General features: G+C 37.3%; 1 protein-coding gene across 1 annotated transcript; it reads right to left on the reverse strand.

Moving 5' to 3' along the window:
- Positions 1–32,959: 32,959 nt before the first annotated feature.
- Positions 32,960–48,123, reverse strand: LOC141556475 (serine palmitoyltransferase small subunit A-like). Its single transcript, XM_074290623.1, has 2 exons — positions 47,053–48,123; positions 32,960–33,680 (listed from the first exon to the last, which is right to left on the reverse strand). The coding sequence occupies exons 1-2, from the start codon at positions 47,162–47,164 to the stop codon at positions 33,577–33,579; spliced, it is 216 nt and encodes a 71-aa protein (XP_074146724.1). The 5' UTR covers positions 47,165–48,123; the 3' UTR covers positions 32,960–33,576.
- Positions 48,124–72,089: the final 23,966 nt, after the last annotated feature.

Below are 72,089 nucleotides of genomic sequence, written 5' to 3' on the forward strand. Positions count from 1 at the left end.
CAAACCCCCGTCCTGTTCATTAGGACTGACATAACTTAGGGCTAGTTACTTGTACATGTGCCAACTGCAGATAAGGGGGAGTTTGATGAAACCTATGGGCAACTGATCCTCCTATGAACCTCAAGATCCTCCTGGTCTGGCTCATGGCCAGGGCTGGCAGCACCCTTCAGAAGGACTTGTGATTCTTCCAAAAGCCTTGTGCTATTCTTTGTTTTAAAACTGCACTAACTCACTTGGGGGCCCCACTCCCTTATATGATCCACTTTGCCGTTTCTTTTTCTTTCCTGGAATGGAATCCCTCACTGAGACTGCTGCCCACCAATGCCCAATTTGTGCTAAGGTGAACCCTGCCCATCCCCCCCACTGTGCCTGCTCTATGCCCCCGAGAACTCACATCCGGGGAACACTGGGAAGTAAATTTCACGGACTTGGAAACCCGGCTTCAAGGACATCATTTTCATTTGCTTTTTGTTGACACCTTCTCAGGTTGTCCTGAAGCCTTTTCTGTAAAATCTGAATCTGCTTTGGTCTTAGCCAAGAGACGTGTGACTGAAATTATCCCCTGGTTCAGACTCTCTTTCTTCCTCAGGTCTGACCATGGGTCATGACCATGTTTCTACTGTTGTTCAGTCCCTGGCACAGGCCCTCGGGTTCAAGTGGTGCCTGCATTGTGCCTATGGGCTAGAGTTGGGTCAGGTAGAAGGCATGACAGGACACTTAAGGAACACATTTCTAAGCTCTGGTTGGGAGCTGGTGAAACCTGGGTAGGAGCCTATTCGGTATTCCACCCCCATTCTTCCCCTCATAGGGCAGGATGGCTCTTATGATGTTACTATGATGATTCCCTTTTCAAGTACCTACAGGCTCTCCAGGACACCCAGGCAGAAGTCAGAGCTCTCTATCCCACCTCTGCCTAGCCTCCCCTGCCCCCTCCTGCTATATCGGACCTCCAATCTGGTAACTAGAGCCTGACCAGAAAATTTCCTTGTGGCTCTGCATTGGAACCCTGCTGGACCAGCCCACACCAGGTCATCCTCTCCAATCCCTCAGCAGTGAAGGTGGCTCACTGTAAGGCATGGATCCATCTTTCACATGTGAAGCCTTGCCCTGTTGCCCACGCACCTACAGGATCCGACTCAGGAAGATGGTGTTTTCATATCTTATCCCCTTTTATGGCTTGATCTCTCTCTTACTTCCCCCACCCTATTGGGGAAGCCCAGCTGCTATTCTCCCCATAGATATATGGGGAACCTAATGAGAACTACTGGGGGGAGGTCAAGGCCTGAAATGAGACTTATGGGCAGCCATGGTTCTATCTGGACTTATGCCAGCTCTTGAGAAGGACCTGGGGTTTCAGGTTTTATTTGGCAGGAAAAGATTTGGGAGCCCTGCTCACAATCCAAAGAAGGACGCTCCAGAGAGAAAACATCCCCATAGGCCCTAATGCAGATATTAATCCCCCTCATTTACCTCTGAGACCAGTCATGACCACATCTCATCTGGAGGGGGAAACCATGACAACACCCCCTCAGCGTCCACTTCTTGCTGTCTCCCTATAAATCCTTTGTATCAACTCTTGATGGAATATACTAGCTGATAAACCTGACCAGCCCCATTTGAGCCACAAGCCATCTGTCTGGACCCGCCCCCCTCCCCCCTACTTTGTGAGCATAGGCGCCCTCTGGGGGACAGTGCCCCACTCCATCCTCAGTCTTTCACCCTCAGCCAAGAACCTGCCCCCAGATAATATGATGGCAGGAAATACAGAATTAGTAATTTTAACTGTAAATGTGAATGGGATGAACTCTCCCATTAAATGGAGGCGGATAGCAGACTGGATCAAAAGTCAGAACCCTACAATATGTTGTTTACAGGAAACACACTTAAAGCAGGGAGATACATACAGAGTAAAAAGGTAAAAGGTTGAAGCAGAATCTATTATGCTTCAGGTGAAGCCAAAAAAGCAAGGGTGGCCATCCTTATCTCAGATCAAGCAAAAGCAGAAATTGATCTAATTAAAAGAGATATGCACCAAGTGGTATAACATCTAACTTCCTAAAGGAAAAGTTAAGAGAGTTGCAAGAAGAAATAGACAGCAAAACTATAATAGTGGGAGAACTCAACCTTGTAGTCTCAGAATTAGATAAATCAAACCACAAAACAAATAAGAAAGAAATTAAAGAGGTAAATAGAATATTAGAAAAACTAGGTATGATAGATCTTTGGAGAAAACTGAATGGTGATAAAAAGGAGCATACTTTCTTCTCAGCAGTTCATGGAACCTATACAAAAATTGACCATATATTAGGACATAAAGATCTCAAAATTAAATGCAGGAAGGCAGAAATAATAAAAACCTTCTCAGATCACAATGCAATAAAAACTACATTCAATAAGAAGTTAGGGGTAAATAGACCAAAAAGTAATTGGAAACTGAATAATTTCATCTTAAAGAATGACTGGGTGAAACAGCAAATTATAGAAACAATAATTTCACCCAAGATAATGACAACGATGAGACATCATACCAAAATCTTTGGGATGCAGCTAAAGTGGTAATAAGGGGAAATTTTATATCTTTAGAGGCTTATTTGAACAAAATAGAGAAAGAGAAGATTAATGAATTAGGTCTGCAACTTAAAATGCTAGAAAAAGACCAAATTAAAAACCCCCAACCAAAAACTAAACTTGAAATACTAAAATCAAAAGGAGAAATCAATAATATTGAAAGTAAAAAAACTATTGAATTAATAAATAAAACCAAGAGTTGGTTTTATGAAAAAGCCAATAAAGTAGATAAATCTTTGGTAAATCTGATCAGAAAAAGAAAAGAAGAAAATCAAATTGTTAGTCTTAAAAATGAAAAGGGGGATCTTTCCACCAATGAAGAGGAAATTAGAGAAATAATAAGGAGTTACTTTCCCCAACTTTATGCCAATAAATTTGATAATTTAAGTGAAATGAATGACTACCTCCAAAAATATAGGCTTCCTAGATTAACAGAGGAGGAGATAAATTGCTTAAATAGTTCCATTTCATAAAAAGAAATAGAACAAGCTATTAATCAACTCCCCAGGAAAAAATCCCCAGGATCAGATGGATTCACAGGGGAATTCTACCAAACATTTAAAGAACAATTAGCCCCAATGTTATATAAACTATTTGAAAAAATAGGGGATGGAAGGAGTCCTACCAAACTCCTTTTATGACCCAGACATGGTACTGATACTTAAACCAGGTAGATCGAAAACTGAGAAAGAAAACTATAGACCAATTTCCTTGATGAATATTGATAGTAAAATCTTAAATAAGATATTAGCAAAAAGACTTCAGGAAATCATCCCCAGGATAATACACTATGATCAAGTAGGATTTATCCCAGGAATGCAGGGCTGGTTTAATATTAGGAAAACTATTAGTATAATTGACCATATTAATAATCAAATGAATAAAAACCATATGATCATCTCAATAGATGCAGAAAAAGCATTTAACAAAATCCAATTCTTACTAAAAACTCTTGAGAGTATACGAATAAATGGACTATTCCTTAGAATAATCAGGAGCGTATATTTAAGACCGTCAGTAAGCATAATATGTAATGGAGATAAACTGGAACCTTTCCCAGTAAGATCAGGAGTGAAACAAGGTTGCTCACTATCACTATTACTATTCAATATTGTATTAGAAATGCTAGCCTCAGCAATAAGAATCAAGAAAGAAATTAAAGGAATAAGATTAGGTAATGAGGAAATCAAACTGTCACTCTTTGCAGATGATATGATGGTATACTTAGAAAACCCCAGAGATTCTAATAAAAAGTTACTAGAAATAATTCACAACTTTAGCAAAGTTGCTGGATACAAAATAAATCCTCATAAATCCTCAGCATTTTTATACATCACCAAACAAAATGCAACAGCAAGAGATACAAAGAGAAATTCCATTCCAAACAAATGTTGAGAGTATAAAATATTTGGGAATCCATCTACCAAAGAATAGTCAGGAATTATATGAGCAAAATTACAAAACACTTGCCACAAAAATAAAGTCAGATTTAAATAATTGGAAAGACATCCAGTGCTCTTGGATAGGCTGAGCGAATATAATAAAGATGACAATACTCCCCAAACTAATCTATTTATTTAGTGCTATACCAAGAACCTGCCCCCAGAGTGCACTGCCCACGTTCCCAGGTTAACTTTGCTAGGGATGCAGGGTGAGGCACGGTGAATCAAGTCAGAAGGTTATAATCTGGAGTGCACCCTGTACAAAAAGCAGTGTAGTGGTTACCCGGGTTCCCCCATTCAAAAATACCATAAACTCCCTAATATGGACCCCGACAGGATCCTATTTTTGCATGTACTATGGGATTAACTCCTTGTATCAGTGAATTCGCTGTAGCCTTGGAAGAATCCCCAGAGCTTTGCCTGCTTGTGTATGTGCTCCCTCAGGTCTCTCTGTATTCTGAAGAAGGGGCTGAAGGACATTTTGGTCTGTTAGATAGGGCAAAGAGGGCTGCTCCTACTCTTGTCCCTCTTCTAGTGAAAGTAAGAATAGCAGGCTCCATAGATGTGGGGAACGCTGCTCTGATCCATGGTGATAGCCAGCTGTTAGCCCTGGGTTCCCAGGTGGACCAAGACTTAAAGGACCTGGAAAATCACATATCCTTCTTGGAGAATTCCCTAAACTCCTTGGCAGAATTGGTCCCACAGAATCGTCGGGGCCTAGATTTATTCTATCTTAAGCAAGGAGGGGTATGTATGGCCCTTGGGGAAGCTTGCTGTTTCTATGCTAACAACTCTGGGGTAATAAGAGAGAGTCCCTCTCTGCAGTTAGACAGCGGGTCAAGGATCAGGAGATGTCTCAATGCTAATCAATATCTTGGTACTAGTCACTTTTCAATTGCTCCCCCTGGGTAACTTCTCTTGTGACCTCCCTCATAGGCCCCTTTATCCTATTTCTGCTGGAGCTACTGATTGCCCCTTGTTTGATTGTTTAACCATGTATATCAGGAAAAGGATCCAAGCTATTAAGTTATTTGTCACCAGGGTCACTAATTCTCCCCTGGCCTCTGATAAGTCTAGTCTCTCAACAGTCTCAAGAAAAGGGGGGAATAAAGTGGAAAAGCACCCCAGATGGGACTGTGAGAAAAATAATCTTGAAACTCTTTAGTTAGAAGTTTGTTACTAGCTCTTCATGCACTAATGTAAATGGTATTTTACACCCCCAGATATGCTGCCCTAAAAAACCTAAGACCTTGACAACTTGATAAACAAAGAAATACTGTCTTATTGCCTGTCTGGGAATGGCACCCCTAGTGTAATAATCGTTGCCTTCTGTCTAGAATAGAAACTCCTTTTATTATGACAAATGTATCAAGAAACATTTTGATGTCTCTCTCTTCTTTCTATAAATATGTGGCTCTGAGACCACTCATTCACTGACTCCCCTGTTCTGGTGGAGTTCAGTCGCTAGCTAGCAATAAACACTTAAATTTTCATTATTTTGGCTGCCCTGTGTTTTCTCTCACCAGGACACTAAGTGGAGTTGAGGAGGCAATGGTTGAATCTAATTTAGCATTCATCTAATCCTACAACAAATAATGGTTTCCTAGTGATATAATGATTGGTTTATACTCAGTGTGGGGCATATATATACTAGAAGCTCTCAGGGCCAGAAAGGAGAAGTGCACTAGAAACTCTCCAAGCTGAGACAGATTCATTCCATCTTCCACCTCTGTTGTGGCTGGAGGCTGAAGCACAAACCCTTGGAATTTGAGGAGATTCAGAAACCAGAGAAGGAGGGAGGACCTCAAGCTCTTGGAACCAAGGAGAGAGATAGGCCTCTAAGAAAGCTAACCAGGCCCTAGGAAAGGAAACAATATTAAGGATTTGGATTTTAACCCCTGGCTACTCGTGTGGTGATTACTGAACTGAAATGAAGGCTGCTCCCAGAGACCCCAAGAAAACCTCAACAGAGAACATTACATTTTAGAGAGAATATTACAATAATCTATTTGCATTACCTGAGGAGTCATAGATAGGATTTTCTTTAGAAGGTTATATCCTGAATATAATTCTCTAAATTTGAATGGTTCTTCTGCTAGAATAAATCTCTTACTTCTATAGAAATGGCAGCTTTTTGCATGATTTTGATAACTGCTCTAATTGGGATAGTTAAATAGTCTTGCTTTTCTTATAGACTAGATTATAAAGCATGCGTATAATGTATTTTTATATTAGTAAAGCAAGTATTGATCTCTTGTTATTTAAAAACCCAAATGTTAAATTCAAATTTTAAAAAACACATTGCCACAGCTGGTTACTTCTAACTAAAATTATAAATAATCCTTAGGGATAGGTATAGGAAGTGAAAACCCTTTTTGTATTATCAGTTCCTTCAATCTATTAACTTGATGAATTGAAGATAATATAGTATATGAAACAGCAAGATATAAAAAATAAATATATACACTTCTGAATATACCTTGGACTTGTGAATTGGATTCCTTGAAAGTAGCTACTCCCTCAGATTTTAGGGATAAAACAGTGGGCTTATACTTATAGCTCATAAATTTCCATTAAAAATCAGTTTTACACAATTAATTTTCAGTGAAGTTCTTTAAGGTGATGGTATTATTAGAAATGGAAACTTCAGACCCAACTTCTTGGAGTGAATAGAGCAAGGCTTAATTATATTTCTTGCAAGAAGTGGACATCATAACCCTTTGAGGGAGCATAAATCAATTTATCGAAGCCAAAACCAGCAGTTATATTCCATTATATTGCCCTGCCTCCTCATACCCTCCTCAGAATTTTTCTTCTAAAATCTAATATTTGATGATATACAGTCCTTGATATATTTTCATATTTCCCCCTCCCCTTGTCACATATGTTATGCTAATGAGGCTCTAATTTTATGCAAGGTATGTCAATTTATATTCCTGAGGCTTATTTAAGTATGCTCAATTAAAAATTTTGTTTGCTCAGGGCATAAACCCAGGTCATTTGCACTCAACCAGCACCTGCATTTACTTCTGTTGACTTAAGACATTCTTTAATTCTCTTCAGCCATGATGTATAAGCTTACATCCCATCTTTTTTAACCATGGCAGGAAAGAGGGAGCCTGTGGGACTCTGGAACTTTTCTGTTTTGGCTGTCTTAAGAGCTGAAAGTATGGAAGTCCTTTGATCCCAGAGGCGAGATGAATGAGGTGGGAGACTCATAGAGTGTGAAAAAGAGCTCCAGTATATTAAGCCATACAGCCTTGCTGATACACATTTTTGCAAGTGCATGAACAGTAAACAATCCCCAATCACCATTCAAAGAAGCAGCTTGTGAGCTTTGCATATGTATGCATGGTATCTAACAATGGAAGGAGATTGATCCATCCAGTCCAGCAATTTAGAAACCTGCCCACAGGTGAGAGGCCCTGTTAAGGGATCCCTGCTTAGGAGCAACTAGCTGTGACCCTCAGGCTGAAACTTGTTCCTATGGTCACAAATCACTGCTCCTTGCTCAAACAAGGATGTTTTCTGCAACATGGCAGAAAACTTATTGTGAATCAAAGGTTGAGGTGGCCTCTGTACTCCCTCTTGGCAAGATCCCATATCCTAGCACTTTTCTTTTCTTTTTAAATTTTTAAAAATTAATTTTATAATTATAACATTTTTGACAGTACATATGCATAGGTAATTTTTTACAACATTATCCCTTGTACTCCCTTCTGTTCCGAATTTTTCCCTTCCTTCCCTCCACCCCCTCCCCTAGATGGCAGGCATTCCCATACATATTAAATATGTTATAGTATATCCTAGGTACAATATATATGTGCAGAACCGAATTTTGTTGTTGTTGTTGTTGTTGTTGATGTTGTTGTTGCAAAGGAAGAATTGGATTCGGAAGGTAAAAATAACCTGGGGAGAAAAACAAAAAATGCTAACAGTTTACACTTATTTCCCAGTGTTCCTTCTCTGGGTGTACCTGATTCTGTCCATCATTGATCAATTGGAATTGGATTAGATCTTCTCTATGTTGAAGATATCCACTTCCATCAGAATACATCCTCATATAATATTGTTGTTGAAGTGTATAACGATTTCCTGGTTCTGCTCATTTCACTCAATCAGTTCATGTAAGACTCTCCAAACCTCTCTGTAGTCATCCTGTCGGTCATTTCTTACAGAACAATAATATTCCATAACATTCATATACCATAATTTACCCAACCATTCTCCAATTGATGGACATCCATTCATTTTCCAGTTTCTAGCCACTACGAAAAGAGCTGCCACAAACATTTTGGCACATACAGGTCCCTTTCCCTTCTTTAGTATTTCCTTGGGATATAAGACCAGTAGTAGCACTGCTGGATCAAAGAGTATGCACAGTTTGATAACTTTTTGGGCATAGGTACAAATTGCTCTCCAGAATGGTTGGATTCTTTCACAACTCCACCAACAATGCATCAGTGTCCCAGTTTTCCCACATCCCCTCCAACATTCATCATTATTTGTTCCTGTCATCTCAGGCAATCTGACAGGTGTGTAGTAGTATCTCAGAGTTGTCTTAATTTGCATTTCTCTGATCAATAGTGATTTGGAACACTCTTTCATATGAGTGGAAATAGTTTCAATTTCATCATCTGAAAATTGTCTGTTCATATCCTTTGACCATTTATCAATTGCAGAATGGCTTGATTTCTTATAAATTAGAGTCAATTCTCTGTATATTTTGGAGATGAGGCCTTTATCAGAACCTTTAACTGTAAAAATGTTTTCCCAATTTGTTACTTCCCTTTTAATCTTGTTTGCATTAGTTTTGTTTGTACAAAAGCTTTTTAATTTGATGTAATCAAAATCTTCTATTTTGTGATCAATAATGATCTCTAGTTCTCCTTTGGTCACAAATTCCTTCCTCCTCCACAAGTCTGAGAGGTAAACTATCCTATGTTCCTCTAATTTATTTATGATCTCGTTCTTTATGCCTAAATTATGGACCCATTTTGATCTTATCTTAGTATGTGGGGTTAAGTGTGGGTCCATGCCTAGTTTCTGCCATACTAATTTCCAGTTTTCCCAGCATTTTTTGTCAAATAATGAATTCTTATTCCAAAAGTTGGGATCTTTCGGTTTGTCAAACACTAGATTGCTATTTTTATTCACTATCTTGTCCTATGAAACTAACCTATTCCACTGATCAACTAGTCTATTTCTTAGCCAATACCAAATGGTTTTGGTGACTGCTGCTTTATAATATAGTTCTAGATCAGATACAGCTAGGCCACCTTCATTTGAATTTTTTTCATTAATTCCCTTGAAATTCTCGACCTTTTGTTCTTCCATATGAATTTTGTTGTTATTTTTTCTAGGTCATTAAAATAGTTTCTTGGGAGTCTGATTGCTTGGGAGTCTGACAGCATTAAATAAATAGATTAGTTTAGGGAGTATTGTCATTTTGATTATATTTGCTTGGCCTGTCCAAGAGCACTTAATGTCTTTCCAATTATTTAAATCTGACTTTATTTTTGTGGCAAGTGTTTTGTAGTTTTGCTCATATAATTCCTGACTTTCCTTTGGTAGATATATTCCCAAGTATTTTATACTATCGACAGTTATTTTGAATGGAATTTCTCTTTGTATCTCTTGCTGTTGGATTATGTTGGTAATGCATAAAAATGTTGAGGATTTATGTGGATTTATTTTGTATCCTGAAACTTTGCTAAAGTTCTGAATTCTTTCTTTCTTTTTTTTTTTTTTTTTTTTTTTTTTTTTTTTTTTTTTTTTGAGGCTGGGGTTAAGTGATTTGCCCAGGGTCACACAGCTAGGAAGTGTTAAGTGTCTGAGACCAGATTTGAACTCGGGTCCTCCTGAATTCAGGGGTGGTGCTCTATCCACTGCACCAGCTAGCTGCCCCTGAATTATTTCTAATAGCTTTTTAGCAGAGTCTTTGGGATTCTCTAAGTGTACCATATCATCTGCAAAGAGTGAGCACTTTTCAAATGTGGAAACAAAACCTTACAATATTACTCCTCACAATTTCCCCCTCTTTTAATAGGTTTGGTTTCCACACTTTTCCCTTATGTTCCATCTCCTCAAATTGTTTTAATATCAATTCACATTCCTCATCAATGTTTTGATCTTTGTTAAAAGCAACTATTCTCATTTTAACAATTTCCTTTAAACTAGAAACCTGTAAGGTAGAATAAGACTAACAAAGGAAATTCAATAAACATGGTCCAAACAGAAGGATAATAATAATATTTTTTTTTTCTATGAGGGTTTCATTCATCTTCATCTTTCCTTAGCATCTTCCTATCTCTTCTTGATGACCTCCTGTTTGGCTGGGGATGAAGGTGGGTGTGGGGTAACTAATGTCTTTGAAACCCAATCCAAAATCCAGTACCATCTCATACCTCTGACCAGTTACTGAAAATCTAGGCTGGACTCAGGGATGCAGGGTACCATGGCCATAATTCAGTGGCCTTAGGATCTTTACTGATCCAGCAATCACTTAGGTTGAAGTCACCAGTCATTACCTCTGACAACTACACAAATGTATTAAGGAGAGAATATGGAAATGGGATGGACTATCCTAATTTTGGATTATAATATCCTTATTATGGGGCTAGCTAGGTGGCGAAGTGGATAGAGCACCACCCCTGAATTCAGGAGGACCAGAGTTCAAATCTGGTCTCAGACACTTAACACTTCCTAACTGTGTGACCCTTAACCCCAGCCTCAGGGGGAAACAAACAAACAAACAAAAATAATAATATCCTTATTATAATCAACATCAATAATTTCCTCATTCTAAAAAAAAAAAAAAAGTTTATTCAGCTTCCTCCAATCGAGGAGTCTCTGTAAACTTTTCTGTAAATTTAAATAACAGGTAAGACACAAATATAAATAAAGGGTACAATTCCTCCAAGCACGGTTAATTCTCCCTCCCACCAAAACATTCCTAATTGCCCTAGTACAATGTCAATTTTAGAAATTATGAATTGCCCTTAAGAGTTCATTGCTAAAGTTTCTGGCATAATAAGTTTACCTCTTTTTAGCCATATGGACGACAATCTCAGTCATCAATGACATGTGGTAAGATCTTTCCCACTCAGCTCCTTCAAGGACTTAATAAGCACCCAAACTTCTGGAACTACAAACTCCAAACCTTGTATCTAAACAAGCAGTCCTTGTTTCCTAAGGGCTGAAAGGGATGACGACACTGCTGGCATATAATTAAACCAAAAAACAGTATCTCATATGGGAAAAGCCCCAGATCTCTTTTGGGGGGCAATTCTAATCCTTAACAAAGCAACAGGTAAGGCAATTTAGTCTCTAACATCAATTTAGTAATCTATTTTTTAAGAATCTGATTCATTCTTTCCACTTTCTCTGATGAAGACAGATGTCAAGATGTGTGGAATTGCCACTCAATTTGCAATCCCTTCCCTCCCATTATTCCTTTTTTTTTATTTTTTTGCTGAGGCAATTGGGGTTAAGTGACTTATCCAGGATCACACAACCAGGAAGTGTTAAGTGTCTGAGGGCAGATTTGAACTCAGATCTTCCGAACTTCAAGGCTGGTGATCTGTCCACCTGGCTGCCCCCATTATTTCTTATAGAACCTTAAAAGTAAAGTATGTTTCATTATCATAATCAATAGTCTCTACTAAATCATTTCTAGGTATAATTTGTTTGAATATTATCCTATTAACCCCTTTCAAGATAACAGTTTGAGGGGAATGTTTACACTCATTCTGTCAAGTGGTCCAGTATAACCAATAAATACTTCATTTTCCCACTGGTGTTATTTCAGTAAAATCTGCTTAAATACTCTAGAGCCAGTCTTTCTCTCTCTCTCCAGAAGGACACCTCCTCAATATCTTATTTTAGACATATTGCACAACTTTCAGATATTTGTTTTGCAACTGTACACATCCCACAGCCAATTACATCACACTTTGTTTAAGTATCCCAATGACTTACTTCAAACCTTATTTAACATTCTCCTCCCATCAAGTAATTTGCTAATATCCTTCAGGAAGTTTTATTGCTCCAAGTTCTAAAGAATTGGCACCTATTGGAACCTATTGGAGTTGCCAGGATTTTAGACAGAGTGGGGATAAAGACAAATACTCGTTCCTCACTCCTTTCTCTCAAGCCACTTTCTTTAAACATTTTCTCCATCATTTAAAAACAGTTCCCCATTACCTTAGGGGTTATTCCCTTAGGATGCTCTCTAACATGTCATTTTCTTATTCACTGCCCCAAGATCTTGTACTAATATGTAAGTTCTCTCTGATTTCTTTAAGGGGCAAAATAAGAGTATTAAAAAGAGAGATACAAAATTCTATTAGTTTATCCCTCAAGAGTTTCTCTATTCTAATACACACAACATCCTCTGGATTTTTCAAATTGATTTTAAGTGAGGGAAAATTTTAAACCTCTCTTATTTCTACCATCCATGTTCTACTGGAAGACATACATTTTAATTACTACCTGATGATTCAACACCTTTACTTCCAATAGCATCCCAGTTGAATAATCAAATCTCTGCTTAACAACATGTTTTCCTTGTTACTCCCGATTAATCTCAATCTTCAAATTTACTAGGAGTTCCTGGCGGGCTCTAAAAAGAAGGAACCCCAGATACTCCTAGTCCTCATTTTCCTCAAAAGTTAAGAGGGTACCACTTTTTCTTCCGTTAATTCTGAACACTCCTTCCTGAAGTGTCCATTCTATCCATAATTATAACAGGTGGTCTGACCACTCCACCTTGAGCCACCTCTTCCTACCCCCATCTCTCCAATAAGGGGGAAATTTTAAATATCCTTTTTTTGCACTGAATTTCCTCAGTCTATTATGGGTGTGTCCCAATGCTGCTTCACCAATCCTCTTGTTCTACACACAGTAATTACCAACTTTAGGTTTTAACATAATGACAGTAACTTATAATAAATTAGTTAACAATCTTGAAAACTTCAAAAATAATAGCCAAATAATATTAGCTATAATTTCTTCTTAATTCACAAAGATGGAAATACTTAATTTCCTAAATTGCATTTATTGGAGTAGCAAGGCTAATAGATCTTAAACACATTTTCCACTTCTATTAGTTTTTAATAATGTTCAGTTTTCTGGATAGTAAACCAAATCTGGGTTCTACAATCTCAGAAAGAACCCTTTTGCTTGTCAGTATTCATGGAGTTTCATAATTCAGTAATGGACTTAAGTGGCAGAATTTTCTTGCCCCAAGCTATTCATTTAGGGAGTTTTAAGGAGGCTTCCCCACCTGTTACCTTAAATAAATTTCCCTAGCTCGAAGAGAAAATCCCCCAAATAAACAGGAGTCTCATACAATAAACAAGTTAGGTTTCCAATTTTAACACACACTTTAGAAAGTTATTTTAAAATTAACCAGTACTTTAGTTTGTAAGATTCTCTAAATTCTAATTAGATGTTTCAGTCAAACTCACTTACCTCTTGGTTATTTTCTCAATTCACACAAACCTCTTCTCTTTTTTTTGTAAGCCAGGAAAGGGCTAAGTGCTAGTTTACCTTGAGATTCTTCCTGAATCTCACAAGTCTGAATTCTGATAATGAAATGTGGGTTCTTTGTTGGCCAGAGTTTTAAAAGTGGTAGCATACTGTTTTTTCTTTTTCCCCAAATTTCCATAACTCTCAAATCCCTTTCAGCTTATGCTCTTTTCATTCCTACATGTTTAAATGTTCTCTATCCTTTAGTGGACTTTGATTAAAACCCCTTTAAAACTGTATGTCTCATTTCTTTCTCATTCTGATCTGACACTCCTCCTATTTGCCCATCCTTTCAATAAGGACTGAGAGTGGTGGGGCTGAAAGAGACTTTTGTTTTCTTTGAAATCTTCAATCTCATCAATTGCTTTTAAAACTCTTTTCAAAGTTTCCATAAGATATGATATTTTTTTCCTAGAACTAATAATTCTTAGAATACTTAAAAATAAAAACCAAATTTTTTTTCTCCTTAAATTCTACGACGGTAGCTTAATAATTATTAAGCCATCCAATTTAAATGATTAATCTCAACACATTAGAACCTACAAAAATGTTTTAATAGTTCTTCCTTTTTTTTCTTTAAGGTAGGAGTCAGTGTTGTTAATAAGTATTTCTCAGTACTTTTCCTATCCGTACCTCTTAGAAGTTTTTTTTGTTTTTTTTTCTTTATGTCTGCATTTAAACTTTCAAGATAACAGAATCTTGCTCACAGTACAAACATGACACAGACATTCTGCCGACACAGCATGAACAAAGAAAAGGATTAAAATACTTACAAAGTAACTCCAATTACAAGATGGTATTGGAGAAGTGCGAGAATTGAGAGTAAGAGATCCCTTCTGGTCAATGTTGCAGATTCCTTGTGAAAGAAATTGCAAACCCGAAGTTTTTGGCAAAAGAGGATTTATTTGCACTAAGAAGACAACTTTTTTAATGGGCAAAGAATCCAGTTGGAATGATTTTGCAAAGATCAGGTTGACAACTCCCCCGGACCTCCCCGGGTTTAATAGGGCCAGTGTTGGCCTGGAGCTGGGGAGCAGTTTGAGACACTCAAAAAGATGTTGACTATGCCCCAGGCTGAGATTTCCAGTTGAATGGGAGTTGTCTGGGAAAGGTGTGCCCCTCCCAGGAAGAGTCAGGAATTCCCCCCAAAGGGGACAGAGTTTACATCTATGCCCCAAAGGTTAAAGGGGGCACAATTTACATCATTTTCTCTCCCTCAAGCATTCCCCCCAAATTCATTTGGGATAACAGGACAAAGGTCTCATCTTCTGCTGTTGTTTTAAGCTGACAAGGGTCATAGAGCTATCCCTACTTTCACTGGAGGTTCAGGCCAGGAAGGGAAGTGAGAGATCTGAAAACAGCAGAAGCAAGGCTAAGGGATGTTGTGTCATTTATCCTATGATCTTCAGTTTGAAGGAGCAATTGAAAATTCGTAGCTTGAAGCCTGGAGGAAACTAATCTCACAAACAGTTTAAAAATGCAGGGGTCGCTAATTTATAAGAAATCAAACCATTCTCCAATTGATAACTGGTCAAAGGATATGAACAGACAATTCTCAGATGATGAAATTGAAACTATTTCCACTCATATGAAAGAGTGTTCTAAATCACTACTGATCAGAGAAATGCAAATTAAGACAACTCTGAGATACCACTACATACCTGTCAGATTGGCTAAGATGACAGGAACAAATAATGACGAATGTTGGAGGGGATGTGGGAAAACTGGGACACTGATACATTGTTGGTGGAGTTGTGAAAGAATCCGGCCATTCTGGAGAGCAATTTGGAACTATGTCCAAAAAGTTATCAAACTGTGCATACCCTTTGATCCAGCATTGCTGCTATTGGGCTTATATCCCAAAGAAATACTGAGGAGGGGAAAGGGACCTGTATGTGCCAAAATGTTTGTGGCAGCTCTTTTTGTTGTAGCTAGAAACTGGAAGATGAATGGATGTCCATCAATTGGAGAATGGTTGGGTAAATTATGGTATATGAAAGTTATGGAATATTATTGCTCTGTAAGAAATGACCAGCAGGATGATTTCAGAAAGGTTTGGAGAGACTTACATGAACTGATGCTGAGTGAAATGAGCAGAACCAGAAGATCACTATACACTTCAACAACAATACTGTATGATGATGTATTCTGATTGAAGTGGAAATCTTCAACATAAAGAAGATCCAACTCACTTCCAGTTGATCAATGATGGACAGAAATAACTATACCCAGAGAAGGAACACTGGGAAGTGAATGTAAACTGTTAGCACTACTGTCTATCTACCCAGGTTACTTATACCTTCGGAATCCAATACTTAACGTGCAACAAGAAAATTGGATTTTCACACATATATTGTATATAGGTTATACTGTAACATGTAAAATGTATGGGATTGCCTGTCATCTAGGGGAAGGAGTAGAAGGAGAGAGGGGAAAATTTGGAAAAATGAATACAAGGGATAATTTATAAAAAAATTACTCATGCATATATACTGTCAAAAAATTTATAATTATAAAATTAAATAAATAAATAGAAATTAAATTAAATTTTAAAAATGCAGGGGTCGAATATGAGTAAAAAATAATAATTAGAAATGGAGTTAGTATTGGGGTTAATAAGAGACCATAACCAGGAACCCTACCCAGAGGAAGACTGGGGGTGTGTGAGTTTTCCATGAATATCTTGTATCTAGCCAGTTTTCTCTAAGATTCTCTTAGTACAAAGTCCAACCTTCCTTGAGTTATTAATGTACAGCAAGAGGTATTGACTAGGGTACAGACACCTCCACTTGAGGGAAGGAGATAATCCAAGGCCATTTGGTTATCTAAAACCATGTTAGCAAGAGAGTCCAAAGATTCTTGGATCTCCTGGAGAGAGTATATAGTTTTGTTGGCCAGCTGGTCGATTGTAGCAGTCAAGTTGGAAAGGATGTTTTCATGTTCTAAGTATCCCACCCAGGACACTAGCATTGCTGTGACTTTCTTTTCCCAAAATCCTCATCTTTGTCTCCTTGAAGGGGTGGGGGCAGTGTTTTGAGGCAGTGGCATTATATACAAGGAAAGCAGCACTTAGGTGGTCCCTATAAGTGGCCTACAGTGCAAGATCCATAGTGTTTAAAGGGGTTTAGCGACGGAGAGAATTACCGGCTGGGTTGGGTTCTGGTCAGAGGCATTCCACTTAATAGGCCCCTTAGAAACACTGAAGTAAAATGAAGAACTTACTTTACAGAGAAAAAGTATATAGGCACACAGATGGTACCCAAGGTCAAGTTTTGTAGCAGTTTCCTGGTTGCTTGTCCCCAAGGATGATTGTAGTTACATGACATTCTATCAATTGGAATATTAGTTTTCAGGAAGCCATGACGAAATTTCAAAGAATATGGTGCAGAAGCATTATGAGTAAGTTTGCCAGGATAATCTTGGAATGGATACCCTACAGTTATTTTCAGGGTGGTCCATAGTCATAGATACATCTAGCCCATGACCCACTTGTGCAGCTGGTACAGATTGCTGAGGTGAAATTGTAGCAGATTTGACAGTAGTTAATCACCAACAGTACTGGAGGTACAAGTCAGTGTCCCCACATCAGGGATGTGAACATGGCCATTATGGCCACGGTGACAACTACTGTCTCTGTGTTATGGGTGTGGTGATGTGTAAATATGAGATCTTTCCCAGCAAGAAAATAGGGAAGTCAGATCATAGTAGTTCCCCTGGAGATAGCTAGTACTAATGGGATGGCATTCAGGATGGAGATGGCAACATTTGGGAATGAGACCTGTGCAAAAAATACATTAGGGCACATCTATGGGCCGCCTTGGGGGTGTTGATGGCACATCCAACAATCCTGAATGCCTCCATTACCTGCAGAGTTCCCTCGTCTGACTAGGAAGTTATCTCCCTGGCAAGGGCTCACAGAGTAACACCAAGAAAGCTGGAGAGAGAGTATTAGGAGTAAAGTTCTCGTGGTGAGATTATAGTGAGAGAAAGACAATTTCATTCTTCTTTCTCCAGAGTTTTTTCAGAGGTCTTGTGGAAGAGAAACTTCAGATACTCTATGGGCTCACAGGAACATTCTGAGATATCTGAAGGAGAGGTAACAGATATAGCATTTTTAATCCTAGAAATGAGTCCAGCTGGGGAACCCATGCAGTTTGACTGATGTTGGAGTAGTCAGAATGACCTTATATAGTCCTTTCCATTTTATACCTAGAGGGTCAGTACCTTGAGGTTTCCAAGATTTTAAGTATACCATGTCCCCTGGATTTAAGGGGAAGGCAATCTGAGTATGAGCATCTGTAGGTTTAGGAAGATGCTCATTTGTGCATTCAGAAAGGGCCTTCTGGACTGCACCAAGCTGCGTGGTAAACTGAGTGACCAGATACTGTTCTGGATCTACAAGAATGTCAGTGGTTAGGAAAGGCCTCCCATACAGAAATTCAAAGGGGCTCAATTTAATATTCTTCCCAGGTACAATGTGGACTTTAAGAAGCCCTAATGGGAGATTCTTCACCCAATCCTCTCAAGTCTCTAAGCACAGTTTAGTAAGGACTTGGTTGAAGGTATGATTCATTTTCTCCACTTTCCCAGAAGTCTGAGGATACCAGGCAGAGTGGAGGTGGTAGGTAAATTTAAGTGCTTTGGCTATATTTTGAGTTAACTGGAAAGTGAAGGCCGGGCCTTCACTTTTATGTAAGGAGTTAGTGCAAAGTGAGGTATGATCTCTTTTAGCAAGCACTTTGATACCTCCTGAGCTTTCTCAGGTGAAGGCTTCTACCCAGGTAGTACTCTCTACGGGGGACATATGTGTAAAATCTATTTGCCAGTCTTCCCCTGGGTAGGTGCCCCTTTGAACAGGCTTCAGGAAAGGAGGAGGTTTAACAGCTCCTTCAGGATTCACTTGGGCACAAATTGGGCAGGCCTGGCAGCCCTGTCTGATTGTGTCTCCCAGCTTGTGACCAGTAAAAATGTTTCACAAAGGATTGGAGAGAATTTCTTCCCAGGTGTATGTCCTGATGATCTAAGATAAGTTTCCACTAACTTGCTTTTGGGATTAAGAGTTGGTTTGACTGATGCTGAGTGAAATGAGCAGGACCAAGAGATCATTATATACTTCAACAACAATACTATATGGTGATCAATTCTGATAAACGTGGCCATCTTCAATGAGATGAACCAAATCAGCTTCAATAGAGCAGTAATGAATTGAACCAGTTATGCCCAGCGAAAGAACTCTGGGAGATGACTATGAACCACTACATAGAATTCTAGAATTCCCAATCCCCCTATTTTGGTCCACCTGAATTTTTGATTTCCTTCACAGGCTAATTGTACACTATTTAAAAGTCCAATTCTTTTTGTACAGCAAAATAACTGTTTGAACATGTATACATATATTGTATTTAATTTATACTTTAACATATTTAACATGTATTGGTCAACCTGCCATCTGGGGGAGAGGGTGGGGAGGAGGGGAAAAATTGGAACAAAAGTCTTGCCAATGTCAGTGTTATAAAATTACCCATGCATATATATGATAAATAAAAAGGTATATATGTATATGTATACATATCTATATATAAAGAGTTGGTTTGAGGGTGTTCGAAACCATTCAGAAGGAGAAAGGATCCATCCCCTTTCTTCTGCAAGGGTTTTTTTCCTGTGAGCCTGGCCTCATCTTTCACCCACATACAGAGTGAAAGGCTTTTCTAAATTAAGTAGGGTCAAGTCAGGGGCAGAGGTCAGTTTAACTTTTAGGGTTTTAAAAGCCTTGGCTTGATCAGGTCCTCATTCAAGGGGAAGCTTATCAGAGCCTTGAATAGAATCGTAGAGAGGTTTAGCAATAATCCCAAAATTAGGAATCCAAATTCTGCAGAAACCAACCATGCTCAGGAAAGTGCATAGCTGTTTCTCTGAGGCAGAGTCTGGAAGGCCTAAAAGGGTCTGTTTCCTCTCCTCAGTTAGAGATCGAGAAGTAGAGGTAAGATTGTGGTCCAAATATTTGACAGACTGGCAGACAATATAGACTTTGGGTAAGGAGACCCTATAGCCCCTTGAGGCTAGAAAATTTAGGGTTTTCATGGCTGCATTTTGGGAATCTCTGGGGACTTTGGGACTGCAGATTAAAATGTCATACCCATACTAGATGAGACTGCTGTTAAGCAGCTCCAATTCCCTTAAATTTTTAGCCAGTGTCTACCAGAACATGTATGGGCTAATTTTGGAAGCTTTAGGGCAGAATCGTCCAACAGAAAGAAATGGAGAGTTGCAGGGAGACTTGCAGGGAATTTCTCAATCAAAGGTTGCTATCCTTCCCTAGTCTCTGGCTTTATCGGGTATTGATGTTTATGGAGAAATACACCACAGTTTAACTAAGGCTGAGGTGGCATGTGTGGCACTCCTGGGAATCCCTTGATCTCAGACAGAAGAATCTATTTTCTCCTAGATTTCAGAGGGAATATGAGAGGGTTTGAAAGAAACACAAAAAGGTCACTTCAAGGTCTGAAAAGAGAAAATTGGGTCCCCAAATCTCACTCCAATAAGGGAGAAGGACAGGAGGGAATAATAAGAAAGGAGTGTTTAAACAACAGGTCACCAAATTGACAAGACAGAGGAAAAGTCTCAAAACAGTTCTTAAGTTTCCCTTCAATTTTCATTATCCTATGGGGGGACGGTTGAATGGGACCAGAAATGAAAGAGAAGCCCCCATATAAAAAAAAAAAAAATTCAGTGCCACATCCAAAGTAACCTTGGGTTCAGCGGTCATGATGGAGTAATGGGGGAGGGGCCGGCTGAACCCCAACCCGTCATTCCTGCTTCTGAGGAGGCCAGAGCAACGGCTCTACCCTTCTCTGGGCAGTCCCTCTTCCAGTGCCCCTCCTTGTTGCATTCAGGGCAAGGGCAGGGTGGTTTCTGAGGGCAGTTGCGTGTCCAGTGGCCCTGCCCATTACACCTAAAGCACAAACTCAGAAATAATAGCAGCCAAGATGTGGGCCTGCTCTATTTTTTGCAAAGGCCCTGCGGGTCTTACTCTTCTGCTGCAGCTTGGTCCCTGTTGTTAAAGACTCCAAAAGCTGTTTCTAACAGCAGAGCCTGGGGAGTTTGGGGGCACAAGGCTAACTTCTGCAGCTTCCTCCATATATCTGGGGCAGATTGGTTAATAAAATACAAGCTGAGGACAGTGGTCCCCTCTGAAGAAGTGAGGTCCAGATTAGTATATTTTCTTAGGGCCTCTACCAGGCGGCCCTGAAAGAGGGCAGGATTTTCCTCAGCTCCTTGGGTGATCTCCCTAAGTTTTTTATAATTAACCTGCTTCTTAATTCCCCTCTTCATGTCTTCAGTGAGGCAGGTTAAAAGGTGATCCCTTTTCTCTCTATCACTATTCCCCTCCTGATAGTTCCACTCGGGGTCTGAGACAGTCACAGTAACAGACCCTGGTGGGTGTCTACCAGAAGAGGAGGATGCAACTATGTCATCCCCAGACTTTTGGGCCAGATCCCAAATTCTCTTTTTCTCCTCTATAGTATAATAGGAGGAGATAATGATATTAACATCTCCCCAGGAAAGATCGAATTTGAAGGCAATCAATATACTTTATGAGATCTTCAGAGTATCGGCCCAGTCTTTCCTTAATTTGGGAAAGATCTGACATTGAGAAGGGTACTTGTACTCTCAGTGTCCCTCCCCAAGAGTCTGCTACTTCTCTCAGGGGTGGCTGGATCAGGGAGCTGAGTAGAAGATGTGGCTGAATCAGGCTCCTAAGGAGAAAGGGGGTCCCACTCATTGTATGAGGACTGAGGAGTGGGGCCTGGATGGCCTCAGAATCTAGTTCAGAAGCTGAGGTGGATCACGTTAAAGAAATATTGTGGGACCCAAAGTCCTGTCTTTGATAAGGGGAGGTAATGGTTTTGGAAGGGACTTGCAGGCCTGCATTGGGGAGTAAGGGAAGGATCTTGTGCCACTAAAGGAGTGAAAAGGGTTATCTAGAAGGTCATTATCTACCTTCAGTTCCCCCGTAGTAAATCTTGCCAGCAGCATCCTGCAGTATTGTCTTAATTTAGGATCTTTAGACAAGGTCATAAAGGCTTGGACATAGGAAACTTCAGTCCACTTGCCTTGCCTTTAACAAAACAAATCAAACTATTGGATAGTGCTGTAGTTAATTTAGCCATTAATGGGCCATTTTCCCTGGTTCTTCAAGATATATTGAGGCTAGACAGCATTGCAAAAGTAAATGAGTTTCTTAGTTTTGAGATCTTTCAAACTGAATTTGCCTCAGTTTTTTAAGAGAAATCCTAAAGGAGAATCCTTAGATTTCCCCAAGGGGATTTGTCAGAATGCAGAAATTCTGAGCATCCCCAGACAGACAATTCTGCTGAGCATGGAGCTCCCAACAACCCAAATTTTCCCAGGAATATGGGTCATCCTAGCTATAGAATAGATAACCAACAAAAAGGGGATTACCTTGGCCAGTCTATCAGGGATCCCCATACCAGACCACCAAATGATGAGGTACAAGAATTGAGAGTAACAGATCCCCTCTAGTTGATGTTGCAGATTCCTTGTGAGAGAATTCTCAAACCCGAAGTTTGTGGCAAAAGACTTTTTGCACTAAGAAGACATTTTTTTTAGTGGGCAAAGAATCCTGTTAGGATGATTTTTTTTTTTTTTTTCTTTTTTTTTTTTTTTTTTTTTTTTATTATATATATATATATATATATATATTATAATATTATCCCTTGTATTCATTTTTCCAATTTACCCCCCCTCCCTCTATTCCCTCCCCCCGACGACAGGCAATACCATACATTTTACATGTGTTACAATATAGTCTAGGTACAATACATGTGTGCGAATATCACTTTCTTGTTGCACAATAAACATTAGAATCCGAAGGTACATGCAACCTGGGCAGACAGATATTAGTGCTAACAATTTTCATTCCCCTCCCAGTGTTTCTTCTCTGGGTGCAGCTACCTCTGTCCATCATTGATCAACTGGAAGTGAGTTGGATCTTCTTTATGTTGAAGATTTCCACTTCCATCAGAATACATCCTCATACAGCATTGTTGTTGAAGTGTACAGTGATCTTCTGGTTCTGCTCATTTCACTCAGCATCAGTTGATTTAAGTCTCTCCAGGCCTCTCTATATTCCTCCTGCTGGTCATTTCTTACCGAGCAATAATATTCCATAACCTTCATATACCACAATTTACCCAACCATTCTCCAACTGATGGACATCCATTCATCCTCCAGTTTCTAGCTACAACAAAAAGAGCTGCCACAAACATTTTGGCACATATATGTCTCTTTCCGCTCTTTAGTATTTCTTTGGGATATAATCCCAGTAGTAGCGCTGCTGGGTCAAAGGGTATGCACAGTTTGATAACTTTTTGGGCATAATTCCAGATTGCTCTCCAGAATGGCTGGATTCTTTCACAACTCCACCAGCAATGTATTAGTGTCCCAGTTTCCCCACATCCCCTCCAACATTTGTCATTATTTGTTCCTGTCATCTTAGCCAATCTGACAGGTGTGTAGTGGTATCTCAGAGTGGTCTTAATTTGCATTTCTCTGATCAGTAGTGATTTGGAACACTCTTTCATGTGAGTGGATATAGTTTCAATTTCTTCCTCTGAGAATTGTCTGTTCATATCCCTTGACCATTTATCAATTGGAGAATGGTTCGGTTTCTTATAAATTTGGGTCAGTTCTCTATATATTTTGGAAATGAGACCTTTGTCAGAACCTTTGTTTTTAAAAATATTTTCCCAATTTGTTACTTCCCTTCTAATCTTGTTTGCATTAGTATTATTTGTACAGAAACTTTTTAGTTTGATGTAATCAAAATCTTCTATTTTGTGATCAATAATGATCTCTAGTTCTCCTCTGGTCATAAATTCCTTCCTCCTCCACAAGTCTGAGAGGTAGATTATCCTCTGTTCCTCTAATCTATTTATTATCTCCCTCTTTATGCCTAAATCATGGACCCATTTTGATCTTATCTTGGTATATGGTGTTAAGTGTGGATCCATATCTAATTTCTGCCATACTAATTTCCAGTTTTCCCAACAGTTTTTTCCGAATAATGAATTTTTATCCCTAATGTTGGAATCTTTGGGTTTGTCAAAGATTAGATTGCTATAGATGTACCCTTTTTTGTCCTTTGTATCTAATCTGTTCCACTGATCTACCGGTCTATTTCTTAGCCAATACCAAATGGTTTTGGTGACTGCTGCTATATAATATAGCTTTAGATCAGGTACACTTAGACCACCTTCCTCTGAGTTTTTTTTCATTAGTTCCCTTGCAATTCTTGACCTTTTATTCTTCCATATGAATTTTGTTGTTATTTTTTCTAGGTCATTAAAATAGTTTCTTGGGAGTCTGATTGGTATAGCACTAAATAAATAGATTAGTTTGGGGAGTATTGTCATCTTTATTATATTCGCTCGGCCTATCCAAGAGCACTGAATGTCTTTCCAATTATTTAAATCTGATTTTATTTTTGTGGCAAGTGTTTTGTAATTTTTCTCATATAATTCCTGACTTTTCTTTGGTAGATGGATTCCCAAATATTTTATACTCTCAACATTTGTTTGGAATGGAATTTCTCTTTGTATCTCTTGCTGTTGCATTTTGTTAGTGATATATAAAAATGCCGAGGATTTATGTGGATTTATTTTGTATCCTGCCACTTTGCTGAAATTTTGAATTATTTCTAGTAGCTTTTTAGCAGAGTCTTTGGGGTTCTCTAAGTATACCATCATGTCATCTGCAAAAAGTGATAGTTTGATTTCCTCATTTCCTACTCTAATTCCTTGAATCTCTTTCTCGGCTCTTATTGCCGAGGCTAGCGTTTCTAGTACTATGAATAGTAATGGTGATAGTGGGCAACCTTGTTTCACTCCTGATCTTACTGGGAAAGGTTGCAGTTTATTTCTATTGCATATTATGCTTACTGACGGTCTTAAATATATACTCCTGATTATTCTAAGGAATAATCTGTTAGGATGATTTTGCAAAGATAGGTTGACAACCTCCTGCCCCCCACCCTCCTTATATGGGGCCAGTGTTGGCCTGGAGCTGTTTGAGCCATTCAAAAGGATGCTGACTATGCCCCAGCTCGAGATTTCCAATTGAATGGGAGTTGTCTGGGAAAGGTGTGCCCCTCCCAGGGTTTGAGAGTCAAGAATCCGCCCCCCCCAAGAGGATACAATTTATATCTGTCCCCCTCAAAGGTTAAAGGGGGCACAATTTATATCACTATGATAAGGGTAGAGATTCTTCCTACTACCCTTATTTTAGGGTTTTCTGGCCATTCATAACAAAAATACTTTATCATTTTTCCTCTTATTTATTCCCTGGGATGAGTCACTGGCTGTATGGTTCAGAGTTCCATTCTAATCTTTCTTCTGCTGTTCATCAACTCACTCCCTTTTTTAGGTTCTCAGGTTCCCTTGCAACTGAGAGAAAACTCCTGGGTGTGAGCACCAAAGCTGCTTAAAAAAGAGCAGCAGTACTCTCCCCAGTCCCAGACCCATTAACTTCTAGAGATTTCTCAGCCAATGTACCATTGTTAGCAATGAAAACTCCAATCCCAAATTCTTGGCTTAAGTATGTTTCTTGCAAGAAACAGGCACCATAGCCTTTTGAGGGGGCATAAATAGTTTACAGAAGCCAAAACCAGTAGCTATATTCCATAATCTCATTCTGTCTCCTCCTTCCTCAAAATTTCCACTGGAAGAGATCCTTCCAAAAATCTAATATATCATGACACTCCCAGTACATATACGCCTTGATCTATTTCCATAATTCCCCCTCCCCTTGCCACACTATCATTTGTTCAGTTAATAAGGCTCTAATTTTATGCAAGTTGTGTCAGCTTATATGCATGAGGCTTATTAAGTATGCTCAATTAAAAATTGTTTGCCTGGAGCATAATCAGGTCATTTGAACTCAACCAGCACTGCATTTACTTCTGTTGACTTTAAGACATTCTTTAATTCTCTTTAGCTGGGATGCAGCGACCCTGAATGGGATAAACTGAGTAAAAACCTTTCACAAGAATGTGGCCTAAACCTATATCCTAATTATAACTTATTTGTGCTATAGCCAAAAGCCACGTGTTCACTTATAAACACATTTCCCTTCTGTTCCCCCTACTCTTTTTGCAACAATGAACATTAAGTTCCCAATATGACAAAAAATGTATCATTGTGATGAGGGGAATCCTGAAACTGTTCTCTGAATTTGGGAGGGACTCTCCTAGAGTTTCTCCTAGAGCCTCAGGGAATCAAGATAAAGTGAAACCACTTTGTTATCTTGGTAGGACTATTCTTACTTAGCTCAAACTCGTGGTCTCATTTATCTGAAGATCTGAACTTGATATTTCTACCCTCTATTGAGCTGAAAATTAGTCCAGGATCACTCCTAGTTAGCTTGAACTTAAGTGGTCTTATTTAGCTGGAAATCTAGGCCTGGGGACAGTGACAAGATTGAAGGAGTTTCATTCAGTTGAAACTTCAGTCTCAGATTTCCTATTAAAGGGCAATTTTGGGCTCCTTTCTTTGCAGAGGCCCAAAAGCAGGACCATACCTTGTTAAGGAACTTCTTTCCTTGGCATAGCTGCCTGTCAAGACCCCCGCCTGCTGAGAAGACATTCTCTGCTCTGTGTTAACACCTCTGGTTTATCTCTCTGCCAGGACTGACTTCTCAGCGCCAATAAAACTTCCCTTTTGCCATCCAAACTTTTCAGATTCATGAATCCTTTTGTGTTGGATCTGTGTAGACCAAAGAGGGGTTCTCACAACTCCCTGCACTGCCACTAACTGCATCATTTGGTTCCCTAACTATATCAATTGGCTGGTAGACTTCAGTGTATGGGTGGATTGGCAGGGTTATGAAAAAAGGTCAGAAGGAGGTGATGGCTTTTAATGAGAGTCTATATAATTCTGTATTTGCATCTTGTGCTTTATACTCCTCTACTGATGACCAACTCCTTGTCTATTGAGTCACTTTTTCTCATGAGATCGTAATAAATCCTTTTTGCTTTTTACCTAGAGAGTCTCTGATTTTAATTTGGGTAAGGATAGCTGTCCCATCCAACTTTAGGGTTCATCTGGAACATTTCCTGTTCATGAAAAGTCTCTCCTATAACCAATTCCTTCTGCAGGCACCCTCTAGAGAGTTCTCCAATGATCCTTGAACTTGGCTTGGGAACTCCCCCTCAATTCAGGTAAATTCTCAAAGGAATTGAGAAAACTAAAACAAAAGAGATGAGCTAGCAGAGATAGAGAATTAATTCAGTTCAGGGGATAAGCCAGCGGAGAAAGATTTGGAATCACTCACATTAAGATTTATGTACAACACTGGTAAGTAAAAAACTGGTGAAGGGGCAGGAGAAACTTTAAGAGATCTTAAGAGTGCTTCTATTTCCCTTTGGTAAGATGGGGGTGAATCCTCCATCAAAGGGAACAAAATATTATGAACCATGGAAAGGAACACTCTAGAACAGCTGGCTCTAAAAATGTATCTAGTGTACCAGAAGGCAGCCCTTTAGGAAATAGGCTTATGAACTGAGAAAACGTACCAAAATCTTCAGGAAAGGACAAAAATATGATTAAATACTGTTTTGTTTGGTCAGGCTACTACTTGGTGTAAATGTCTTTTGACCAAAGCATAGATCCCTGAGGGCTGAATGTGCCAACAATTGAATCTATATTTAAATTCAGAGGAGCCTTTAATTGCCCTCCTCCATATCCAATCTGTTGTGAAATCAACTTCTAGGTTTTTATTGGGGTAACAAAGGTAACACTTTTCTAACATCTTTCAAATACACCCTGTTCTCTTCTATGATACTGCCACTTCTCTGGTGCAGGCTTTCCTCACCTTGTACCTGAATAATAGCCTCCTAGTTCATCAGTTTGTCTCATCTCTCCCATTCTAATTCATCCTCTACTTGACATCTAAAAGGATTTTCTAAAATGCAGGCCTAACCATGTCACCTGGCTATTCAACCTCTTGCCCATTCTGGGCTCCTTATCACTTTCAGGATCAAATAGAACTTCTGTTCGGTTTTACACCATACTCTGCACTCTTCAAAGAAAACACTCCATCCTTCCAATGTGGACATTCCTTCTGGTGATCCTTCATGCCTGGAACGCTCTTCTTCCTCATTTCTATCTACTGGTTTCTTTTAAGTCCCAACTAAAAAATCTCATCTTTTGCAGAAAGCCTTTTTCCAATCCTTGTTCATTCTTTTTATTTCTTATTTATCTTGCATATAGCTTGTTTGTACATATTTTTTTCCTGGTTGATCCCTCAAATAAATTTGAACTCCTTGAGGATAGGGACTGTCCTTTTTTCTCCTTTTTGTATCCCTAGCACTTAGCACAGGAGGTGCTAATAAGGCACACAGCAGGTGCCTAATAAGTGATAAGTCAGGAATGAGCAACTGACACCTGCTTTCTCATGACCTAATTAGGAAACTTAGATATTTTGGATGTATATTGGATGAAATTGTTTTATTCCAATACTTTCCTAAGTAAGTATGCTTTAATTCCCTGCCTGCAGTGTTCTACAGGCTCATTAAGACATGCACATTTCCCTTCTTTTGGGAAAGAATGAGCAAAAAGGCATTGAATCCAGGGAGGATGTGTATATACAATACTACAAAATGAGACTGATTTTGTTAACTGGCTAATATAGTATTATTTGAAGACATTTCAAAATAGAAGTTCAAAAGTGTTCTGAGGAATGTCAAGATCTTTTCAAAACTTAAAAGTAGTCTATAAATGTGTTACTTTTTATATCAGGGACTATCTTTTTTTTTTTTTTTTTTTTTTAAATTCTTTATTCCCAGGGCTTAGTATAGTGCCCAGCACATATAATCTGGACAAATGTTTACTATCTTTCTAGTCCCAGTCTCTTTTCTGAGTTCTAGTCCTGACTCACTGACTGCCTTCTGGCTCTCCCAAAATGAACATTTCCTGACCAAGTCAGGAAACCCTATTCTCCTGTGCCTTTGAATTTCCCTAGTTTCCCTAGCTTTTTTGAAAACTCAGCTAAAATAAACCACCCTAAACAATACTGTCTTCTTATAGATTACTCTGTAAGTAGCTATAATAAAGCCAGATTTTATTTGTACAATGTTTAAACAGGTAAAATAATGGTATAGCTGTGCCTGGAACATATGCAAAATAGGACAAGCTTAGTAGTCATTGATACTTTTTTTTCTAGGAGTGTGGGGTTAGGTTTTATGGTAAGCCTATAATAAACATTTTATGAACTTTAAGAAACAGGTTTATATCATAATGTGTATATTAATAAGAGTCAATAAGACTATGTGCCAGGCCCTATACTAAGAGCTGGGGATACACAAAGAATGGCAAAAACTTTCCCTACATACAGGAAACTCATTCTAAAGGAAAGAAAACTTCTAATTTCTAGCGATGAAAGCAGGGTCACCAAATTGTAGTTTGTTATGAGGAGAAAGAGATAAAAAATTGGAAAAGCAGGCAGGGACCAAGGTATAAAGGACTTCAGAAGTGAAAGAGAGAAATTTATGTTTGATCCTAGAGGTAACAGGGAGCCATGGGAGCAGCTGAGTATACCAAATGATGGGCAAGGGGTGAGATGATATGGTCAGATTAGCGCTTTAGGAAGGTTACTTCTTCCTAAGAAGAGGCTTCACTATGGACAAATAAGGTCAATTTATGATTGGTTTTAGCCTTGTCACCAGCTCCATTAACTTAGTATTCTGAGTATGTTTTATGTTTTCTGTATGTAAAAGAAAACTCTTTTTATGCATCATTAACTCCAGAAGAATGACTTTCTATGAAAATTAACAAATCATATACAATCTATAAGGACAGGCACTGTTTTATTAGGTGTCAGTGGATAGCATGATGTATTTGAAGCTAAGAAGATTTGTTCTAAGTCTGCCTCAGGTACAAGTTACTGAATCACTTTCAACCTCAGTTTCCTCATCTGTAAAGTAAGTGTAATAAACAACAGTTATCTTATAGGATTGTTGGATCTACAGGAAAGATAGATTTCTGAAACATCTGCATGGTGAGAGTAACTCCATAGGAAATGATGAGATCATCAAGATAAATAGGATAGAAGGAAAAGACCCAGGACAAAACTCCGAGGGACATTTATGGTTAGAGAGTGTGATCTGGAGGAAGACTTTGCAGAAAAAAAGACAGAAAAGGAATGAAGATAAGTAAGACAGCAGTGTCCTGAAAACCTAGAGAAAAGAGATTATCAAGGGGGAGAAAGTGATCAACACTGAACGGTTAAAAAGAGGTCAAAAACAATGAGGACTGATTTGAGAAGACTACTGCATTTGGCAACTAGGAAATAATTAGTAACTTTGGAAACAATACATTTGGTGGAATAACATTGGAAGCCAAATTTTAAGAAAGTGAGAGTACAGAAAATGGCAACACTTTTTATACTTTTTTTCCCCCGAGGCAATTCGGGTTAAGTGACTTGCCCAGTGCCCCACAGCAAGGAAATATTAAGTGTCTGACATTAGATTTGAACTCAGATCTTTCTGACTTCAGGGCTAGTGTTCTATCCACTGTGCCACCTAGCTGCTTCTATAGATAATTTTTTAGTATTTAGTCATAAAGGGCAAGAGAAATAAAGGAAGAGAAAAATAGGGATGGAAGAATTAAGTGATCTTTTTTTTTCAGAATAGGGAAGACATAGGCTTGTTTCCAGACAAGGGGAAACGAGCAATAGCAATTTAAAATTTCCTATCATTACAGAAAAGTTCCTGATTCTGGTCATCATCCTATTTCCTCCCCACAGGAGCTTTAGAGTTGACCCTTGGAATCAACTAGAGCTCCATCATATGAATTTTTGCCCTGACCAGGCTTCTATGCTGCTTTTTGGCAATTTCCATATGATACCACCATTTTCCCCCTTTCAAGATCCCATTTGTGTTGTTTCTCCCATTAGAATGTATGCTCTTTGAAAACTTGCTTTCTTACATTTGTATCACTCATATTATACCTGAAATAGTGAGCACTCAATTTATTAACATTTTTAAAAATTATTTTGAAAGTTAGTCTGAACTCATTCTATTATTTTGATTCACATAACATTTAGTTTTGCTTAGTAAAAGTATAAAGCTAACTCCATTTTAACTCCAATTACACTAATATGTAATTTAGTCCCTGAATTGATTGGGGCACTTAGAGGTTAAGTGATTTCCTAGGGTCATATAAGCAATATGAGTCACAGATGAGATTAAATCCAGGCATTCCTGACCAAGCCCTTTCTCCAAATTGCTAATTGAATTAAGCATAATACCAAGATTCATAACAATGGTGGAATGGAACAGGGACCAACATTATGCATACAGTTCCCCTTACTCCAAAATGCTTAATGATATTTACAGTAAACTATAAGAACCAAATTATATTAAGAATGGTACTAAAAGAATAAGTGATGAACTTCAGATTAAATATTATTATTTTATACTGAGCATGTATAGAGCATGTATAAGTCAAATGCTTTGTGGGCTTGTTTTATTAAAAGATGATTTTTTAAAAGCATGGAGAAAAAGTAGATATATTAGTATTTCAAAAATATGTTAAGTGCATTGTTGGCATCTAATATATATGTATTTCATCACAAGTCTAGTAAATCAAGAAATATTTAAGCAATAAAGAGGCAGTGTTAGATGGTGGATCGACTGTCATTCTGACAATGCTGTGTTACCACGGGCAAGTCATTTACTTTCTAGTGCCCTAGGTGATTCATATGAGTTGCTGATGGGCATGGACCTCTGTTATAGCTTAAAGACCTGCTAGGCTACTGAGAAGTACCCCATCCAGTGTCACTTAACTGGACAGGACCAGCATGTCAGTCAGAAACTGAATCTAGATTTTTCTTGATGTAGACTCCATCTCTCATTCCACCATGCCAGAATGCCATCTAATAAAGAGTTAACTATAAATTATTTGTGTCATAGATCCTTTGGACAGCCTGCTGAAGCCTAGGCTTTTTTTATATTCGTAATTGAAGGAAATGTCAAATTCTGGTTAGAGCCTAGTGAAAATAAGTTTTCCCCATCAGAGTTCATGGAACAGTTGTAGATAGTCTTTTCTAGCCCCATTATATTATAAGTAGCAAACTCCTCTCCATATTCTTTTTTAAACACTTTAAAGTTTACAAAGGTCTTTTACTCTGGAGTTGAGGAAAAGTATTATTCTAATTAGTCATTTTAGGATGAAGACATTTAGGTTCAGAGAAGTTTAGCAACGTGTCCATTTCCATACAACTAATATGATTCTTACAGAATGCTTTCTTATGTTTTTCTGACTATACCTCAGATTTCCTGGTCTACCCCAAATATGGGATTAGAAACCTTTAACAAGTCACTTAATTACATTTTAAGCTATACAATGAGGAAATTGAGTAGTCTATCTCTGAATAGGGCCCTTCCAGCTTTTAATTCTGTGATCCAAAGTAAATATTTCATAATGAATAAAAACTAAACTTACATATAAGTTCACTTAAAATATTCCCAGTTCATCTTGTTATTATCAACATGCAACTGTAAATGTACTCCCAAAATACTAGTTTGAGAATCAGAATCCTAGTGTTTTAATGCAGGCTCTGCTATCTTATTGATTGAATGACCATGGGGAAATCATTTAGCTCTTGCTTCATCTGTAAAATGAATTGAATGATATTTCAAATTATGTGAAATTGGCCTTTTTGTCTTTGCACATAAGTACCTGACACATTAAAATCATTGCTTAATAAATACCTATTGATGGCTGAATTACTTCTTTTTTTCTGCTGAAGCAATTGGGGTTGAGTGACTTGCCCAGGGTTACACAGTGACTTGCCCAGGGTTACACAGCTAAGAAGTGTTAAGTTTCTGAGGCCATATTTGAACTCAGGTCTTCCTGACTTCAGGGCTGATGCTCTATCCACTGTATCACCTAACTGCTCCCTTTACTTCTTAAAGTTAATTCTATAATGTGAGGAGACTGAAAATTAATCAGTTAAAATGATTCCTCTTTAGTAGCAATAAATATAAAGGAGAAAAAAAATATAGCATAAGATTAAAGTTAAGATTAATTTAAAACATTTTAGAAATATAATTTTTTTTACAACACATGTAACATACACATACATCACAAAGTGTGAAATGCTTTCTTTTTTTTTTTTTTAACAAGTTTGTAAAGCTTCTTGGATTATAGTTTTGCTAATTATGCACTCTGAACAGTAATATGCTCTTTTTTTTTTTTTTAAGTGCCAAAGACAACACTGAAATTAAATTTTATAGGATTACAATGTTTAGCAATATCATTTAGGATGATCTTTACTACTTTAATAAAAGTACTACATGATTTCAGCATTCCATAAATAATGATTTTAACTAAGTTAATTACTTTTCCAAACTTTTATTAAGTTAGGTATTCTAGAAGGGATCTTTGCTCTTCTACTATTAAGGGGAGAAAGAATTTTTAAAAATAGCACTAAAGCAAAATGAATGTTTTGTATTGAGCACAATCTAGACAGCAGAAACTAATCAAACTTACAAAGAAGTCTCTTAATTAGAATATTCTCATTTTATCTTGTCGTTACTTCTACAAAATTTTGGACTATAAATATATTCAGGTGGATTTTTGTGCCAGACAACTGCCGAAGCAAGAGGCCTAACTCATGATCTCAGATTAAAAAATAGAAGGCAATCAAAATTTACTCGATGTTACATTAAGAAAAGCTTTTACAAACAATAGTCAGTTTCAAAAGTTAAGAAAATACTGATATTTAGAATACAAAGAACCACAACGTCAAAATAGACAAAACTATTGCAGGAAGGGAATACTTGAATAATTAATATAACACATGAATCAGCATTACTTCCTTGTCCTAATAATATGAAATTTAGTCTTTATATTAATAACATGTCTAGAATCTGCTGAAGTCTCATTTTAACCAAGGGAGGTTGTTTCTTCCTTGCAATGAATCTCTGGTCTGTTGCTTCTTGAGCACACTGTATCACTGTACAATTTCAAAGTAATGTAATATTGCCAAGATATGTTGAGGCATGAAGATATATCCAGTGTATAATGCCATTCCAACGATGGAAATCAGCAAGGAATCTGAGTTGTAATTAAGGAAAACTATTAGATTATTTCTCTTAGTACAATCGAGAATTTTAACAAAGATAATTTAAAATATATAAAAGTGTGCAATGTAAAAAAGTAAACTCAAAATTTTAAAACAAGGAATGTTTTTTCTTTGTAAACTGCAGCATTTTATACTAAAATAATCACAAGTGGCAAAGCATCATAAACTAATACAGGATGTAATTTTAAGTAAAGCAATGTTACAAATTTAGACCATAAATACATCTTCAGTTTATGCTAAGTTACTTCTGTATGACAGCAAATTTGTAATACCACTACCTGTAAAGAACTAAAAATGAATATCACACTGAGGGCCACCATGAAGAATTGTAAAGTGAATGTGAGCATAATGCAAAATATAGCCAACTAGAACAAGAGTAAGGCATGTTATCAATAAATTGGAAGAGAAGATAGGGTAGGCAATAGAAAGATGGCAAATAGTTAGCAAGAACAATCTCATGATGTTAGGAGAAATGAAGGAAGGCCTTCAGTAAAATAGGTAGTCTCTCTGTGGTGAACTTTAGGGAGAACATGAATAAATAAAAAATAATTGAGCAAAAACTGAGTAAAAATCTGCCCTAATCAAATCTACCCCCAACAAACTAATTAAATCTATACAAAACTGAACTACTGATAATTTTTTAATTATCATTTTATTTGTTATTTTATTATCTCTTTCCTGGGTGATATGATAAAAGTGAATCAGGGAGTACCTCAGGGACATAATTTAAGGATTATAAATCAATAACTAGAAAAGACTAGATAGCCCAAACATCTCAATTTTCAGATTTGCAAATTTAAATAACATATTCAGAGCCTTTAAATAAATGAACCTGAAAATTGCTTTGTAGCTGGTGTCCTTTTTAATACTATGTATTTATTTTATATACGTATGTATTTATTAAAGCCTTTTATTTTCAAAACATATGTATGGATAATTTTTCCCCTTCCCCTAAATGGCAAGTAATCCAATATATGTTAAACATGTTAAAATATGTTAATATATTGGATTTAACATATATTTTAACATATTTAACATGTATTGGACTACCTGCCATCTAGGGGGTTTGCAAATAAAAATCTTTAATTAAAAAAAAAGTTAAATTGATTATATGTGTATATACTTATACAATTATCATGCTGCACAAGAAACAAATCACATCAAAAAGGAAAAAAAAAATGAGAACAAAATTAAGCAAACAACAACAAAAAGAATGAAAATGCTAGGTTGTAATCCATACTCTGCTCCCATTTTTGAACATGTGGGTCCCTTTCCCTCCTTTATGATCTCTTTAGGTATATGTCCAGTAGAAACATTGCTGGATCAAAGGATATGCAGAGTTTGATAGCTCTTTGAACATAGTTCCAAACTGCTCTCCAGAATGGTTGAATCAGTTCACAATTCCACCAACAGTGTATTGGTGTCTCAGTTCTTCCCTCTTTCTTATACCTTTCCCACTGTACTTCTGTTGTCCATCCTATTACTTAGCCTCCCCCTTTCCTCTCCTACTTCCCTATAGGATGAGACAAGCTTCTCTTGAAGCTAAATGTGTCTGATATTCTCTCTGGGCCAAATCTGATGAGAGTTAAGATTCACATAATGCTCACCCCCCTTTCTTCTTTCCCTCAATTATAATAGGTCTTTTTGCCTCTTCATGAGAAGTAATTTACCCCATTTTCATTTCATGTAACTCTTCTTCCAGTAAGTTTCCTCCCTCTAGTTTCTTTTTTATATCATCATAACAAAATCAAATTATGCCTGCACCCAAAACAGAGATACAGATCTCAAGAATTAAACATATCATCTTCCCATATAGGGATATAAGTTTTTTAATTTTTAAAGAAAAGGTTTTTTTTCTTTTCTTTTTACCTTTTTTATGCTTCTCTTGAGTTCTGTTTTTGAAGATCAAATTTTCTATTCAGCTCTGTTCTTTTCATCAAAAATGAACAAAATTCCCTGAAAAATAATGCTCACTTTTGCTGGCTAGTTAATTCTTGGCTGCAATCCAAGTTCTTTTGCCTTTCAGAATATCTGATTCCATGCCCTTTAATATTTTAAAGTGGAAGCTGCTAGGTCCTGGGTAATCCTGATTGTGGCTCCTCGATATTTGAATTGTTTCTTTCTGGCTGCTTGCAATATTTTCTCCTTGATTCGATAATTCTAGAATTTAGCTACCATGTTCCTTGGAGTTTTCATTTTGGGATCTCTTTCAGGAGGTGGGTGAATTCTTTCAATGGCTGGTTCTAGAACATCAGGGCAGTTTTCTTTGATGATTTCCTGAAAGATGATGTCTAGGCTCTTTTTTTCTTTCTATCATGGTTTTCAGGAAGTTCAATAATTCTTATAATGACTCTCCTAGACCTACTAGGACAGGTCAGTTGTTTTTCCAATGAGGTATTTTACATTTTCTTCTATTTATTTTTAAAAAATTTTTTGGGTTTTATTTGACTGATTCTTGAAGTCTCATTGGGTCATTCACTTCCACATGTTCAATTCTAATTTTTAGTGAATTATTTTCTTCAGTTAGCTTTTTTTAAAATCTCCTTTTGTATTTGGCCAACTTAACTTTTAAATGAGGTGTCTTGTTCATTGCATTTTTTCCATTTCACAAATTCTGTTTTTCAGTGAATTGGTTTCTTTTTCATACTTTTTTGGACTGAGTTATTATATGCTTTTCCCATTTTATCAAATGTATTTTTTTAACGAGTTTTCTTTAGATAATTTGATTTTCCTTTTCCAAACTGTCTTGCAAAGTTCTCATTTCAAAAACTTGAAACCAATGTCCCCTGAGTATGTGCCTCTTCTATGAATGGACTTCAGGAGAGGAGGAAGGTTTAACAGCTAAAAGTTGGCTTAAGGATGCTTGTTCTGGTGGACTATAAGGAGGAGTTTTAAGAATAGGGAGCTGGAGGATCAAAACCAGGGGTGACATGCAGCAACCCCAGCAGCTAGATCCACAACCCTATTTCCAAGAAAGTTCAACCCATCTATAAACCAGGTAAATACCATTTGGGTTGTCAAGAGGAATGTCCCTTACGTTAGGTTGGCTGGAGTAGACAAAACCTAAAGCTTGTTCACAATTATGAATGATGTCTCCAACTGGGTGGTGTCAGGGAGCAGGGTGGCAGGATTAAGAGTGTGACACCGGGAGAGTCAGATCAGGTAGGAGAGCCTGATATCTAGAAAGCCTCTCACCAGCAAACCACTGATGCCCTTTGGCTTCTAAAATGCTCTGAATCTGGTAGAGGGTAAAACCTCTATTGGCTGTCCCAAGGTTAGTTTTGAGGCTTCTTCAATTAAAAGAGCCGTGGCAGCCACTGCTCTAAGGCAGGAGGGCCACCCAGTTTCTTTGAGAAATAGGGGACTGGTCTGGGATTGCCCAGGGTATGGCCCTGCCTTTTAGGACTATAGATCAAGATAAGAATGCAGTTAAGTGACTCCAAAAGTTTGTGCTTAAGAAATATCTCAATCCTGGCTAAGGCTGAAGTGGAGAAATCTATTTTCTCCCAGATGTCAGAGGAAATATGGGAAAGCTTTGAAAGCCACACAAAAAAGATCATCTGGAGGTCTGAGAAGAGAAAATTGGGTCTCCAATTTCATCATTAAATCAGTTATAGGTCAGTAAGCAAAGAAGATAGAGAAGGAATAGTTAAACAAAATGAAAAAAATAGAAGTGTGACATTTCAAAAGTCTAGAGGCCAGAGAATCCAGAAAAAGAGGGATGTTAAATGTCAAATGCAGCAAACAATCTGAGAAGAATGGACACAGAGAAAAGAATCTGGTTTGGCAATTAAGAGACTACCTTTGAAAAAAGATGTTTCAGTTGAATATCTGAAGCTAGAATGCAAGAGATTAAGGAGTAGCTGAGAAAAGAAAACCAGAAACCTAGCTTTTTCTAGGATTTGACTGAGAAAGGATAAAGATGTAAAATAATAGTTTGAGGGCATGATAGATCTAGAAAAGGTTTTTTAAGGTGAGGGAGAGTTGGCCTTAGGGGAAGGATAGTAGACAGTGAAAAATGGGAATCTAGGAAAGAAAATTATTTAAGTTATATTCTACTGGAATTCATGGTAAATGTCTTCTATATTCACAGTAAATTCAACAGGGAAGGAAAAGAGAGAAGGCGTAAGGAGAAAAAATATTTTGGGGTAATTTCTATGAGGAAAAATCAGAAAGGAAGGAGAGATGATCATGATGAAGATAAAGATAACAATGACATAGCTAAAATTTAAATAATGCCTCTTTGTGTTGAGCACTTTAATCAACACAACTAATATCTCATTTGATCCCCACAATATTATCATCTCTTGGATGATATGTACTATTATTGTTCCCAGTTTATTATGGAGAAAACTGGGGCAAATAGAGATTAAATGTCTTGGCCAAAATCATAAGCCAGTAAATGTTTGAGGCTAGATTTAAATTCAGGTATTTTTGCCTTTAGGCCCAGTGCTCTATATACCAAGACACTATAGACAAGTGGTCAATCTGCCCTGTGAAAGAAAGGATTTCCTTATCAAGGATTCCCTGTACCTCTGAAATCACTGGCCCAGAGATATGAACATATGAATTGTTTCCATGTTTTCTTAATATAACTAATTTGATTAAAAACAATAAGAAGCTATATCATTATATCAGAGAAATTATGTCTGAGGAGATAGACTGCTGGCCACTTAAGTGTTCTTGGCTACTTTTTATTGGTGAATGAAATTTCCTATACCAAAGACATCACAGGCCTAGTTATCATATTAGATACAGAAGACTTTTGATAAAATAAAACTTATTTGTGCTGAAATCATTAAATGGCAAAAAAGCAGAAATTTTCTTTGATCTGAATGGTTTGATTTGAAACCAAAGGCCAGCATTATGTAATGTAGTAATGGCTTTTCCATTTTAAAAAGGAGCAAAGAAAGGATATTGATACCTGACAGTCCTAAAAATGCCATTAAGGAAAAAAATTTAAACTTGTGGTTGCATATGCTTGTCATTCCAGCTCCTGAGAAGGCAGAAGTATTTCTCTTGAGTCCAAGTTCTTAGTTGTAGTGGGCTTCTTTGCCATTTAATGATTTCAGCACAAATGAGTAGTGGACAAGCCCCAAGGAATAATAGGGAAGAGGCCAACAAGTTATTTAGAAAGAAGGCACCTAAGTGGCACAGTGCCTAAAAGCTCTAGCCTTGAGGACCTAAGTTCAAATCTGACCTAAGACACTTAACATTTCCTAACTGTGTGACTCTGGGCAAGTCACTTAACCCCAACTGCCTCAGAAAAAAAAAAAAAAAAAAAAAAAAGAGGGCCCCAAACAGCCTTGTTGGCAAGAGGCAGATCAAAGAACCTATGTAATGAGGCCTATTAAATAGCCCATGTTTTTTCAGAGATAAGGAAGCCCAGTCCTAAAAATTAGTGAATTGAATAGACATTAGCAAATTAATTATTTCTATTCATTGATGAAATTCTGGCTCATCTAGAATATGCAGAAAATTTAACAACAAAAATGGAAGTAGTAGTTTTCATAAATACTAGGATATGTAAATTTTTTTTTTAATCTAGCTCTGTGATTTCATTGGTATAAGGAAATCCTTCCACCCATTTACATAGGTAACTCATGTATAATTTATAACTTAAAGTGAGTTCCCTAAACAGTTAATTGACAACAAATTCAATAATGAAATATTTTGATACAACATCAAGACATAAATAGACTCTCAATGAAGATAAATATAAAATTATGGTTCATTAAAAAGTCAATAAGGAGACATATAATGGAGTTAGTCAATAACTTGCACAGAAGCAGCAAGATAAATAGATGTACTGATATCTAGTAGGAGACCTAGAAGGATGCATATATCTTGATCCAATCTTGCTTCTCATGCTTACTACTTTTGGGCGTCTCTTAATTTTAATTTCAACTGTAAAATAAGGGGGTTAGACTAAAAAACATCTGAGATACTTTCTAGATCTAAATTTAATGATCCTAAATTGCCTGCAGAAAATTTATGGTAGGATATGGCCAAGAATGGCACAGAATGAGTTACAATTTCTAACAATGAAGGGAGTACTAACACAGATCTACAGGAATCCACAGATCCACTAAGTACAGACATGAAGGAGAAATAAAATAAAGGGGGAAATGATTAATAAACATGGTTATGATAAGGGGAGCCTTAAAACTCTCACTCTCTTTCTCGGACATTGGGGGGAATGCTTAAGCCCTTATTATTCACCTCTCTGTCAAGATTTTTTTTTTTTTGCTAGAAACTTTCTCTGCCAGATTTTTACTTCTCTGTTGGGACCTGCCACTAAGAAAGTCAGCCTGCAAAAGTTAACTTCTCAGTTCTAATAATAAATTACTTTTGCCACTTTAACTTTTTAGGTTTGTAAATTCATTTAGGAAGGACTTGTATAAAGGGCTAGAACTGAGCAATGCACTTGGATAATAAAGCACATGAGACTAATTGCCAATTGGACAATTCCCTATTAACTTGTTTGAAGGTTGACCCTCCCCAGCTGTTCTGGGCTGACTTGATTGGTGGGACAAAGAAGGGGAAGTGATGTGTGGGAGGAGTAGGAGGAGGAAAAGGAAATTGAGACTGGGACGCTGAGTCAGTCTCTCCTGGCGTTTGAGGGAGGAAGGTGTGTGTGTGAGATTGCTAGGCCTAATTCCCTGACCTTGACCGTAAAAGATCAAGAATAAAGACGTTTAGTGATCCTGACTCCGGCTGATTTCTGGGAAGACAGAGTTCCAGCAGACTTGCACTGTGTCTTATCATTTTTGGCCCCCTGACTGGGAACTGAGGGGATCCAAACCTTATCATTTTTTGGCTCCCTGACTGGGAATTGAGGTGAACCGAACCTCATCAGTTATATAGAACCATATAGTACATATTTTTGTGCACTTCTACTATATGAAATTATGTCAGTATTTCCTAAATTTATGAACAATTCCAATCCAAATACCAATTCATGTTATAAAATAAAAGCACATAAAGTTAAGTATATTGAGGGAAATTATTAAAAAAGGTTACAAAAGCCAATTATATAAGTTATATTGTAGTAAAATAGCCTCAATAATGGGAATGTCTCCTTCTCTGATTGGCTGTGTGTATGACCTTACAGACTCTACTTAAGCCTGGTACAGCAAGAAGTCAGCCTCTTTGTCCTGGGGAAACTGAGAGGATGGATAGCTGAGAGGTAAGGAGCCAGGTAGTGAGCCTGTGGATCTCTCCCAGACCTGGTGTCCACAAGAGAGTTAATAGGTCAGGGCAATATATGAGCAAATATAATAAAAAAACTTTAAGTTTACACATGGCTGTCCTTGAGTGTGCTATCGGTTATTAAACTACGGTTTGAGAAATCATAGCTAGAGACCACTGAAGATCTCAGAAGAGGTAAGCTGGGTTAAAGTTAGTTTATACCACAAAGGGCAATGACCAGAGAATTCTCTGAAGCCCTGGGAATTAGGAGAGACTGGCAATGGAAAGAGCTGCAGAGTAACACTAGGGCATTTACAAATGAAGTGACTGCCCAAGGTTAAGTATTTTGCCCTTTCAGTTATCTAGTTTTAGGTTTAAAATAGAAAAACAGATCCACTGGAAAGATGAACTAGAAATAAGGTTACATAATAGTGTTTGATAGATTCAATGCCACAAAAAAAAAGGAAGAAGGAAATTGACAGGTTTTTTTTTTTTTGTTGTTGTTTTTTAAATAGGGGAAGGACTGGCTAAACATAAGAATTAAATCATCTCACATCATGCACTAAATTTAAAGTTCCAAATAGCTCAATCATCTAAAAATTTTTTTTAACATTCTAGAAAGTCAGAAATATAAAATTATATGATAATTGTGAAGTAAAAAGTTACTAATTCAATAACCAGGAAATAAAATAATTTTAAAAGTTTAAAAATAAATTTTTTTTTTTTTTTTTGGAATAAGCAATTCTAGTAGGGTGGAGCCAAGATAGAAGAACAAACCACACTCTCTCAACATTTCCCTCTAACCAACTTTAAAATAATGTATGTATGTATGACCTCATCCTGTAGGACAAAGTGTATTGATTTGACCAGCAGGGGGGTATTCATTGAGGGATTTATGATTTTCATATTAACTAATATTTGTTGGAGCTCCCCCTATTTCCCAGGGACCTGAGAGTCATTCATCATACATCCTGCCATGCACATAATTCCTTTGTTTTAACTGCTAAATGCAAATCAAATTCTGCACACCTGTTCCTGCCATTCCAACTCTGATTCTATTTCCCCCTGAACAACTACATTCCACAAGACACCAAAATGCCTAAATTGTTCCAAGAAATGCCAACCATGAAAACTCCTACTCAAGATCTAAGAATGACCGTGTTGTGGTCCAATCCACTTGTAGTTTTTTATGTGTATAAATCTTGTCTTTGCCCCAGAGAGTCCTCCTCAGAGACTTAGATATAGACTACATAGGCAGAGGGCACAAGAATGAGTGAATTATGTTGGGATGATCTAAAAAAAAATTTAGGGGTAAGAAAGAGGGATGCACTGAGAGAAAGGAGAAGGGAAAAGCAGAATGGAGATTATCTTACATAAAAGAGACACACAGGGTAGAGCTTTAGAGTGAAGGAGGAAATGAAGTGGTGATGGGCAATGCTTGAATCTCATTCTCACTGCAACAGAATCAAAGAATCTACATACTCAGCTGTGTATAAAAATCTCTTTTATTCAACAGGATAATTAGGAGGAAAAAGGGATAAGAGAAAGAGGCAGATTAAGAAAGGCAGTGGTCAGACATAAACCAGACTTTTGGGGAGGAAAAATATAAAAAGGGAGAGAAGGATTAACAAAAGAAAATATGACAGAGGAAAATGCATAGCTACTAATAATAATTGAATATAAATGGGAATGTACTTATCCATAAAAATGGAAGCAGATAACCAAATGTATTCAAAATTCATTGATAGGTTGTTTATGAGAGACACTTGAAACAGAAAGACACACATAGAATTAAAAATGAGATGGAGTAGAATTTAATATACTTCAAGCTGAAATAAGAAAGCCAGAGACTAATTACAACTGATAAATTGTCAAAGCATATGAATATGGAGTTTTCAAAAGAAACCAAACCTTACTTATCAAAAATGACAAAAGCTAGACGAGATGACAGAAAATAAGTACACTAAATGAAGCAGTTGGTAGAGCTGTAAACAGATCCAACCATTCTGGAGAACAATTTGGAAGTATGCCCAAAGGGTTATAGAACTATGCATATTCTTTGACTACTCCTAGGTCTGTACCCCAGAGAACAGTGCACATGTACAAAAATTGTATAGTGTATAAAAACTTTATAGAAGTGTTTTTCTTTTTTGTAGTGGCACAAAAAGAAATTGGAAATTGAGGGAATGTCCATTAATTGGAAAAGGGCTAAACAAGTTGTGGCATGTGATTGTGATGGAAGACTCTTATGCTTTAAAAAATGTCGAGAAGGATGATTAGAGAAAAACATGGAAAGATCTATGTAAACTCATATAAAGTCAAGTGAATAGAACTAGGGGAACAATGTACAGTGATAGCAATTCATGTTTCTAAGAATAATCAACAATGACAGGAGCTCTGATCAAGACAATTCCAAAGGACTCATAAAAAGTCCTATCCAGCTCCAGAGAGCTTAGAAAATCTGAGTTTAGACTGAAGTACATATAACCAGTTCTCTCTTAGTAGGTGGACAATTCCACACACCTGCAAAACCCTACCCCTTAGAGGGCTCTCTGGCCTGGAATTAGGGTAGCTTCAGTGCCTGGACCAGCCTATTCCCTCAACTAGTGATTTCAGTAGTGCTACTGCTATTGCCCCACCTGAGCTGAAGCAGAAGCCAGAGCTCTAAGGGCTGGGGTCTGGAAGTAGGATTTGGACTTTCTGTATAGGTTTTTTTTTTTTTTTAAACAATTTTTCTTAATTTTGTTTTTTTGTAACATGGATAAAATATTTTGCATGACTTCACAAGTGATATCATACTGCTTGTATTTTCAATGGGTGAGGAAGGGAGAGAATTTTAAACTCAAAAATTTCAAAAATGAATGTTAAAAAAGGTTTTTATTAACATGTAATTGGAAAATATTAAAAAAAAAAAAACAAAAAAAAACCAACCAAACAAACAAAAAAAACAACCCAGAAACTTTTTCTCCTTCAGACTATCAGGACTCTTCTCCACCATTCAACACCAGGAACCCAGCCTCTTTAGGACTTCTACTTTTTGATACTAGAGTCTTCTCTTTTTATCCAGTTATATATATATCCTGTTTATACATAGCTATTTGCATGTGCCTACATACAAAAGAGTCTCCCCATTAGACTGTAAGATCTCTGAGGACAAAGACTGTTCTTTTCTTTCCTTTATACCTCAGACCTAAGTAGAGATGCTTGTTGACTAATTTAAAAGCCACTGCCCACTAAAAAAAAGGTTTAGTCTATGATATATATACACACAGACACACACATGAAATCTACCAACAGCCGTATGAAAAAAGGCTCCAAATCATCAATAGAGAATTTAAAACTAAAGAAATTCTGAGTCCTAACACATCCATCAGATTTACAAAGCTGACAAATTTTGGAGGTGGGGAAGGAAAAGAAGGTATGTACTTAGCCATTCTTAGCAACATAACAATCTAAGATGATCTAAAAGAACTCAAAATGAAAAATGTAATCCATCTAGTCTGAATACATATCAAAGCACCTTATTTCCTCTTTCTGCTTGAATTTCTCTACAAAATGACTAATAATATGGAAAAGTGTTTTACACAATTGCACATGATATAGTGATTGTTTCCCCTATATTAGCTTGCTTACTGTCTGAGGGAAAGGCAGGGGGAGGAAGGAACAGAATATGGTATTGTAACTTAATTTTTAAAAAAAGGCTAAAATTACTTGGAGAGGAAAATGAGACATTATTATTATTTTTGCTAAGGCAATTGGGGTTAAGTGACTTGCCCAGGGTCACATAGCTAGGAAGTATTAAGTGTCTGAGGCCAGATTTAAACTCAGGTCCTCCAGACTTCAGGACTGGTGCTCTATCCACTGCACCACCTAGCTGCCCCATGACATTATTTTTTTTTTAAAGGAAAAGAAATTATGTCTAACAATGTTTTGGGCTACTAAGATTTAGGAAGAATCAATCCCTTAGCTATTTCCCAGGGAATTTGTGATCCAAGAGTGGACAGAGAGGTATTGCACAGCAATGTAAGCATTCTCACTCCTGTTAATGCTCTTTTATCTCATAGCCTAAGCCTTGGACTAGTGTAGTTTTAGGCAACAGATTTTGGATATTTCAGGTGAGAACAGTGGGAACAAGACCCTAGTTCAAAGTCTTCTCAAAACACTTCTTTCATTGGGGACCAGTGTATCAAAAGCCTCAAGTACACAGGTCTCTCAATACAACACTACACTCTACAGCAATGAAGCGACAAATTATCTTTACTCTTAGACAAACCTAGATATTATCCAACCCCAGGGATTGTCAAATTTGGGGAAATTTTAGTAGTTCAATTTATTTGAAAAGCAAAGGAAGATGAAGAAAAGTAAATAAAGTAAATAAAGGAAAGGTAGGGATCACTTGATTGTAAAGTGCTACAAATGCCAAGGTAAGAAATTTTCAATTTCTTCCTATGAGAAATTTTTTTAGATTTGTGATCAGAGCAGTGACAAGGTTTGATCTGTGATTTAAGGTTACTTTGGAAGTTTTTGTGAAAGATAGATTAGAAGGGACAAGTAGACATATCAATTAGGAACCCAATTAGGAACTCTTTGAATTTCTAATTAAGTCTCAAAGCTCTAATACAGTTTTGAATTCATTGAAAATGTCTTTTCAATAATTCTGTAGTTATTCACTCCTATGAATGCAGTTATGTGCTGAAACATATCAACTAGTGATGAAACTAAAGTTTTCAGCAGTGCCTAAACACAGAATACACCAGAGAAACCAATCATTTAGTTGTTGATATTATCCTCAACCAATTAAAAGCTAACACACCTTTTAGATTCTTTTAGATTAGTCACTCAAATTACTCATGCTAACTACATGGTGCTGGGGCATAAATTTCAAAAAACTGCTTGTTTGAATTTCTAAGTAATAATATTTTCAAACCTCAAAATTCTATGACAGACATTTTAAATCAAGCTACCATAAATCATGTAACTCATAAAGAACTAGAAATCCTCCCTAGGAATTTGAATTGGAAATTTCACTTTCAAGTTAAGAGACTGAGAGCATTACTTTCCAAACCATTATCTTAAAAGAACCAAATTTGACCCATCACCTGAAATCTCTAAGATAACAAGGGATTTAGGAGTTCAGGTTATGGGAGGGTTAACAGAAAGGCCTAGGAATGTTAGTGACATTCTCCCTATAAGACTGATTTGGCATCAATGAAATTTTTTTTAAACCACTCCAATGACTCCATCACCACATAGTTTTAAATGAATTTAAATATTTTATATACAATAGTAATAAAACTATTTGTGCATTTTACTATAATCTTTTACAAGTTCCTTTTAAAAACTAAGCCACCGCCAGAAAAAACATATTGAAAACAATGGTAAATCAAAAAGAATCTTACTAAGGCAGGATACAAAATAACTATATGTAGGGTAGTCAAGAACATAAATCCTCTGGAAAAATCAACAAAAATAATCCCTTCAGTCAGGGCTGTGCAAGCCTTATTATTTGTTGCTAATTCTAATCCAAATATAACTAAGAATTCCTTTCTTTACCATTTATAAATAGTATACTGCAGAGTTAAACGTTAATGAATAAAGTCTGGGACTTAAAGCGGATCCCGCACAAAGGTAAATCTAAATGGTTTTTTTCTGGACCAACTATTTAGAAACTTGGGGAAAACGCTGATAAAGTGATTTATATGGTGTTGCTCACAAATCCCCCTCCCCTCTCTCTCGCTCGCAATCTCGGCCAGGACCTTCCAACCCCACCACACAAATCGAAACATCTTCACTTCCCTGGGCATTTTTCTCAGCGGTCATCCTCACTTGGCCACCTCTCCTCCCCCATCCCACTAGGATGCACGCCAGCGCGGACATGTCTCTCAACTCCCCCCTCTCCAGGCTCTCTTCCACAGGTACCATTAGAATTTTCCAGGCACTTAACAGGTCCACGCCCGCTTTCTAGTCTAGGTTTCTTCCTCAGACTAGCAGGAATTCTCTCAGCCATTCGGCACCGGGAGTCTGACCTCTTTAGGACTTCACTACGAGCCACAGTTACCTCCGCCCCTCCGCGAATCTGGCTCTTACCCCGCGCCCACCCGCCCACCTCCAAGCCCCTCACTGCCCTCCCCCGCAGCCAAATGAGCAGGATACTGAAGACAGTCCTCTCCCAGGGTTCCAGCATGTAGAGCGCGGTAACGAGCAGATACTGGTAATAGAACCAGGACATCTGTTGCCAGGCCCTTCCGAGCGTCATGCCAGCCATCAGAACTTCTACCGAGAGAGGAGTCTTCCGGGAGCCTCCTTCGCGGTCTACACCCACTTGCACTCAGCCCATTCAGCCCAACGAAACGTGGACGTCACCCCGCACGCCGAGCTTGGCGCGCGAGCTGACGCCAGCCGCGCGCTCCTCGTGGCTCCGGATTGGCCAGATTGCGGCGGTTGCGCTGCACCGCTCGTTCCTGCGCCGGCCGCTAAAGCTTCAGTCACTGAATTACTTCCAGCATTTGACCTGATTAAGCAACCCCACTAAGGGCTTCGTGGTTAGAGTGGAACATAATGGCAGAAAAACTTGTGGTGAAAAAATTTAGGAAGTGACTGAAGTCATGGTCAAGGATAACCACGGGAGAGAACGTGGGAATTCGCTTCTGAGATTTCCCTGTTAAATAGCAGGCTTTCTTCGAACTCTGCTGTAAATCCTAATCCTGCTCCTGCCACCGCAACAGAAGCACTGTGACCTGGAGTATACGATTATAATAATCCTCATGTCTGTTAAGTTAGTTTAGTAGTTTCTGGTCCTTCCAGATGCCTTTTAGGATTTTCTTGGCAAGATCCTGGAGTGGTTTACCAGTTCCTTCTACAGAAGGAAACTGAAGCCAACAAGATAAAGTAACTTGGCCAGGATCATATAGCATGTAGCACCTTACAGCCATTCTACCCATTGTACCTTGTACCTTGCTCCAAAGCATCTGCCTACTTTTTTTTTTTTTTTTAAGTTTTACATTTCTCTAAGTGAGGCCCAGATTATGGGAAGGGAAAAAGGGGAAGGATCATTTGTAGCTTCAAGCCCAACTATGCAGACTTGGCACGCGTATTCCTTTACTTATCCTCATAGGAACTTTCACTCCCCTAGGTATTCCCCCAGTTGCAAAATGAGCAAAACACAAAACAGTGTAATGTGGAAGCAAAAGACATGGAAAAGATAAAAAATATAAAAGACGTTGCCATGTACAATGAGTTCCTGTTTCTGTTCATTTCACTCAGCATCAGTTCATGTAAGTCTCTCTTTCTGAAATCATCCTCCTGATCATTTCTTATAGATCAATAATATTCCTTAACATTCATATGCCATAATTTATTCAGCCATTTGCCAACTGAGGGCATCCACTCAGTTTCCAGTTTCTTGCCACTATGAAAAGAGCTGCCACAAACATTTTGGCACATACAGGTCCCTTTCCCTTCTTTAAAATCTCTTTGGGATACAGGCCCAATAGAAACACTGCTGGGTCAAAGGGTAGGCACAGTTTGATAACTTTTTGAGCATAGTTCCAAACTGCTCTCCAGAATGGCTGGATTTGTTCACAGTTCTATCAACAGTGTATTAGTGTCCCACTTTTCCCACATCCCCAAAACAATAATTCTTAAGATAATCCTTTTTTGATCTATTTTCTAGATAAGTTTCCCCCAATTCTTTTTATTTTCTTATGCTGTTCTTCATGTCTCGTGAAGTCATTAGCTTCCATTTGCGCAATTATAATTTTTATGAAATTTTTGTTTTGGAGGCAGAGTAAAATATACATATTTTATATGTATATACCAACCTCTCCCCCAGACTGCTCCAAATTGCTTAAAATAATGAATCTAAACATATTTTAGAACATCAGGACACCAAAAACCACAAAGTAGAACATTTTTAAGCCAAAGACAACTTAGAAAATCTACATGAAAGGTCTGTGGCACCAAGGTGAGAGTCCAAAGTGCAGTCTTCATGCAGGCTGTGCCAGCACAACACAGTCCTGCCCTAGCCCCAGCATCTGCAAAGAAGGAACAGGGTCTAAAGACCCCTGAATTATTGGCAATACTAATTAGTGGCTTCCACACCTCTGAGCTCAGACAGCAAGGTTGACTTGGAAGATCAGCATAAAAGATCCATGGAATCAAGGTGGGAGTCCAGCATTCAGTTCTAATACAAATACTACCAATGTAGTCCTGACCTCAGTGCTAGCAAAGCAAGAATGGCCTATGGGCCTATGAATTAGCAGCAGCACTGGAGATTTCTAGATTTTTCAGCCCAAAGAAATCAAAGTTGATTTGGAAGATCAGCAGGAAAGTTTGTCAGTAGGGAGAGGGCATTGGAAACTAGCATACAAGAAATTTTCTTTCACAACTTGACTTTTATGGAAATGTCTTGCATAATTTCACATGTGCTTTCTTAAAGGTAGCTGGAAGTGGGGATAAGAATTTAGAACTTGAAGTTTTAAAAACAAATTTTAAAAAATTGTTTCAAATACAACAAGAAAAAAATTTTTAAAATTAAAAAGGGATTATTTTCTTCAGTAAACTTTTGTTTCTTGTAAATGTTTCTTGTAAATACACACACACACACACACACACACACACACACTTGGATTCTGCTTTCTAATCCACTGTTATGTTCTTTTTCTTTTAATAGGTGAAGGCATCAGGTATATGTAGGATTCAAGGAGAATACTTCTGGCAGGAGAGCTTCTCAAGCTTTTTCAGGACTTTTCATTCACCTTTGGTGTTCACCTGGCACTCAATTATTACTGTGGCTTCAAGAATCTATGCCATACACAGGGGATAATGCCTCAGCAATCATACATAGGTTCCATTTGGAGAATTCTGATTTTTAGGACATTTTCTTCAGTATTTTGGGGTGTTCATCAAGTTTTTTACTCTTTTTCGTGATTTTCTTGCATCCCTTTCATTTCTTTTCCCAATTTCCCCTCCTGTCTCTCTTATTTGATTCATAAAATTTTTTCTGAGCTCTTCCAAAAGTTCCTTTTTGTCTCTGAGATCAATTCACATTTTTCCTTAAGAATTTGGATATATGTTTTGAGATTATGGTCTCCTTATGTTTAGCTTAGTATATAATCTATAATCAGATTTTTTTTGTTGTTGTTTGCTCAATTTTTCCAGCCTTTTTCATGACTGGGTTCTGCTCTCAAGTTAGAACTTCAGGTTTTTTTGTGCTACTGTTTTCAGAGATAGCTTTGGGGGTCTGTAGGTTTTTGGTTCTTCTAAGGAGGTATGGTCTAAGGAGAAATGTGGTCATTGCTCTCCTGGTCTTTGCTCTGGTTTATAACGATCACAAGCATTCTTTTCTACCCTGAAACTGTGATCACAGCCTTGCTATTGTAAATGCTTCTTCTTGTATTACTATTGCCACCTGGAAATACTTATGAGCAATGCAACCGTCTTGCATCTAGTGACAGTAAAGGGACCCTTGCAATCTTTTTCAGACTTGGTGTGTGTCGGACTATCTGAGCATACTTCTCCCTAAATTGAGCATGCTTTGCCAGGGCCACACATCCCAATCTTCAGATCATATCCAGATAAACACAGAGACGAGCCAATTGGGAAATGAAAACCATCTGTCTTTATTCAGTCATCATACCAGTAGGGGTAGCAGGAAGCAAGAGAGCTAGTTCCTCTCAGAGCTGTCTATTTATGCTGCTTCTCCTCCCAGATTGCCTGTGCCCAGCCCACTCAACAATGTTATAGGTGGAGCCAGGGGAAGGAGGTGTGTGAAGTTGACATGGCATCCAAGGAGGAGATATAGCAAGAGGACACACCCCTCACCACCTCAAGGTGGCTTGCACTGTCCTGCACTGTACTCCACTGCTTTCTACTCTCATCCTAATGAGACTGACCTTTCCTATAGGAAAGTCTATAGACTTACTGAGTTTTTTTGGAATGTTTGGAATGAAGTACTGTTTCACCCCATCATTTTGAGACATTTGAAAAAAGTTGTTTAAAGGATAATTTAGGAGAGATTGGGCAAGTGTAAGTCCCTGTCCTTACATTTTGGCTCTGCTCTAAGGGAGTGCCTATTTAACAGCAAGCTCTTCCTCTGATCTCATGCCAAAAAACATTTTTATAAGATGGAAATTCAGTAAGGGAACCTATGTATGATTGCTGAGGCATTATCCCCTGTGTATAGTATAGATTCTTGAAGCCACAGTAATAATTGAGTGCCAGGTGAACACCAGAAGTGAATGAAAAGTCCTGAAAAACCTTGAGAAGCTCTCCTGCCAGAAGTATTCTCCTTGAATCCTACATATACCTGATGCCTTCACCTATTAAAAGAAAAAGAACATAACAGTGGATTAGAAAGCAGAATCCAAATGTGTGTGTGTGTGTGTGTGTGTGTGTGTGTGTGTGTGTGTTATTTATATTATTTATATTTCCAATAGCCTTGTTGAAATCATGATTGCTACCTCTACTTTTCAAAAATTCAGTTGAAGCAAAGATTTTACTTTAGTCCCTCATTTTCATTCCAAGTGAGTTTTTCAAATGTTTTTTGTAAATAAATAATGTCAAGATCCTATGTGAAGACCACCCCTCTCTTTTCACTCCTCTCTTTTTACTATTAAGAGATACTGTGTTTCCAGAGGTAAGAACCAGCAAACAAGCTATGCCTTGAACTTGTCATATCAACAATCCTTTTCACTCACCCTCTGGATGAACTCTACTTCAGTAAAATTCCAAAATTGTTGCACAAAAGTTCTAAGTAATCCCTAAGTTCAGACAAGCCACTGGAGGAATTACATTCCATATATGACACCCTGCTATGAATCACTTTCCTCAATGTTGCTTTTAACCCCTCATTGCCTCTAGACATTTGTTATATGTATCAAAGTTCATTGTCACTATTTTGGGTTTCCTCAGTTTTAAAGCAGACTCCAATGCTCAGATCTAGTTTCCTTCCTCCAACAGAATAAAGACAGCTTTTTGCCTATAATCTTTGTGAGCTCTTTAGTCATTTATTTTCAGAGTTTGACAAGATAAAACAAAAAATTATATTGTGCTTAAATGGATGCTAGATATCAATATCAATACCAAAGCAATATATAAATTAAATTTTGTTCAATTGCTTTCAGTTGTGTCTGACTTCAAGATGTCATTTGGGGTTTTCTTGGCAAAGATACTGGAATGTGGCTTGCCACTTCCTTTTCCAACTAATTTTACAGATGAGGAACTGAGACAAACATTAAGTGCCTTGCATAGCTAGTAGTGTCTGAGAAAATATTTGTACTCAGAAAGATCTGTATTTCAGACTACAAGACTACAGAGTTAGTACCCCCTAGTTACCCCATTCCCAGCTATGGGCTGTCATTTTCCCCTATCAGCAGAACACTTTTTATTTGTTCCATTAGAATTACTTGTTTTCAATAAAAAATGAGATTCCCTCACCTTTTGTTATATGGTTTTTGAACTCCATGAACTCCATCTCTTCATGCTTAATGTGGTGAGTCAGTCTAATTAGGCTTGTAATCTGCATTTTAGTTTATCCTTTCTCTGTCAAAAGGTGAAATTATTTACCCCCAAAAAAATCATCAATAAAAAAGTACCTTCCATCTTGAATTTCAGACTGGTCCCTTTGTGGGGCAAGCTCATTAAAAAGTTTTTAATTTTAGTATTATTTTTAAAAATGAACTCTAAATTTTCTGGGAGGGTGGGCCTCTGAAGCAGGAGGTTGTGTCTTGTAAGAGTTAAAGGAACTGCTAAGGTTTCTTATGATGGCAAGGAGCATGTCCTCTTGCTAGATCTCTTCCTGGGATGCGCCAGAAGCCTCCCTTCTAGAGGTTCTGCCTATGCAGTTCTGAGTGGGCTGGGCATGGACAATCCTGGACGAGAGGCAGTATAAATAGCCTTGAGCAGAACTCACTTTCTTGCACTCTTACTCTCCTGCTTCCTGCTACCTCTACTGAGAGGATGACTGAATAAAGACAGAATGTTTGCAGTCCTGATTGACTTGTCTCTAGTGTTTATCTGGGATAATACTGAAAACTTTTATGTAAGATCCTGGCAGAGTCTACCTAGATAGTCTGGCACAAGTAGCACCCAAGCATGGGGCTGGGATAGAGGCCAGGACCTCATAAGCTAGCTGGACCAATCATGGGAAGGGAGATGAAACCTCAAGACTGACAGTCCAGAAAGAGAGATGGGACAAGTTTTTGTTAGGGTCCCAAATTGGGAGGTGCTAGGGAAAAAAAAGCTTATAGAATAGTATAGCAAGCAGGATTGGAAATTGATTTTAAAAGAACCCAATATTGAGGACAATATACAACTTTGCTGTCTGAAGGTGCAATATAATGGGCAATGTAAGTGGGAGGTAGAAGGTAGATGGTTTCAGCATCATCTCATTTATCAAATGATTAGAAGTACTTTAAGAGTTGCAAACCATAATCCATTAAAAGTAGATAATGAAATGCAAAGGGAGAGTCATAAAACAAATGAGGGTTGTAAACTGGCACTCAAGGGGACCAGATACTCCCATAAAATGGAGAAGGCAGAAGTTAGCTGTGGCAAAGAATCAGGAAGTAAAGGAGATGGATGTGATGAAACTGGGGGAAACAGGGATGAGGAATGAGAAAGTAAACAGAGGGACATATGACTTTGAAAAAAAAGACAGTGATAAGAGGAGAAATTGAACAGAGGGAAGACCACCTCCATCTCAGAAGTATGGCCTTCTACCCCATTCCCCACCCTCCTTGAGGAGATATATCTCCTGTCCACTCTCTCTGCACCAACTTGTGAAGGCTTTGGAGATTCCCAGACAAGTTTAGGACAAATGCTACAGAAAGCAGCAAAGGAACTTGCCTTGTGTTTGAAGGCCCACAGGGAAGGACTTGGGCCCTTTTAGAATGGAAGAAATTTAAAGAACTGAAAGAGGCAGTGAATACTTAGGGGGTTGACACTCCATATGTTAAGGAGCTGCTGGCTCCTTAGCTTCTAGCAATACATTAACCCTGAATAATTGGAATGCTCGCTAAAGTCTATTTTAAACCTGGGGAGTCTCTGCAGTGGATGACTCTGTAGACTTGGCAAAAAACTTTGTGAGGATATTCAGAGCCATACCTCTCAAAATGATTTCCAAAAAATAGTAGGAGCTGGAAGGTATGAAAGAAGTGAGGATCAAATACAATATGATGCAGCAATATATGCAACTTTGTCTCAATGTGCCCAATGAGCATTTAGCAAAATTCAAGCTTCTGGAAAGCAGAAGCCCTTAATGACTAAAATTAAACAAGGCTCAGATGAACCTTTTCCTGATTTTGTGGCCTACCTACAGGCAGCTGTTGAGAGGTCCATGGGTAAAGGGGAAACCAAGCCTTATGTGAAATTATGCAATAAAAGTTGAAGGCCAGACATATAGAACTAATGTCCAGCCCATGGAATACCACTGTAATTTTTCATAAAGAAAAAAATCTGGGAAATTCAGACTGCTAGTGGATCTTAGGGCCATTAATACTACTATTGACCCTATGGGAGCCCTACAGCCTGGCATACCATCTCTTAATCTAGTAACCATTGGTTGGCCAGTTACAGTAATAGACATACAAGATTTTTTCTTCTCCATCCCTCTGGCCCCAGGGGATAAGAAAAAAATTGCTTTTACTATTCCCTTCTATAAACAATGCAGGACCTGATCTTTGTTATCAATGGAAAGTTCTCCCCCAAGGGATGTGCTGTAGGCCCACCTTGTATCAGGTGTACATAGCACAAGTGCTAAAACCAATTAGGAAGGCGTAGCTTCATGCCATGATACTGCATTATATGGATGATATTCTGTTATTAACAAACAATGGGAAAGCTCTCTCTGCCTAGCTTAAAAACACCATAAGCGTTCTCATTCAACATTGACTGTGGTAGCTCCAGAAAAGATCCAACATAACTATCCCATCATTTACCTGGGGCTCCACATGGGGACTTCTGCACTTAGTAATCAGATACCTAACTTACAATTAGACAAGGTGAATATTCTGAACCTATTTCAGAAACTAGTTGGACAAATTCAGTTGGTCAAGGGCTCATGCCCCTATTCCTATTTCTTTAATGCAGCCTTTATATGACATCTTAAAAGGAGAGTCTGATCTAAACTCCTCTTGGAAATGAATCTCCTCCATGAAGGACATAATTTATAAGATCATTGCTCTTGCTTCTAAATCTGAAACAGTGGGGTGGGATCCCATGTATCCCATAGAGGTCTCTTTAGTAGACCAAAAAAGTCTTTTTGTAGTACTACGTCAAAGTTGTAAAATTTTGGAATTTGTGTACGTGAAAAGACCACAGAAAGTATTACCAAACTATATTGAAATGCTGGAAGAACTTGTCCTTGAGGCAGTAAAAACTTTTCGTCCAACAGGGAAAAGACCCTTATTGTACTTACCCTTTGAACTGGAGCTAGAGAAGTCATGATACAAACCTACTGACCATGGGCGTATTGTGCTCAATAGCTATATTAAGCCAGCATTCTACATGCTTACTCCGTCCCTTGCTGTCCCATATTCTATACAGCCCTCTCGTAAGACAATTGTTGATGAACCTGTGCAAGGTGCGAATGTGTAGTTTACTGATGCCACTAAGAACCGCAAGGCTTCAATTTTTCATGAGAGCTCAAAAGAGATTCTGGTATTAGAGATTCCTGGTTTCACCCAGAAAAATGAGTTTTCATTCTCCTCCAGGCCTGTAAAAGATACCCTGGGCCCATTAACATCATATCAGATAGGAAGGATGTAGCTAGGTGGCACAGTGGATAGAGCACCAGCCCTGAATTCAGGAGGACCTGGGTTCAAATCTGGTCTCAGACACTTAACACTTCCTAGCTGTGTGACCCTAGGCAAGTCACTTAACCCCAGCCTCAGAAAAACAAAAACAAAAAAAACATCATATCAGATAGCTTACATACTGTTCAAGTACTCAGGGGCATTGAGGATGCTGTTCTATACCTCAGACTTCTTCAATTGCTAACATTCTTGCTGAATTGCAGCTGATTTTAAAGACTAGGAAACATCCCACTTATGTCCTGCATATATACTCTCACCAATGCTGTGCAAGAGGCATATTTGCTGGCAATGAGATGGCAGACCATGCTTTACAATGCTCCCTTCTCATGGTTGCCACATCCCCTGAATGTGCCCAAGAATTTCTCTACTTACCCACTAATTCTCTGTCGCCTTTATGGCCTCCCCCAGGAACAAGTCCAACAGATAGTGAAGCAGTGTGTTCAAGGTATTCTGTTTGTCCTTCCTCTACCTAGTAAAGGAATTAATCCCCAGGGGGTGGATTCCCCAATGATTTGTAGCAAATGGATGTAACACATGTAGATTGTATGGCCATCCACATTTGTATTGACAACTTTTCTAAATTCCTTTGGGCCACAGTGGCCTCTTGTGACAACACTCCTTCAGTCATTAAACATTTATATAGTTGCTTCTTTTCTCACAGAGTTCCTAATACCATAAAGACCAACAATAGTCCAGCAAATGGTCACCTTCTTTGCCATGTTCACCATTAAACATGTTAGAGGGATTCTCTATAATCCACAGGGTCAGGTCCTAGTGGACCAGGCCCATTGTACATTGAAGGCCACCCTTGTTAAAAAGAAAAAGGGAGGAAGTAGACAGAACCCCTGATGGCCCACACAGGTAGACGTGAATAAGATCTTATATACTTACAAATTTTTGTGCCTAGAAAGGGATACCAGGATCTCTCCAGAAATTTGACACAATCTTATAGACAGGACAGAAAACTAGGCCCCATGAAAACAGCACTTCAAGCACCAGAGAACATACAAAAGGTCTTTAGGAAGGACAAGAAAGGACATTGGCAAGGTCCATCCTTAGTACTTTGGAGAGGGTCAGGATATTTATGTCTTGCAGATCCTGATGGGGAAGGCCTTTGAATTCCAGAGAGAAGAACAGGTAAAGTTGCCCCTATTAAAACAGGGCTGAAGAAGAAGAGATGGAGATAACCCAAGAAATACTAGAAACAGCACCTTAGCAGAGAAATGAGTACTCTTGCTGGACTGACTTAGTGTTTGGATCCAACAGACTTCCTTTCCCATCATTTTCTATTGTATCCCATGGGTTCTATGTAACCATTTTTGTATTATTGCTTCTTTGTTTTGCTTTGTTGCTGTTTGCTTTTGCCTACTTTGCTAGGATGCTTTATACATATTCTTAAAAAATTCCAGAGAGGTGCTTATGGAAGAGTTTCTCGTTCATCAACATGAGAACATTCAGTCATTAATAAAAAAGGGGGGAGTTGTTAGGGGCAATGAAGCACTGCTCTACTACTTAGGCTTACACAGTTAAATTTAAATGTGGACTGTTGGAATACATGGGAGCCACCTGGCAGTGCCCAGACCTGAAGAATGGATCTCCTCATGTGAGAGGATGATATAAGGAGACTGAGAGGCAGTTGCTGTTCTCTGACCTCTCTGACTGAGAGGCCGTTGCATTGTCTGATCTCTCTCCTCTTCCCTCCAATTTATTTCATTTCCAGTCTACAACACCTGTGTCAGCAAAGGCTGCTTTGCAACTTCTTCAGATGTTATGATCTACAGCTGTGGAGCCTCTCAGAGAATTGACTTTTCCCTTAACACTGGACCATAGATATTAATTTAAGCAATTAACTAAAACTCTTAATAATCAGTAATTAATAAAATAAAATCAGTAAGCAATAATTCACAAAATAAAATTATTGAATATAAAATTATTATTATTGAGTTGATTCAAAGACGTAACTTTAATAGATACTATTTATTGATACAAATTCCCATATATAATGGTGAAATAATCCAAAACTAACTTACTTTTTACTATAAGCAAACTTTTAAATTAATGCTGCCTTGGCTGGGAATGGTCTTAGGTTTTCAACTACAATACTTCAAGATTTTTACTACACATGATCAGGAGGAATGATAAGATCTAATTACGTAACCTAAGTAGAAAATCCTCAGATAACCCTCACAGATAAGGATAACTTTAAGAGGTCTGTGGTACTGATGAGGTTGAAAGAGAAAATTTCTAGTTATCCGGGAATGCCATTATCTAAAGAAAGCCCAAGTTACTCCTTGAGGCAAGGAGCACTGATTATCTTGACTTTTTTTATCTTAATTGGGCCTTTTGTTCTTTATATAGACTTTTATTACAACCCTATCCTAGGTGGAGACCTGTGGTTAAATTCTTAGCTAAATTCTTTGTACCATAACTCTAGAGTAACTTCATCTAATCAGAAAGTCAAGAGATGATATTAACTCCTGAGGTTATTTTCTCCTAGCTAAAAACCCCATATGGATTTAGCCTGCTTTTAGCAGCATAATAAAATTTTTGCCTTTTGAGTTGGAGAAAGTCTAAGTCTACAAATTCTTTTGAGAAACTTCACGACACTGTTCAATAGCCCAATATATTTTTGGGGTCCAATACACCTGAACCCCAACAGAACAAAAAGTAAATTATTATCTACTTTAAAGCAAATATATCCTATTAAATATTTAACAGATTTCAAACATTCTGACCACATTCTTTTAATAGCTTAATTCATAATTTAACAGCATCCAGATTAAGAGAGCAGTTGCTTTTCTAATAGCATTTCTGATACAATGGTATAACAAATTTAACAATGTAAGAAAAATTAAAGACAAAATAACATCTCAATCAGGTAACATTAATTCAGTTGAATGACTTTCTAAATTATCTTTTATAGAAAATCATGCATTAGTTTTGGAATGTTGTACTAATTATATCTAAAACTCAGAGAATAATGCAATATGGAGTATTGCATTTTAAGATTGCATTATTAAAGAAGAAGAATGACAATAATTAATATTTTCATAGAGCTTACTGTATATATGTAATTCTTACAACAATCCTGGGAAGTTGTAAAACTGAAGGAAACAGAAGTGAAGAATTTGCTCAAGGTTATACAATTCATTTATTTCCAGCATTATTGGCTTAAGTAGCAAATACGCGCACACACACATATATTCACCATAAATATCTTTATTAAATGTGAAAATACACTGGTATAAAAATAGTACCCACATTGGAGACCCAGTTCAATCTTTGCAACAAGACTGAGTTACCCTACCTACTACCATCCTTTTTAAAATGTAGTAAGTTTCTTGCCACTAACAAGTAGTGATTAACAGGAATGATCTGTGATTTAAAGTAAAACTGTATTAGTCATTGAAGAATTACAATTGCCTTTCTCCTTCCTTTCTGAATGTTGGAAAGGAAACTATAGTCAAGACTATACAGATTTATTTTACAACTATTCTTTTGACATACTGGTCAAATCTTTTAATAGCAAATATATTTTGTCTTAAGTTCTGATTTATCACAATTATAATTTAGTATCAGAACAAAATCTCAACTAAACTTAATCTGGATTTAATATAACATTTAATTCTTACATCTAAATTAATTGTAACCCAATTTTTCCAAGAACCTATAGTTTTTAGTTAGTTCACATTCAAAATTTTTGTGGTGACAATTTTTTCCTTTTTTTTTTTTTTTTTTTTTTAAACTCAAAGAGCTAAATCAGAGAACCTTTGTGCCATTTTGCATAGACTTAGCAGTCTGACCTAGAAGTCAGGAGTCAGGAAGACTTGAGTTTAAATTTGGCAAGTCACTTAAACTTGTTTGCCTCAGTTTCCTCATCTGTAAAATGGGCTGGAGTAGGAAAGGAAGAAACCACTCTAATATCTTTGTCCAAAAAGCTTCTAGAGTCTGAAAGATTAAACAATGACAAGAAAGAATCAAACTTTTAGGGTACCTTCTGAACCTCAAAATTGTTTCAAGAAGATATATTAAGAAATAGCCCATTTAAAATAAATGTAGGCAGAATAAAATACATTTAATAATTGGAGAAATTAATTGTTCATGGGTAGAAAGAGCCAATATAACAAAAATTATAATTTTCCCCAAGCTAATTTATTTATTCATTGACATTGCAATTAAACTACCAAAAAATATTTTATTGAGCTGCAATAACAAACAAACCAAAATTCATTTGGAAAAACAAAAGGTCAAAATGGAATGATCAAATAGGAATAAATGAAAAAAATATAACAGAAGAAAGTTTAGCAGTATCAGATCTTAAACTATCTTATAAGGAAGTAATTCTTAAAACTATTTCTAATATTACTACCCTAATTTTGACTTTAACATTTTGACAGTTTGTCTTAATTTTGGTCCCCTAATAATAACAATTACACTTTCTCACTGACTCTCTAATTTTGACTTCCTTAGACAATTTGACTCCTTAAAATTGCTACCTAATTTTGACAATCTTATGCAAAAGTTTTTATGTCCAAATTTTGACAATTTGATTCCATAATATTGTTCTTAATTTTAACAATTTGCCTAAATTTGAATACCTAATTTTTAACATCTGTGCAGTAAATTTTGAATTTTTATTTCAACAATTTTATTCCTTAATTTTAGCTCTTAGATTTGATTTTGTAACATTGATTCCCTAAATTAATTTAGGTAATTTGATTCTTTAATTTTGATGTCCTAATTTTGACTTCTTTATTTGAAAATTCTGATTTTGTAATTTTGACATTTTTTTCTTTTTTCTTTTTTTGTGTTTGAGAGATTATTGGGGTTAAGTAATGAATGAATGAACTGTGAAAGCTATCTCACAATATGGAGAGACAGTGTTGTAAAAATTGAGTAAAGGTTGGCTGTGCCCCAGGCACAAGTTTTGATCTTCCAGAAATCATGTAGTTCAAAAAGAATGGGATTATATAATCCTTTGTTGTTTGTTTTGTGAAACTAAATTATGGCCATCTTGGCCATATAAACTTCCATATAAGGTGATTTAGTAATCCTAAAGATGTGGTTGGGTTAAAGGTATTCCTTCATTTATGACTTAGAATGTGAGGTCATTTGTCCTGACTGATCAGTGTTACTGATATGCCCAAATCTCATGAAATACTCATGAGAGATACTCCAGATAAATTTAGAATAATCTTGATGGAGAATGCATGTGACAGGAAGAAGGCAGCACAACTGTGCTATTTACAAACTGAAATTCTAAGAATGGTCTATACATTAACCCTGAAATGTATATAATGCCACCTGGAGGTAAATTGCTGTTAATGCAACACTAGCTTAAAGAGTATATAAACTCTAGCCCCCAGATAAATAAACGAAAATTGCAAAGCAAATCTTTCTGCCAGGGCTTGTGGATATTCAATTCAGATTCACACTTTTGGTATTCATTGGAGCTGGACTCCAACAAGAAATAACTCTTGGCAGAGTTGAAATTAAAAATCTTTAATCTTTAATCAGCAAACTGCAAAACAAATATTCTATCAAATAGGAATGCTAGAATCAATACTTGTCCTCTTTTTCATACCTGACTCACCGTATCTCTCCTTTGTTTGCCCCATTGAGTGAACACCAGAGGTTACTACTTATTAGAAGTGTGCAATCCCCCTATGTGTGTGTGAATCTGTAACCCTAAATACATCTTTACTTCTCCCTTCACATTCACCTTATTTGGAAGTAGTTCAAACCTTCCTCTGATTCCCCATTGGCTGAGTACTATCCCAACTGAAAAGCCTAATTCCCCCCTGTGAATCTAAGTCTCCTGCTCTAATCACAGCATTACATCTGCCTCCCGCAATGCCCAATGCCCCTCTGCCATCTATCCCTTCACTGTGATTGATAGGTTTTTCACATGTGAAATAATTTATTCCATTCTACCTCTCCTATCCTTCTGCACCCACTCCTCCATATCATCCCTTAATTATTTTGTCATTCCCTCAAATTCACTTTATACCAGTACCTTTTGTCTAAATCTATTTATATCTATATCTATATTTGGACATGTATACATATATTGTATTTAACTTATACTTTAACATATTTAACATGTATTGGTCAACCTACCATCTGGGGGAAGGGGTAGAGGGAAGGAGGGGAAAAGTTGGAACAAAAGGTTTTGCAATTGTCAGTGCTGAAAAATTACCTATGCATATATCTTGTAAATAAAAAGCTATAATTAAAAAGAAAAAAGAAAAAAAGAGAAATACTTAACTAAATTTCCCCCCTAGTTTTCTGCTTTCCTTCTAATTTTGGTTGCAAAAACTTTTTTAAAAAAAATTATATTATCAGTGTGAACCATTTTACATTTTGTAATGCTCTCTATATCTTATTTAGTTATAAATTCTTTCCTAATTACATCATTTTTTAGGTGTAAATCATGTACCCATTTTGATCTTACCTTAGCATATAGGTGAGATATTCATCTCTACCTACTTTCTGCTGAACTGCTTTCCAACTTTCCCAGCAGTTCTTGCGCCAAAAAGTTTGCTCTTTGCCATTATAGAACACTAACATTCTATGGTGATTTATTATAATTTATTGTGTATCTAATCTATTTCCCTGATCAACCACTCTGTTCTTAGCTAGTACCATATTGTTTGGATGATTACTGTTTGAAATCTGATCCTTTACATTTTTTTCATTGATTCTCTTTATATTCTTGATGTTTTATTTTTCCAGATGAATTTTGTTATGATTTTTTTGTAGTTCTACAAAATATATTTTTGGTAAATTGATTGGTATGGCACTGAAAAAGTAAATTAATTTAGGTAGAATGCCTATTTTTATTATATTGTCTCAGTCTACCTATGAAAAGCAGCTGCTTTTCCAATTATTTAAATTTGACTGTATGTGAAAATGTTTTGTAATTGTCATCCTATAGTCCCTGGCTTTGTATTGGCAGGTAGACACTGAAAAATTTTATAATGTCTACAGCTACTTTAAATGAAATTTCTCTAGGACTTGGTGATATATAAAAATGCTGATGATTTTTGTAGGTTAATTTTATATCCTGAAACTTTGTTAAAGTTAATTATTTCAACTACTTTTAAAAATTGATTTTCTAGTATTTTCTAAATGTATCATCATATCATTTGCAAAGAGTGGTGATTTTGTATTTTCATTATCTCTTTTTATTCCCTAAATTTCTTTTCTCTAATTTATTTCTATCATTTGGATTTCTAGTACAATATAGTAATAGTTGTTTCAACAATAATACTGTATGAGGATGTATTCTGATGGAAGTGAAATCTTCAACATAAAGAAGATCCAATTCACTTCCAGTTGATCAATGATGGACAGAAATAACTATACCCAGAGAAGGAACACTGGGAAACGAATGTAAATTGTTAGCACTACTGTCTATCTACCCAGGTTACTTATACCTTCGGAAGCTAATAATTAATGTGCAATAAGAAAATGGTATTTACACACATATATTGTATCTAGGTTATATTGTAACACATGTAAAATGTATGGGATTACCTGCCATGGGGGGAGGGAGGGGATAATTTGGAAAAATGAATAAAAAAAAATTAAAAAAAAATATAGTAATAGTTGTTATAATGGGATTTTTGCTTTATCCCTGATCTTATTGGGAAGGCTTCTAATTTATTCTCATTAGGGATAATGTTTTTTGGATAAATATTATTTGTCATTTTAAGGACAGTTCATTTATTCAATTTGGTGTTTTTAATAGGAACAGGTGTTGTATTTTGTCAGAGGCTTTTTCTGTGTCTATTGAGATAATTTGATGATTTCTGTTGGTTTTGTTATTAATATGATTATGCTGATCATTTCTTTCATTCCTGGTATAAATTCCAACTAGTTATAGTATATGATCTTTGTGATATACTACTATTACTTCTTTACTAGTATTTTATTTAAAAATTTCAGTCAATATTAATTAGGAAAATTGGTCTATATATTTTTTTTTCTGCTTTGGTTCTTCCTGGTTTAGGTATCAAACACCATATTTATGTGTGTTTTGTAGAATACCATCTATTTTTCCAAATAGTTTATATAGCATTAAAATTATTTGGTTAAATGTTTTGCAGAATTGATGCCTTGTTCAGTTTCTTCATCTAAAATGAGGTTAAGTATCCTATTTTCTCTTCTGTTAATCTGAACAATTTGTATTTTTGTAAATATTAATTCACTTTACTTAGATTGTCAGATTTATCGGCATACAATTGAGCAAGAATCTCCTAATTATTTCTTTAATTTCCTCTTCAATGGTGCTGGTAATTCAGTGAATTCAATGGTGAGTGGTAATTCAGTTTTCTTTCTTTTTTTTCAAAATCAAATTAATCAGAGGAATCTGAGAAGATAGTGAAGTCAGAAAACCCACAGGGTGAATGTAAAGCAGTATAAACAAAGTAGTTGGGGCATAACAATAGTCCTTTGGGAGAGGTGATCCAATCAGAGAAGATCCAAAGAAAGAAACAGGACAATGGTTCAGCCTGTATTAAGTTCAAGGCTAGCTCCATTGAAACAGTAAAATCTGGGGCTTTCTGGGTTGAGAGATAGCCTTGGCCCCAGAGACAGGAATTTTCAACTGCTAGTCCATGTGGAGATTTGGGTGTCTGAATTATCCTTGATTTGAAGGAATCTCTGTTGAGAAGGGATACCTGGCTCAGCTGGGCTGCCTAGATGTGAATGAGAAAGAATCAGAACCAGTGAATGTAGAAGCCCCACTGAGCAGGGATCCTGCTGGTTATAGGCATTTACCGAAAAGTATTTTTTTTCCTTGGTTTTGGTTACAGGACAGAAGGGAGAAGTGAAGGAAGTCCTGAGGCCAGAGGAACATCCCCCACACTCCAGGACTAGAAGTGATTACACTAATAAGCTGCTATTTAAAAAAATTATCCGGCAAAGGAGAAGGATTTAACCATAGAAAGTTACTATGGGAAGAACAAAGAGGTGTTCATTTTCAGAAGAGGATACTAAAGCAAAAACAGTTTCTCCTACTCTAAAGAGTAATGTCAAATGGTCATTTGCACAAAAAGAATTTAGAAGAACTCAGAAAAAGGCTTTAAAATTCAGGTTGATCTGAGCAAAACTCTGACCTGAGACAGTCCTGTAAAGTTATGTAAAATCATCAATAAAAAGTTATACAATAATGGTCTTATATCGTCTGGAGACAGGATGAGTCTTCAGAGAATGTCTCTTTTCATATATAAACTCAAATGGTCTTGCCTATTCTTAGATTCCTTTATAAAATAGGCCTTCAGAAAATGCCTCTTTGCAAATCACTTCTCTCTTGAGAGTGATATTGCCCACCAAGAAAGCCTTTATCTTGGTGTCTCTTTAACAATAAAAGCCTTTTTTTTATTATAGCTTTTGAGTAAGCAAATTTCCTTCCCTGGGAATCCTTGCTTTAGAGAACAAGGAAACTCACCCATTCCTGCCACACCTTTCCTTTGCTATCCTGCCCTCATCAAGGTGACAGATTGAGAAAAAAAAAATTAACAAATAAAAATAATCCAAGAAAAACAAGAAAATTGTGAAAAGAAAGTCAACAGAAAATCCAGAATCTTATGGGAAAAAAATGACTCCTTGAAAAAGAGAATTTGGATCCAACCATTCTGGAAAGCAATTTGAAACAATAACAAAGGGTTATAAAACTGTGTATACCCTTTGATCCAGCAGTGCCACTACTGGGTCTGTATCCCAAAGAAATCATAAAAGAGGGGAAAAGACCCACATGTGCAAAACTGTTTGCAGTATTTCTTTTTGAAGTGACAAAGAATTGGAAAATGAGTATTTGCCAATCAATTGGGGAATGGCTGAATGCGTAATGGTACGAAAAAGTAATGGAATAATATTCTTGTATGAAAAATGATGAAGATGATTTCAGAAAGGCCTGAAAAGATTTATACAAATTGATGCTGTTTGAAACAAGCAGGACCAGGAATACATTGTATACATAGTAATAGCAACATTGTGTGATGACCACCTATGAAAGACTTGGTTCTTCTTGGTATTTCAGTGATCCAAGGTAATCCCAATAAATTTTAATTGAAAGTGCCATTTGCATCCAGAGATAGAACTGTGGAGATTGAATGTAAATGAACACATGCTATATTTATTTATTTTTTTCTTCTCTTATGGTTTTTCCTTTTTGTTCTGATTTTTCTCTCCCAACATATGATTCGTAAATAAATATGCATAAAATAAAATGAATGTACATTTTATAACCAGAAAAAATAAAATTATTAAAAAGAAAAGAAAAACAGAATTTGAAAGGAATATTCTGGGAAGAGTAGAGCAGTAAATTTCAAGCTCTCCAGATTTTCATCTGAAGATGAACTCTAGTCTTCCTTATTCAGTAATGCCGGAGAAACTGAGGCAAGATAGAGATTAGAGAGTTTTTAATATTTTATTAATTGGAGAATTGACTGGTCTCTCGTCTCAAAGTATCCAGTGACGAATGGGAGAATGTCAAACCCTTTTATAGCTTTCAAACAAAGAAAAGAAGAGCACGAAAAGTTCTTACAGAACCTTTTGGTTCTGTCAGGATGGGGAGAGTTGAATAAAAGTCTTACTGAAAACCAGAATCAGGATGTTTGAATAAACAGAAGTAAGGATGTCAACTGAAGTATCTGGGATGATCTTATCTCTTGGAATATTTTAGAGGGACAGTGTCACAAATTCTTTGAAGGCAGAGGGAGCTAGGAGCCAGGATGTCTGATCTGCTCCTTATCTCCCATTGACAATTTATAACCTTAGAGCAAATGGTCCTCAGTCTTAATGAACCAGGGGGGTTTTATGACTTAGGGGACTGAGGCAGAACAGTTAAGGAAACTGAGATAGAACAATTCAGGGAAACTCAGTTAGGACAATGAGGGAAAACTAGTGCAGGGAAACTGAGGTAGAACAGCTCAAGGAGACTGGGCATAACATTCTTATGGCAACTTTCTATGATTGGATTCTTTCTTCTTTGCTTCTTCTTCTTTTTTTTAATAAGTATATGTAAGCACCTCTACTCCTGGGTGGTGGAAGATGATGGCTCTGGTGCCTTTGACTTCATTTTAGCTTTCCTATCTTACCTGGAATCCTAAATCAAGAATTCCACCTTCCTGCAAGTGCCTACATCCAGCAGCATCTCTGCTCCACTACTTCTGCTCTTACTAGGTATGCTGGGTTTTTTTTTGAAATATGGATGCTGTGCTATTTTGTACATATATGTTTGATGGGGGTTGGGGTCCCTTTAAGATTTCCTTTCTGATTTCCCAACCCCCATGGCTGACCTTTGATTCACAAATCCTGGTCAAAAAACACCCTTTTGAATATCCAGGCCCAGCCCCCACCGGATCTGAGCTGGCTTGGATTTTTCAGTCCCCACTATCTGCTCAGGTTTCCCCAACCCCCCACAAACAGTTTCTTCTTTATCTGAAAAGCCCACCAAGAACTTGGGGCACCACCCACAAGCCCCTTTTAGGTATAAAAGAGCCAAGCTGGAGCTCTCTCTTTGCAGGAGCCCTTTTCCCCAACACATGGTATCCTTCCAGCCATGTAAGGGTTCCTGCCCACCCAGCAGCCACTAACTTTACTTCCAAATTCTTACAATAAACTTTTTTTTTATCAATCTAGGTTTTCGGGCCTGTAAATTCATTTATAGGACACTGCGCCGTCACAATCTATGTGCTGACTAAAATGGGGTTCCCCCTTTCCTAAATCTCATCATATTTAGTATCAGTATTATTTTATTGTTTGTCTGTGATACCTTTAGCAAGAAGTAACTTCCTTGCTTATCTTTTTAAATTAGATCTATTTTCGCTTTGCTTTGTTTGAGATCCTGATTACTATCTCTCTCTTTTTTTTTTTTTTTTTACTTTTAGCTGAAGCACAATAGATTGATTCTACTCCAGGTTTTACTAGGTGTGTGTCCCTGTTCTTCAAATGTGTTTCTTATAAACAGCATATTGTGCCTTAGTTTATTTCATTCATATTTACTTGCATATGTGATCCACTGTGTATTCTCTCACTTTTTACCCTGTCCCTCCTCACATGTACTTTTGACCATTAGCTCCCCTAATCCTGTAATGCCGGAGAAACTGAGACAAGATAGAGATTAGAGAGTTTTTAATATTTTATTTGAATTTTTGAGAGGAAGAGATTTCTGGGGGCAGAGAAGAATCCATTTGTCCCCCAGGGCTGAACTGGACTTTTGTCTCAAAGAATTCATCATTGAATGTGAGATTCCAATGATTGTTATAGGACACAAAGGCATTAGGGGGTAGAGTGAGCACTGGTAAGCCGGGGATTTCCAGGAACCATAAATCCTGTTCTGACAGGTTGGGGAGTGAGGACCATAAATTCTTGATAACTTAGGAGGACTTAGGATCCAGGATGTCTGAAATAGAAGATCTCACCCTTACCTGAGATTAAATATTTACAATTTATGACCCCAGAGTAGCCAGCCCTAAATTATATCAGTCCTAATAGTCAGGAAGCAGGGGTTGCAATCATGGGGGTTGAGACAGAATAATTCAAGGAATTGAGGCAGAACAATTTAGAGAAACTGAGGCAGAACAATAAAAGGAAAACATAACAATTCTCTCCACCCTCCCTTGCATTAATTATCATCTATCCTTCTTTTATCCTCATATCTTTTTATAGGGTAAGATAGATTTCTATACTCAACCAAATATGTATATTAGGTATGTATTATTCCCTCTTTGAGCCAATTCTGATGAGGATAAGATTCAAGCATTGCTTGCCACCTTCTCCTCATCTTCCCTTACACTGCAGGAATTTTTTTATGCCTCCTATCTCAATACTGCAATACTCTTTCTCACCCTTTAATTTTATTTCTTTTTTGAATGTCATCCATCAGTTAACTCACAAGTACACTGCCACTGTTTTTATCCTTTTAATTACCCTAGTAGTGATAAAATTCTTAAGAGTTAAAATCTCCCAGTACCAAGAAAGTGGCATGAAGAAGAAAAAACCTTTAATTAAAGTGTTTCTTTAATGCCCTCCCAAATATCTTTCCAAACAACTAGATAATGTCCTCAGAATTGATCTAGGAGAATGGGAGCAGCTTATCAGAAAGATCTGTCTCAGTGGGCTGGGAGAGGAATCCACTGGAGACCAGAAGCAGGAGCCAATCTCACAGTAGGAGGAGGTCTGTGGAGCTTCAAGCCTGGAACAATCTACCATCAGGCTTTGTGGTACACAAACCAGGATGCCTAGGCAAGTGAGTAGTCTATGCAGTGCAACAGCATACCACTCTAGCAACTCTGACTTTAACATACCTGTAGGGCCTTGTCCCCATTGCTGACTAGTAGTGAAACCCTTCCCTTTGGCTGGCCAACAGCAAACCCCATCTCTGATGATTTACTACCGTGTTTCCCCGATAATAAGACACTGTCTTATTATTTTTTTGGGACTAAAAAACACCAGAGGGCTTATTTTCAGGGGAGGGCTTATTTTATCCTCCATCATGCCCCTTTTATCCTCCATCATGCCCATTTTAGCCTCCATCATGCCCCTTTTAGCCTCCATCATGCCCCCTGAGTGCTTATTTTATTCTCCATCGCTTACTGAACTTACCGAGTTTTTAGATGGTCCTGTCTCAGCTCTACTCCGCGGCGCTGCTCTCAGTAGCGCCAGCAAGCAAATCACCAGGGAAGAAGAGGATGACGCGCTCACTGCTGCAGCTCTGATTGGATGCAGCTCGGAGCGCGACGTGCGTTTCACCCGGGAGGGGAGGGCGGCGCTGCTTACTGAAGGTACCGCTACGCAGCATATAGCGCAGGGGATCACCATGATGACCGTTTTCATAGTAAGTTCGATAGGGCTTATTTTCGGGGGAGGGCTTATTTTAGCGGAATATTAAAGAGTATGTGGGTGTCTTATTTTCAGGATAGGTCTTATTATCGGGGAAACACGGTAGTAGAGAAACCCTGTTTTTGCAACCACTCAGTAGCAGAGCCCAGCCCATTGGGCAATTCAACAAGATTCCTCCTCCAGGGTAAGCTAGGAAAGAGGCCCAGTTTCCACCACAGTACATAGCAGGGCCCCACCCCTAGGGAAGACCCTTCAGGGTCAGGCATCAGAAAGACTGTTACCATAGCAATTGAACAGTAAGGTTTCATCTTCCTCCTTTTCTCTTTCTTCCTCCCCTGCCCCCCACAAGCTAGCAATTAAATCCCACACCCTGGGGAGGTCCTACCTTCCATTATAAATCAGAAGGGAATTCTACCTTCCAGAGACATCAAGCCAGTAAGCCCTGAAGTCCAGTAAAAGCCAGCAGTAAAACTCGGCCAGCACAAAAAGCTTCTTATAGTGCAGAACACCTCTCACAATGCCTTTTTATGTATTCATAAGAAAGGCAAAAAAAAAAAAAAAAAAAAAAAAAATGAGCCTCTTTCTCCCCCCCCAAAAAAAGGACTGCACAGAAAAAGAGCTTGATTATAGAAAGTTACTATGGTGACAGAGAGGATAAATGGCTATATATGAAATCTCAAAGAAAAATATAATTTTGTCTTAGGCCCTAAAAGAGCTTAAAATTTTTTTTTGAAAAGCAAATTAGAGAAAAAAAATTGGAAAAAGAAATGAGAAAAATGCAAGAGAATCATGAAAAAAGAGTAATAGCATGGGAACAGATATACTAAAAAATTGAGAAAAATAACTCCGTAAAAAAACAGAATTGGCCAAACGAAAAAAGTACAAAAGCTCGCCAAAGAAAATAATTCTTTAAAAATTAGAATTGAACCTAATGACTCTGAAACATCAAGATACAATAAAATCAAAAAAGTAAAATAAAAAATAGAAGAAAGTGAAATTTCTAGTTATAAAAACAATTAACCTTGAAAATAAATCCAGCAAATATGTTTAGAAGAATTGTACATGGACCATACTAGACTATTTGCTGTCCAGGGGAAGAGGATGGGAGAAAGGAGTGTGAAAAATTTGGAACACAAGATTTTGCAAGGGTGAATGTTGAAAACAATCTTTGCATATATTTTGAAAATAAAAAGTTATTAATAAAAAAAGAAAACAGATCCAGGAGAGATAATATAAGAATTATTAGGCTACCTGAAAATCATGATAAAAAAAAAAACCTTAAAAGAAATTATTAAAGAAAACTACCTTGATATATTAGAACCAGAGAGCAAAATAGAAGTTGAAAGAATTCACTGATTACTGCTGAAAAGCATTTCAAAATGAAAACTCCCAGGAAGATCAGAACCAAATTCCAGAGTTCACAAATCAAGGAGTTAAGTGACTTGCAAACCAAACAAGCAACCAAAAAGGAAAAAAAAAAAAATCATACTGTGGAGGTATAATTAGGATTTCACAGGATTTGGCAGCTTCCATGTTAAACAAGTAGAGGCCTTGGAATATGATATACCTGGAAATAAAGGAGTTAAGATATTATTATTATTATTATTAATTATTATTATTATTATTTTTGTTGAGGCAATTGGGGTTAAGTGGCTTGCCTAGAGTCACACAGCTAGGAAGTGTTAAGTGTCTGAGGCCACATTTAAACTCAGGTCCTCCTGACTTCAGGGCTGCCCCCAGAGTTAAGATATTTAATGAAATAGAGGACTTTCAAAATTTCTAATTAGAAGACCAGACTGAATGAAAAACTTGACCTGCAAATAAAATATAAGACTCAAGGAAACATAAAATAGAAGCAGATAACAGAATGGATTATAAGAATAGAATCTTACCATGTATTATGTACAAGAAACACATTTGAAGCACAGAAATATGCACAGGGTTTTAAAGATAAGGGGCAGGCGTGGAATCTATTATGCTTCAACTGAAGCAAATAAAATAAGAGTAGTAGATCTAATCATGATCTTAGACAAAGCAAAACCAAAAATAGATCTAATTTTAAAAGATGATAGAGAAGGAAACTACATCTTACCGAAAGATATAGACCAATGCAAAATATATATGTATCAAATGGTATAATCTGAATTTTTGAAGAAGTTGAATGAAGGGGCAGCTAGGTGGCGCAGTGGATAGAGCACCAGTCCTGAAGTCAGGAAAACCTAAGTTGAAATATGGTCTCAGACACTTAACACTTCCTAGCTGTGTGACCTTGGGCAAGTCATTTAGCCTCAATTGCTTCAGGGGGAAAAAAAAACAAAAAACAAAGTTGAATGAGGTACAAGAGGAAATAGATAAAAGAATTATAATAAGGGACTTCAATTTTCCCCTTTTAGATCTAGATAAATCTAGTAAAAAACAAGAAAGAAGTTAAGAAGGTGAATAACATTCTGGAAGTTATATATTATAAATCTCTAGAGAAAACTTAAGGGAATAGAAAGTAATATACTTTTTTTCTCAAGAGTACAT

This window comes from Sminthopsis crassicaudata, chromosome 2 (genome assembly GCF_048593235.1).
Source record: "Sminthopsis crassicaudata isolate SCR6 chromosome 2, ASM4859323v1, whole genome shotgun sequence".
NCBI lineage: Eukaryota > Metazoa > Chordata > Mammalia > Dasyuromorphia > Dasyuridae > Sminthopsis > Sminthopsis crassicaudata.

Coding starts and splice junctions, on each gene's coding strand:
- LOC141556475 (XM_074290623.1), bottom strand. CDS start 47,164: ATGGCTGGCATGACGCTCGGAAGGGCCTGGCAACAGATGTCCTGGTTC. Junction 33,681..47,052: donor CTGGGAGAGGACTGTCTTCA/GTATCCTGCTCA, acceptor ATTACAACTCAG/ATTCCTTGCTGATTTCCATC.